A 72089-nucleotide genomic window follows, 5' to 3' on the forward strand; every position below is an offset into this window, starting at 1 on the left:
TTAATTTTCAACTGAAGGAGATACTTTAGACTTCAAACTTTTAGGATCAAAGATTTCTTAATGCACTAATCATAGCTAGGTATATAGAATTAATTTTACATGAATTGTTCCACAAAGTTAGGTACTTGGGAAAGTTAAGTGAGCTCTTTCAGGCTGTTAGAGACCATTTAGGAAATCACCACTTCTTTGAAATAATGGAAAAGTTAAATGAAATAAGTCCATTAGGTCCACACAGGTCCATGCACAAATAGGATGTTGATCCCCTGGAGAAATTAAGGGCAAAACCACTAACGAATCAGATTAGATTGTGGGTGGTCAATTAGAACTGGAATATGCACTTTTTTTTTTAAATGTAAAACCAAGTTACTGTGTTCTATTAGCACCTACTGAAACAAGTGAACCAAAAGAACCCTACTCAGAGCAGAAAGAGAAATATAGAGAAAGCATTAAACCAAAGTATATATTAGTTGGTAATTGATTATAGAACTATTGATATATAACATGTGGCTATATGTATATGTGTATATAGACAGTAAAAGAAAGCAGGCAACAGTAGTGAAATAAAAAGCTCTTTAACGTTTCAACCTGGAATGTTTTTTGTTTTATTTTTCTGTAAGTATAATTAAAACTTAAAATAGAGAATGTGGGATCTATTCTTTACTGAGAAAGGTGGAAAAGTTTTAGGATGTTTTACAGTTGTCATATGTAGTTTTTGAATTATTTGTCAATCATAAGATTACCCTTTTCCAGAGTCAGCCAACCATTGGTGAGCATTTTTTAAATAACATATTGGAAAATTTAATTTATATTTTTAAATTTTAATTTGATGAAAATCAGACTCTTCTGAGCTCGTGTTTATAGATCAACAGATTATCATCTTGTGCCCATTCTTTCTATGTACAGAATGCTCTTTTCCCACATTATTTTTTGCATAATCATTCCATATCCTTCAGATCTTAATGTAAATATCACTTTTCGAAATAAATCATCTCTGTATGTCAAATTTAGATTAACTTTTCCTGTAACAGTCACTCATTTTAATCTTGATTTTTTTTCTTCAGTGCTTATTGTAATTTGTAATCATATCTACATGCCATGTCTCAATAATTACCTACATGATAAATAAAATAATAAAAGAATATAGAAGTTTAAATAGTATTCAAGAGCAGACTGAAATGGTGCATTTGACAATGAACATTCTCTTCCCAGAATTTATCATGTAGCTATTAAGCAATATTTTCTAGAAAGGAAATTGGTGACATTATATAGATGGTAAGCACTCACTATTTTCATATGTTTTCTACTTTGTATTTATAAAAAAATCATTAAATCGCAAGGCAATATTTTTAAATTATTGTAATTAATGAACTATTTTGATACATTTGCATTTTTGTTTTTTCTTCACATTGGCATTTGTTAATTAACCACTCCATAATGATTTATTTCATGACTAGCAAGTGTTGGTAATGTTCTAATTGATCACCTATTACGTACATTTTACAATTTCAAAAATGTGGAGGGAAAAAGTCACCGGCATAAATTATCTTAATATTATTCTCAAATACCTTTATAACTTAACTGAAATTTTTAGTTGGAGTTCAATGCACCCCTTCACAATGTCGTTTCATTTTTGAGAAGACATCAATTTTTATTCAAACAATTATGTGCTATTAAATAAAGAATAAATTATCAAGAAAATTGCACCATTAGTAAAATTTAAGCTTTCAGTTTCATATAATAAATTATGGTAACCTTTTTACTATGACATTGAAATTTAACATTAGACAAGTTTCATTTATAGTGAAAATGGATTTCAGTTATGCTTTTTTATTCTTGTCTCTGATAATGCTTTAGTTTTAGCTGTTTCTAAAAAAAAAAAAAAAAAAAAAATTTAGGCTAATATTAAGATAGCTGCCCCAGAATAAATTGTGTAAAATTTTCTCATTCATAATTAATGAATGTAATATTATGATATCATCATCATGGAATTTTAACTGGTGGATGACACAGGTGAGTAAAGAGGATGTTAAACTGTGCATTTCTATTTAGTTTATCAATTAACAATGAAAATTTTATTTTGCAAATGTATTCTTATACCGGATATTCACTGGATACCTAATATATGTGTCAGGCATTGGTCTAAGTAGTAAGAATATAACAATCCATAAAACACACAGTTTTTATTATGTAACATAAATTCTAATGAGGGATAATATGCAATAATAATTTTATTATGTGCATATAATATATATAAAAATTGATTCAGTTTCTTCCTTTATACATCGATCTCTTGTAAATTGTGATCCTGTGAGTCATGTCAGTGAATTGTTCATCTCTGGATAAACTAATGACACCAATTTTTGGACCTACTAACCTAAGGATCGTATCTTGCTATGTAATGGCCACATAAAGCTACTGACACCAGCCTGAGCTTGTACTTAGTGTCTCGCATCTTCTATCCAACTGTTGCAAACCCTTTTGTGGAATCATAGATTTTTATAACCAGAAGTACATTTTTCATAGCAAGTTATTTACCATAATCACTTTGTGAATTGTTTCCTCTAATTAGACATTGAGCAGACCCTCCTAAGAAATAAAAAGTGATGCAAATATGTTGTAAGGCGGACAATGTGAGAACGTTGGCTATTTTCTTAGAACACAGCACATACTGATGCACTGCCTGAGAGTGGTCTGGACAGCATGAGCCCAACTGGCATCTCTCAGGCAGGACCCGGTTGTGATGGGACAAAGTGGGGAGGAGACTACATGAGTATGACAAGAAACAGGGAGAGGGATAAAGGGTAAAAATGTCCTGCTTCACATGTCTTCCTTGCTGAATGATTTATTTGTTTGTTTGTTTGTTTGTTTATTATTTTCTTTTTATTAAGGATAACACCTTTAATAAAGGAAGAACAAGAGGAGGCAAGGAAAAAAGGAAGAAAAAAGGAAGGAATGAAGGAAAGGTAAATAAGAGGGGAAATGAAAATCATTCCGGAAAACCCTTCATGTCAATTTAAAAACTGATACATTTTTCTTTTCTTGTTTCTTAGTAATATCTAGAGACTGAAAGTATGGGTATTTAAATTTTAAAATTTCAATTTTAATGTAATGGATTATTTTGGTAAAATAAAAATACCTATCAAACATCAAAGTTTGAAGGATGACAGCTTGAAGGATATCAGCATTGACTGAGTACCTACTTTGCAACAAGAACTATGCCAATGGCTTGGATGCATCATTTCATTAGAGTGCACATTGAGATAAAATTTTTAAAAAGAGCTTCAGACTTACATATAGATAGTAAAGCATATGGTTAATATTGCTATATCACTATACTAATTTTTGCTCACTTTATTTTCCCTCGAGTCTACTCCATAAAGCCACTTATCAATATATTGTATGCTATGAATCACAATAATGCATGGTAAGATCAACCAGGGGATAATGTTGATAATTACACATGCCATTTATTTACAGAGGGACTTAGAGGATTCCTATACCAAAAGCTCCTTCTGAATGTGTAACCAACTTTCTGATCATGCAATGCTATGCTAAAAAGTGACAAATTTCCAATCCAGTTACAATTAGAACTAAAAGGAAAGATAACTATGCATTTCTATTTAGTTTATCAATTAACAAAACAGTGGGAATGAGACTTAGGATAAGAGATACTACCCCCACACTTTTCACTAATTGGGGCATCAAAGCAAGCAAATAATGATCACAGTGTTTCAAAATCAGTGCTCTTTCTGAAAATGAAATCTCTTTTCTACTCAGTATAAATAACATTGAATAAGAAAGGAGCTAAACAAAAGACATTTTCACAAAGTCCAGAGATATAACAAGATAAGTATATTACAAGCAGACGATGTTGTAAGGGGATTGGATAGTACAGTCGTTTTAATTAGAACTTCAGGTATAGCAATAATTTTTAACACTGGATGGACATTAGAGTCACTTGGGGGAAGAATATTGAAGCATGGACCTTCCCCCAAATTAAATCAAATTTTTCATGGACATGTAGTATTAGCATGCATGTTGTAAGACCTCCCCCTATGATTATGAAGTTTGCTCAGTGCTGAGAATCACGGGGATATAGTGAAAATTAATTTTCTCCATATATTAAGCAAATAAAGATGCTCATTCCAGCTGCTTTTATTTTGTTCATTCTTTATTTAGAGCATAATTACATTTTGTTCTAGTTTGGCCCAAACTTATATTTAAATATTCTTCAAACATATATTGAAAGAGTCTTTTACTGTTTCTAGAAACAGCACAGCAGCAATTTAGTTTACAAAATCTAGAAACTATAGTTCCAGAAGGCAATTTGGAGTCCTACCTCCTTAAACTAAGGAGTACTGAAAACAGAGAAATCAAGAAAGAAGCATTGTGTCTATAATTAGCATTTATTTTGTAATGCATATTAAGGGTCATATCTGTAACTGACCGATGAAGACAGAAACTATGCCATCCATTCAGCATGTGCATCCTCAAAAGTGAAACAGAGCCAAACTGAGTATCTATATTAACAAATGTGCATCTAGTATGACTAACAGCATTATGAGGATATATATGATCCTAAGCAATTATTGATGAAATTTCGAGTTTTCAGATATTAAAAACATGGTTTCATTTCTATTATAATACCTTGCAGAGCTTACAAAACAAAAGGACTCTAAACAACACCAGCTTCTGCATTCATCATTAGCATTGTTCTCCACTGGGAATGGAAAATATAATGCAGTCACACTTCAGGGCCCAGATGCTTTGCTGGTACCAGGCATCCCAGACCACCTGTTTTCATATGCTTATATGCACCGTAGCCTGTCATTCATGCATGCCCCACGCACAAATTTGGCAGTTTGCTTGCCCACTGCTTTGGCAGTTTTCCAAAGACAAGTAAGTACATTGCACTTTACAATTTCTACGTGCAGTGCTTTCCAAATTCAGTTGTTACTCACCATCTCTATAAGCATTAAAGAGACATTGTAACCATAACCAATTGCATAAGCCAGAATAATTCTACCTAAAATCTATTAATTCAAGGATTTAAAATGGAATTACATATGATTTTGACAAATACTTCAGAGTATCAACTGCATATTTACAAAACATAGAGAAATCAGATGACTTGCTGTTATGGTGTTCCTTAATTCTGGGAATCACGAAGTATGGAAACATAGTGAGAATGCTCTTGTGTAGGCTTTTAATTCTAGTCTTCTGTTAGATCCTCAATGTTATTTAGGAATACACTAGAAAAATGAGTGAATGAATAGAAATCTTTAAATAATTAACCTGTTTTTCACTTCAAGGGCCGTGACTAAATATGTCCAGGGATTCTTAATGAAAGATGGCATTTCTTTCCAAAAATATACACATATTTGAGAGTATGTTACGTTATTATAGAGAAAAATAAAGCCTATATGCAATACGTAAAATCCATTTTAAATAGAATGCTTAGTGTGGCTAATTTATTTTTCAAGACAACATTTAATTTTGCAATATAATGGCATCTTAATTAGGTATTAACAAAGTATAACAAATAAAACAAGAATCATTGCACTGAAAGTAAGCAATTGGATAAAAGAAGCATAGTGACATAAGTTATAAATCCTAGAGTCATTTAGAAAAAAGACAAAGCACTCAACTCTGCCCCAGGTGGTTCCAAGGGAGCAAGCTATTAAGAGAATGTTTCATGTGTTAATTATGGTATTACAAAATTTCAACGTGCAAAGCTTTGACTAGGTAACTGGTTTATACAAAGACCAATAAGAATAAGATATTGTCCCCAGAAGTTAAAAGCTCACATTCAGTGGTGAAATGCACATATGCTCCCCACTCCACCCCTCATGCTAAATTCATGAGGAGAACATGAAAAATATATATATTTAAAAACAGTATTCTAATTGCAGGGGAGGGATACACGACTCATATAAGACATAGCTGGCTCTTCTATTTTGGAAAACACTTTAATGGGCCTTTTTAATGAGTCAAGTGTGCTCCACCTTTGCCCATCTCTCTACTGGGAATAGAATGGAAATGTTTTCCACCCACCTCTACATTTACCCCTCGAATAATAAATTAAGTAGATATTTTATTTTTCCCCTGACTGATATAAGATTTCAGGTTTTAAGGGTGATCTGAAATAGGGAGACAACTATAGTTGGGAGAAAAGATTAGGAGAAAGAGAATCATATGATCAGTTCGTTTTACCATATTGGGTTCAATTGGATAAACAGCAAGTGAGAAATGTCTGATGGCAGAGACAGTTGAACAACTTTTAAGAATGTCATTTCACATTTACTTTTCAGTCATCGCCTGTTTTTCGTTTTTTTGTGTGTGTTTTCTGGACTATTCCTCAGTTTCTCCCAAACTTTGGGAAAATGTATTAAACACAACAGTCATGCACCTGCTTTTGTTTGTTTGTTTGTTTGTTTTGTTTTTGCAAAATTCAGGAAAAGGCAGTTGGTGTATTATAAAGTAGTGAAGAGAAAACAGCAGCTACAGGATCTGAGGATGGTGGAGACCACGCAGGCGAACAGTGAAGAAGAAGGCTCCTCTACACACAGACTCAGGGGCAGATAGGATACTCCCTGAAAACACTGATAGGAGATTACATTTGAATGAGGGCTGCTAGGGGGAGCTCTACACGGAGAGAAGTCGGCCAAGCCAATTCCAAAACTTCCAGAGAAGGCATGGGACTTCTCACAAGATATAGAAATTATTTTAATTTAAGGGATTACTAACATCGGAGATGTTAAAATATATGTTCTCTGATGAGGGCTATAACAGAGGCACCAAGTGCATAGATGTTTTACGGACTAGATCAGTAGTTATAGCCTACCTCTTATTTATAAGCCATGTGGTGTCAGTGAAGTGAATGACTCTCTCTGGGACATGTTTCTCACCTATTAAGTAAGATTAATAATGCCAACTTCATTGGATAGTTGTGTACAACAAATGTGTTTAAAGCACCTGGCATATCATAGCACAGAATAAATCTTAGTTCCCTTTCCTAATTGTCCTATCCATCCTGCTCGCCAATAAAGACTCTAAGAGACAGGCATTGATTCCAATGTGAAGTCAAACAGTTTATGGCGGGGGGGGGGGGGGATTGGCTTTGAATTGGGCCTTGAAAAATATGTATGTAAATCACTTTTAGATATGGATTTTCTTGGGGGAAACATAATATAATTACAAGGGAATTTAACAGTATATGTATGGATGTCCTTAAATGCAAGAAGTGTTCATAGAAGAGGAGGTAGGCAAGTGTGGCTAGAACTGAGATGCTGGTGTGTAAGTAGGCAGGGCTTTGGCTCCGAGATCTTTGCCCACTGGTGTAATGCCTGAGATAATGTTACTGTCTATGGTAAGGAAGAGCAAGGCAGAAGAGTTCCTCAGAGAGGTGCAATATTAGAAGGTCTCTGCCCACTCTTACTGGCTTTAAAGATGGAGAAATGCTCCTAGAAGCTGGATACACCCTTCAGCTCACTGCCCGCAAGACAATGGGGTCCTCAATCCTGCAACCGCAAGGAGCTGAATTTTGTTCTACAGATGCCAGAAATGCAGGCAGCTTGCTGAAACCTTGATTTTAGCCTGCTTGGAACAGAACTGCTGACACACAAGACTGTAACAGACTGTTGTGTTGGGCAACGGAGTTTGTAGTAATTAGTCATGGCAGCAAAGAAAAACAATAAATGGTGTGAGGGTGGGGAGATAACAGAAGCAAATGGTACAGAGAGGTTGAATACAAATTGTTTCCCAGTACTAGTGGAGATGAGAGAATCGTTGCATTGCATTACATGCCCTTGTGTCTTCTTTCCCTCACAAATATTTATTTAGAAACTCTTAGATAATGTTTTATGGGAGCCGGAAAACAGGAATAAAGCAGGTGGCAGTTTCTGCTTAAGTACTGTGGTTGGGGGTCACATTCATTAAATGGTGTAAGAGTGAAAACTACAAAATATCCTGAGTACAAGATAAGGTAATTCAAACAAAGATCAAGAGCCTAATACTGTAAAGAAATACTAAAAATCGAGTGGCATTCCTTAAGAAAAGTTTGCTATATAATGACATGTTTACATTTACTTTTCTTCCTTAGGAGAAACAGCCTTTTCTGTTTTGACAAGTATTTGATCCCGTATTAAAAATCCCACAGAATGTCGTTACCAACACTGTGTGTTCTGCGATTCATGTTGCCCTGGTGTTGTGGGTGACACAGATATTTTTATCAGAGCAAAGAGACATTTAAATTCCAAAACCAAAATATTTATAATTATTACATAAAACCAGTGGCATCTTTAAGATATTTCTACATCCTCCATCAGTGTTCCTTGATTTTCTAGAAATGTAAATCTTCTAGCCAGCACTCTGTCAGTTTTTATATGTTTCTAATTATTCTAAGGTAATTTGAGGATAATTAGAAGATTTTATCTGGAAAGTAATAAATGGAGCCTAATAAATGAAAATCATAGCAATTTCTATGCACAACAGGGGCTGCAATTCATTTGTTCCCCGTTAGCATAAATCAGCTTGCAACACAAAACCACTGGATACAGTTTGTTTTGGACTGGCAAATCAAAGACGCACAATAGGTCAAATACATAGACTGGCTCTTATTTATATATTTTCTGATTAATTAGAACTTTTCTCCTTTCTCTTTACTCTTCTCATTTTTCCTGTAACATTGGGTAATAGAAGACAGCTAAATTGTTCTGTATCTCTGAGAAGCACAGCCAGATCTTTGTGGAGTTTTTGTTGTTCGATTCTTTGTAAATTCCAGGGGAGCTTTACAGAGGCTCACCTCACACCGCCATTTTTTTTTCCAGATCAGCACAGCCAGATCTAACATTAGCAAAGTGATCATGAGATGGGAACGGGCACAATTGTAGCAGGAACCATGAAACTACCTTAATAATATTTCATTCCTTGACTGCTTTCTTAAAGTATTAAAGACATTGATTTCCCCTCTGCGTTTTCTAACATCTTTCTATCTTATTGTGGTCTTTTTTTTTTATTATTATTTTTTTAATCTAAACCTATTATTCTAAACATATCCTAAAGAAAAACTGCTTATACATGTACTCCGCTACTGGCTTTTCTTTCCCTCTCCTCCAGTTCAGCTTCTGTACTTTCCACCCAATTACCATTTTATTAGTTCAGTATTTTTCTCCTGTGTTATGAAAGTCTGTCATTTTCTGCTTTGTTTCAATCACATGATCCCAGATTCCCTTCTGTGGCTAAAGCAATCTTTCTAAAATTCAAAACTATGATGTGATTTTTGAATAAAACCCCATACTTCATAAATTAAATCCCAACTTCTTGTGCAGAATACAAGGATACTTGTAAACTGAGACTTTTCTCTAGCTTTGGTTTCAGCAAACCCCAGTAACCCCTAAGTCCATATGCCCTTTGAAATCTAGTCATATCAACTACTTAGAAGTCTCCAAAGGGAATGAGTTTTTCCTCTCCCTCCTTGCATTTGCAGAAATCTGTTTTTCTCCTACGTTGCAATTTCCCTGTCCTTTGTTTTAACTTACATAAATCTCATTCTTTTTTGTTGTTGTTGAAAACCTGTAAACAAAGTTATACCTTAAGTGTTACCATGAATGGGAAGTCATCCTTGGATTCCCCTCTGTACTCAAAATCCCCTCTACTTTTATTGCTTTGAGCATATATTGGATTTTATTTTAATAGAATATATTCCACATTTCACTTTTCTGAGGACGAACACCCTTTGTTCATTATCTTTTCTCAATTCTGCATCAAGTTTCTCAAAGATCGGTAAAGAGATGCATTGGTCAATGGTTTAACAAAATTAATTAACATTATGACTTCATCTTTTGCCAAAGGCTGACATGAGACATGATCTTATAGGGAACTGGTATAAAACCCTTGCAAAATGTATATATGCTCCTCCATATTGAGCACAATTTCATACTCATTTTGAATGGAAGAAATGTGTCCTGATAAATCTCCATGCCCCCTGTATAAGCAAAGAACAAAAGAGGGAAAGAGGTATAAATACCACAATATTCTTTCTTTAACCTGGGTCTTAAGACATTTATAACTGGTTTGTTCTTGTTGTGGTTCTAACATTTTTAGTCAGCTCTTTTAAACGATGGACTTTTTTCCTAGGAAACTCATTCTAACAGTGTGTTCCAAGATTAACAGCCAAAAACACTGAAAATATCGTTCTCTGTAAAATGGTATGATGGCACCTCACTTAGGATCGTTGTGAAGTGAAATAAAATAATGTTTATATACAAAAGTAGAACTTCTTGTTCAAACAGCATACTGTAAGTTTGCTATATATGTATTATGTTCCCTATTAATTAAAAATAATTATTCCTGTGTTAAAGGTATTAGCTTCATTGCAGCTATGATTTTCAATGTAAATGACTTCCAATATTGTTTTTTTTTAAACAAATAAAATATAAAAAAGGAACACATAAATTGTTAAGAAATAAATTTACAAGTTGATACTTTCAAGTTACAAATCTCTAATTAAAGGCTAATTATATGAAACAGTAAAAATGTTTTCCAGGTTAAATAAAAGGATAATAAAGATAAGAGAAAATTTATATTTCTGTTGTCAACACCTCACCTCTACATGGTATCATTCTTCCCTGGCTTACTATATTACCAACCAATCGGTCTCCTGTCTCACCCTCTTCTTGTCCCTCTTCCATTTTGCCATCAATTGATCTTTCTAGTGGGGATAGGATATTGAAAACCTCTCTTTAAAATCATTCATGATTCCCTGTTATGTATGAAACAATGTTTCCATCCCTAAGAATGGAGTAAGCACTCCTTAGTCATCTGGTGTTTTCCTACAAGCTAGACTCATCCCCACCAGGCCCTCCAGTCCCCAATGATTTTTAAACTATTTGAAATCTTAAAATTTAATTTAGTCCCTTGTCCTCTCTACCTGGGATTGCATTTCCCTAAAAAGTCCACCCTTTCCCGCCAGCACTCAGATTATCATGTGTTTATCTGCCAATCTCTTGCTATTTCAAGTCACATCACAGGTATTACCATTCAATTAACTTCTATCCTAATCTCCAAAAGGAATTAGGTGATCACTTCTCTTTGCACTAATGTCGCTTATCTCATGCTTTTTCTCATTGTTTCTACAGTTTCAACTTTTTGACTTTTCTTAAATCTGCTTCTGATGCTAGGCAATGAGTTGTTTCAAGATCAGACACACATTTTGCACATTTTTCATAACCTAGACAGCCATAACAAAAAGTTCAGCATCATTTTATTACCAAAAAGATGTGAATGAGTACATACTTAAATAGAAAGTTCAATTGAACAATTAAAACAATCCCAAGATAAAAGAAAAATAAATCACAATTCTAAATTGGTAACAATTGCATTTCTTACTGAAATAAATTGAGTTAAAATTTTCCAATTTTTCACGTCTTATACAGTGAGTTCCTCTGAAGCAATTCCTTTTAAAAGTATACATAAATAGAACATTTTAAAATATTTATTTGACTATTAATTTTTATGAAATAATGCAATGTTTATAGTACATTTAACATTTAAATGTATGTCTATTTATCACATATATGCGTGTCTGTGATAGAGAGAAGATGTATTATTTTAGGGAATTCTGTAGCATTCAGTTGCAATAAAACATTTATTAAAACAAGGAAAATTAGTTTATGAAACAAAAAACCTTTTGAATGTACAAATAATGACACCTTATGAGTGATAAAAGCACAGAGAATTAAAGAGCTACAGATGAAACTAAAATATCATTTAGAAAAAAAATGAATCAAGCTTAGGCAAAAAAAATAAATTTCTGTTGTTTAAGTCACCCAGTCTATGGTATTTTGTTATGGGAAATCTAGCAAACTGATACACATATTGATTAGGCAAAAAGGCCGGTAGTATTCATACAATTGCTCCCTATAGTACGAATCCCACCTGAAATGAAAACTTTTGGTTATTCCCAAGAGATTACAAAGAAATGTAAAACAGAAGATGTGTAAAACTAAACTGAAGTCCTTTACTGTTTAAGTAAAGTATTACAGATCATGTTATTAAATAACAAAAGGAGAACAAATTCTCTATAATTTAGTCTCTAAAAACGCATATATGCCAAGATTATTTATTATTAAAGGGAAAATAAAAGTTAAAATCATAAAGGAGCAGTGATATTTTTAAGAAAGAAAAAGCAAAAATACATCATCTACAAAATTAAGTAATTTTCTTAATTCATTGCAAATATTTTAACACACAGAATATAAATCTGTCATTTAAATACTGCATCTTGAAGATTTCTATTAATGCAGTGTGTAGTAGAACACCTACTACATGAGTAGATAATATTTGATGAGAAAAAAACAATTGATTTTTCTGATTAACACAGGCCTTTACCAAACCCAAGAAAACCACCTAATACAAGAAAGAACATAAAGGAAATATTTGGTACACTGGAGACAAAATTTTAGCATTACTGAACATATATATATATATATATTTCAAATCTAATCAGATAAAGTTGTGGTTAAATTAATTTTTCATTTTACTCTTTCAAAAGTTAGTCTTTGTTGTTATTCGATAAAAAATGGCATCACAATTTTTCCTCTCTTTTTTTATAAATGACATGTTCCATGTCTGTTTTGCAAGTCTCAACTCAATCATATTATAAGGTACTTAAGGCAAGCTTCTATTTCTTTAAAGTTAGACAACATTGTCTTTGGTTCATATCTCTCTAATCATGGTTGATGATAAGAAACATGGAATCAGCAAAACAAAAACAAGTAGGACATGTTACATGTTCTTGCAATGTTTGCAAGAATATCACCCACTCTTTGTTATCTTGAGATTTAAGATATCCCAGATCTTTTCTAAAAATTTCCACTTTTGGATATTGCTGCTTCAAAGAGTTAGCTGAAAAATTTTCTTATTGTCCAGAACAGAATCTGAAATATCTACTGCCACATAATTTTAATCTCATTTAGTGGTGTAAAATGGCTGCGTTTCAACTATAGTTGTATTAATGTTCAGATGGAACTATTGCACGTTAAAGCAGTTCATAATTCATTATATTTTGTATATGAAAATATTAATAGGGGAAAACTGTTGTGCAAAATATCAAATCTACATATGCATACCTGTCTGAGTCAAAACAGTTAAAAATACAGCAAGTAAAATTTTCAAATACACACACAAAAGACGTATTGAAATCAGCTTAGAATACATTTTGGAAAATAAATGATAAAATCAAAATTAAAATATACATATTTTTAGTATTTAAAAACTTAATTATAATGAAAGAGAAATTGCCAAAATGAATATTAGTGATTTTTTGAAAGTCAGTTTTTTAATAAATAATGTAAGTACAAGTATGTGAGAAAGTTCTGATGAGCAGGATGGAAGAGTTTTTATATAACATTTTACTTTATGACTTACTTGTAGTCAAAAGTGAGAATTTACAAATATAGTAAACAGTAAATTAAAGGAAGGTATATTTCAATAATGTAGTATCAAGTTTTATTAATAAACTCCATCTGTAAATGTGTTTCATAAGTCAAATGTTAAGCATGAAAATATTTTGAAAATATTTTATTGCGAGACAGGTCATTTTAACGTTTTAAAAGTGCACATTTGAGGCTAGATTTTGAAGGATGATTGAAATAAGGCTGGAATTCAAAGAGAATGAACATTCCCAGGGTTCTCAAAGTGAATAATAAAGCGAATCAAACTGGGGAGAATCAAAGGGAATGAAAGGTTGAAAGGGGAGGATTTCAAAGTGAATGCCGAAGCAGGCAAATCTGCTGAACACTGAGTTCTGCGGTTGACAAAGATCAAGTTGAAATGCTTGCCTCGTGTAACTTTTCCAATATCCACAACTGTATTTCTTTAAATGTTATCTAATTCACTTGTGGTATCTATGGAATAAAAATAAATTTCCTTTACCTTTCATGTTGTCATATTCAGACTATAGAAATTCCTTACTTTATTGGAATTTTATATTTAGTTTTTACTTTAAACTTCATTTTCTGAGACTTAGCTTCTGGTCATGCTGGAATGGCAGGGTCTTAAATTACACTCACATTGACATCAACTATCATACTGGTGAAATTACACAAAGTGATTGTTTTTAGATATTGGACAACACTCAGCAATGATCCATGATTTCTGGGAGCAAGCAGAGAAACATACAAAATGAGTTCTATAGTTTTCCTACTTTGAGCAAGTAACTTCAATTCTTTGCCTCTCTCCCACATATACACTAAGGTCAATGACAATAACGTCTTAATTTGTGTTAATCATCTTGCTATATAGTAAACTCTAGAAAATGTTAGCTTTCATTATTGTTAGTCAGTCCTGCCTGACACTCCACTCCCATTCCAGCCTTGCTTTTGCTTTGTACTCCCGTAATAATGTACGAGGTCTGCCAATTAAGTTCACGAAGTTGTTGCAATGCTGTTGCTAACCTTTTTGGATACCAGAGGGATTATTCATTATGAATTTGTACCAACTGGACAAACAGTTAACCAGCTTTACTATTTGGAAGTGCTGAAAAGGCTGCGTGAAAAAGTTGGACGACCTGAACTTTTTGCTAACAATTCATGGCTCTTGCATCACCACAATGCACCAGCCCACAGGGCACTGTCTATGAGGGAGTTTCCAGCCAGTAAACAAATAACTGTATTGGAGCATCCTCCCTACTCACCTGACCTGACCCCCAATGACTTGTTTCTTTACTCAAAGATAAAGAATATATTGAAAGGAAGACATTTTAATGACATTCAGGACATCAAGGGTAATACGACGACAGCTTTGACAGTCATTCCAGAAAAACATTTCCAAAATTGCTTTGAAGGGTGGACTAGGCACTGGCATTGGTGCAGAGCTTCCCAAGGAGAATACTTCAAAGGTGACTGTAATGATATTCAGCAATGAGGTATGTAGCACTTTTTCTAGGATGAGTTCACAAACTTAGTTGTCAGACCTCCGTACGCATACTTTTGGGAGACTTTTCTCACATCTTCTGAGAAAAGTCATTAACGGATTTTGTCTTGACTGTCTTTTTAACGTCCTTGAGATGGAAATAGTGATTCCCTCTGGACCAGAGGATAAATTTGATTGCTGTCCAAGACAATACAGACAGATAATGTTTCCCTCTCAGAAAATGCTGGACAAGTTTGCTAGTGGCCCCCTTGTAAAAGGTTAGGGTTTCCTCTAATCCTTTCTTGGGATCCTCTCCTGCAACCTATCGTACTGTGTGTCCAGGCATCATGTTATACCGTGGGAATTGAGGCTCCAAGTACTGGAATGAATGATGTGAGCGTGGCTAAAATATTGCTGTGTGTAATAAACTGTCCCTTGTCTTTGAACTAAGAAGTTGTTTTTTCCACCAATATCCACAGACCTGTGGCAGGCTGACTTATTATCTTGCAAGTGGGGCAAAATCTTAGACCCTTCACAACTCTCGGCAGTATTGATTAGTACAAGGGCAACATGGTGACAGAGACATAACTTTCTGGAAAAGAAAGACTAAGACCTCCCTGCAGATTGAATAATGAAATTTGAGGGAAGTCCTCAGGAATATGTAGTGAACTTACTCATTAAATTGCATCGTCTATCTGACAATACATTCTATTCCACTTTTTTGCCTGTTTGTGAGGAGATAGCTACAGACTGAGCACCAGAAAGTAGGTTCAAAGACCTGCCTGGATGGTGTCCTTGTTGCTGCTCATTCTCCTCTGTGTTTGTGCCGGTGGAAGAGAGGAAAACTAGGGGTAGGAAGGAAACAAGCAAACTGAAAACCAAAACATCAATAAAGGTGTCAGCTATTGATATGTTTTATGCCAAAAATAATCCATTATGTTATTAAAAAGGAGAACTGAAGGCAAGTATTGAGGATACTTGTATGATTTTTAGACTTTGCACTACACACAGCATACAGAGAAGTTTAAGCAGTGGAATGACCAGATTTTTTTTTTTTTTAATGGAATTCTGCTGGCAATTCTGGGAAGAAACCAGAAGAAGGGAGGTCATTTAGGAGGTTATTGCTATAACAAAAAGAAGAGAATAGAACACACAAGGTTGAATTTGATAAGTGAAATAAAAAGATCTACCCTTAATAAAATTTTGTGAAAAGTAGTAAAATATACTGAAAGAGGTAATATTTTCAATTGTGTCTTTAATTTTCATGAATGATATAAAAGTTGTTTTATATCTTGAATATGTTGATATTGTATATGTTGATATGACATAAACTTGGAGGATCACTAATAGGAAATTGATATTGCAATATAACCATTGTTTAAAAAGTGATTCAGTATCACCTATTCTAAAAACTAAAATACAAAATAAATATTTAAATTTGATTGGTATCCTTCAACCCTCTAACATGAATTCTGTATTTTAGCTATGTTATAATTAATTTACATAATGATTGACCTTTTGTTTTGTATTATACTACGAACATTCAGTATCAAATTTGGTTCTCAACTCAATCTAACTAATCTCAACTCATTTAACTCACTTTTTATGTCTGCTACATACACTTATTGTGATCTTTTTTTTTTCTATTTTGATTCATATTTTCCCAATTCTAAGTTTATATTTTCATTGGTATTCTGCCTTTTTTTGGATGCATTATTGTAAGGCCTTTCCATTGTTTCTGTTAAACCAAATGTAATGAAAAATTTAACCACTAAATAGGAATATATATGTAGGAATTTTCTTCTTATATTTTCTGTAACAAAGAAACATAATATTCCTAATGGGGACAGGTTTTAGAGAAGTCTGACTCAATGGACTAGGGTAGACATGAAAAAAGAACAGAGAGCATCCTCTGGAACCCCCGAGAAGGGGAGACAACGAGTAACAGGATCCTAGAAAGGAAATCAGCTTCATTAATGGGCACAGAAAACTTTCAAAATGTTGTGAGAAGTTGTCAACTTCATACTTTAGATTTTTAACATGGCATGTGATCAGTTTTCTTATTTCAGTTGTAGAACCAAAACTCCATAAAATAACAGGATGCAAAAGGGAGAAAATTATTGTTTTACTGAGCGCAATGAGAGTTTAATGAGTGCAGGTAACATTAGGAGAGGGAAGAAGAGAGAAATGTACTAACCATGTTAGGAGCTAGGCAAGGTGCTTTACCTAAAGCACAGAGCTGACCCCCCACAGCAATACTGCGCTGTCTATATTATTTGGTTACTGTTACATTAGAGGAAATTGAGATCAGGAAGTTGATCATTCTTTTATGATCAAAATATAATAATTTATGGAGTCAATAATCAATCCAGGAATTCTTTCTCCTCAACTCCATGGAAAGACACTGCAATGGTGAGGATTTGGGTGCAACTCTGCAAATAAAGGAAACATCTAGCATGTTGTAGGAGTATGTCTTACAGCTGAGGACAGGGATATAGCTAGGCCTGGAGAACAAACAAGAACTTGGGAATGGAATGCTGAGAAAGAACTAGGCCATATGCTCTGCTATTTTTTGTTTGCTTGTTTTGTTGTTGTTGCTTCTCACACTGCTTTTCTTTTTCTTTTTCTTTTTTTAATTTATTTTAATTTTTTAAATATTTCTTATTGTTTTTATTTATTTAATTTTTTTTCACACTGCTTTTCTATGACATCTGCTTCATTGTTTTTCCTGTGAAGTTCAGCTTCTTATGCAGCTCTGTCCATAAGGGAGAAGATTGTCACCTCACAGCAGCTCAAATGATAAATGTCCCGCTTCCAGGAAACTGCTATTTCCAGGACAGAGAATTTGATAAGCACAACTTGGATCTACTCCAATCAGGTATGGCAGGGAATGTCTGGGTTCTGAGTATAAACACTGCTCACTGGGCCCATTCCAGAAATGGGTTAGAGAAAGACCATGAACAAGGCCAAACACTAAAAGGATTTCTCTTGTTTCATTTGTTGTTGTATTGGTTTGTTTTGTTTGTTCATAAAAGGAAGTGCAAAAGAAGAGAAAGACAGGGTTAAAAAAAAAAGAGATAGAGAAAAAAAAAGTAATTTTTTTTTTTTCTCTAAAGTTGCAAACATTATTACCCCAAGGATAGTGAGGTGATAGGAAATCTAGTGTCTAGTAACTTCTTTAGAGAAATTTCCCTGTGAGAATTCACATAGATGACAGAAAATTTGGGTACAATCGTAACAATGTTTGTACTAACACTCCAATCCAATTGGTTTTGTGTTGCCAAATAATTTCTTAGAATTGCCAGACCATTTTGTAGCCAAGAAGCAATGCATCGTTATGGAAATTTGGAGATTAACATAAATGCATCCTCTTTCTTGCTTCTCAAGGAAAAAATATCATAAAAATACGAATGTTGCAGAAAACAGGAAAAAATCATAGATTTAAAAATGAGAAAAAATAATCTATATTGGATAAGATAAACAACTAACTATCTTAGATGAGTAATACTATTAAAAGAGACACCACCATTTTTCCCTTTTTTTTTTTGTTTTTTTGTTTGTTTCTTGAAACTCAATGAGCATACATGGAACTAAATATATAAGCTAACTGTAACTCTAACTAGACAAAATCGTGATGATGCAATGTTTTATTTCTAAAGCCACAATGTGAGTCAGAGTATTGCAGGACAATTATATTGGTGGATATCTCAGATTTCAGAATTGAAGCGATTTCCTGCTGTTAAAGATGAAAGGCCCCTTGGATGCATGTTCTTCCTTTATTTCTGATCAGAAATATTGTTAGCAGCTGATCCCAGCTGGGTTCCAGTGTTGTGAATTGGTATTGTCATTTCTTTTCTAACCACTTCACACTCTACCACTGGGGAGGGAAAGGATAGAGAAAAGGTCAGAGCTTATATAGAAAGAAATGCACTGAATGTAAGGGTATATTTGTAAGTTAGGAACATTAAATCCTGGGCTCACATTCTCACAATAGCAAATGCCAACTCTTGTTAATAGTTGCATCATGTTGTAAAAATTCTGAGTTTGTTTATAAATACCAACGTTTTTATTTACTTCATATCAGTTACAGGTACACATTTTAAAAATCCATTGTATTTTCAAATCATGAATTAAATAATTCATGGAAATATGTAAATTAGATGAGTTATGGTTTTATGACATATATTGGTAAAATAAATACATTTTGTATAGCTTATGAGAAAATATTTTCAAGAAAACATTATAATATTCTTTTGAAGTAAATATAAATAAAAAAGTAATCTTAATGTCCTTTTAGCCAAAATGATACTTTAATACTTAGAATAAAATTATGCAACATATGTATTTACTACATATAAATATATATTAATATATTTGTAGAGACTATCTCTGCTTCATAAACACTTACATTGAATCTTTTCATAATCAAAGTTTCAGATTGTCTCTAAAATGTTTCTATCTAAAAGCTAAAGAACTGTCAGCAAGAAAAATTCAAGTAAGCAGTATCCCACAATTTGTTCTTAAAAACTAAAATCTACAAACCAAAGTAGTTAAACAATAAATATTATGGGGCTTTCTTTCTCCCTCAAAAGAATTTACTAGTGTGGAACTTTAAAAATTAAGCCAATTTCCCATACCCCTAACCTCCTGTTGCTATTGATTAGACTCCCAACGTGGGTTTGAAGTATTGATGTGTCTTATGACTAATCATCTTGATTTGGAAATTGGTACACTGAGTTGCTAGGCCTTTTAAATTATACCACAGGTATCAGAACCTCCAGAGATTTCCAACAAAATACTGTTTTTCCATTATCACTGCTGTTACATCTCGAAGTTTACTGAAAATAATCGTGAAGCCGTTTGGGTTCTCGTAAGGAGCCTTTCTCCACATTGACAAAGTAAACGATCACCGACCAAAAACTAAAATGAAATATTGTCTTAATAATATGAAGTTGTGCTCTATTTTGTCTTTGATGTGTGTATGAAAACAGTTCTTTTGCAATTTTCTTCTTAATTTAACAAAATTACCCTGTAATGAGAACCCTTTCTGAGAAACTAGGCATTTGGTTCATGCACATTTTTCTCGTGGATGCCAACATTAACTTAACAGACACACTGTAAAAATCATTATGAATTGAACTAAAAAATCTCACATATTAAATTAATCAAAAAAATAAAAAATAAATTAAAAATAAGAAATAATCAGATTTTAGGATACACTTTTGTAATTGATCTGATCACCCTATTTTTATATATGAATATCTTTCACACTAGTCAAAACACATTTTCCCAGCAGGAGTCACCTTACAATAACTCAATTTTCACCTGTTCAATTATTACTTTAAACTGATTTTATCAGTTGGCCCTCATCTGGCCTCAATTATCAGTGTTTCACCTTCATTATAAAAGACTAATTTAAAATCTGAGAGCTTACTGCAAAGAGATATATTTTATCTCAGTTGGCAAAGAATAAGACACTTGTTTTCTTTACAGAAATGTGATTTATCTATTCATTTGTTCATTTAACAAGTATTTATTAAACACTGGCTCTATTCTTAATATTACATGTACTTTGTAATTTTATTTTTAAAAATGAAGGACGAATTTTAAATAAACTTCCGTGGTTGGTTACTTCAGGCAGTATAATATTTTTAAATATATTCTGCTATCTCTATAGCATTATTCAAGTGGAAAATATGCAAAATGTGATTCAGTCCAAGTATTCCCTGATTGTGACATCAATGTCTGCCTCTCCCTGATGACTGATTCACATATTACATATAGAGGAAGGTTTCTCATTCCTTCTCCAAGACTTTACATGTGCCATGTAAAAATATTTGTTCTCATTAAAAGAATAAAAGTTTCAGACAGATGATGGAATTTGGGAGAGAAAATTCATAAAACACAGGGGAGGATTTTTGTTGTTTGTTTTTTGTTTTTTCAATAATCAAGAAAGATATAAGCTAAGGGTAGGGATGCAGGTAAATTTGTATGAGAAATTATCAAATACAGGATAAGTGAAATAGACAAAATGGTTTTGTGAAAAAAAAAAAGTAAATATTTTCCCAGTAAAACAATTCTTCTGCAGTCTTAAAATTCTGAGAATTATTGCAACAATATTATGGAAGTTTTAATTGTAGCAGATGTCAACACTGGTAAAATAAAAATAGATCTTTGTAGCAATGAAAATTAAAATCCTACAACATTAGAAAGGTTGTATACATTTTTATACTTTTTCGTTTACTCTCTTCAGAACACTTGATATATTTTATATGTGTGTGTGAGGCTAACCAGTTCCACAATTAATATCACTAGGCAAATATTGGGAGAGAGAAAACACATTGTGTGTGTTAATATTATGTAGATCAATGGTTGATTGTATTGTTTTCCATCACTTTTCTTGGGTATGACGTATTTAGGGATAGGGTGTGGGAAAAGTTAGTGAAACGAAACAAGTTTTAATTAATTCACTGGCATGTAATGTATTTTCTTCCCTTTCTTGCTATGTTGTAACATCTGGATTTCTAACACATAGAGCAAGTGGTGTGGATTATAGTTAGAACGTGGTCAGAATGAGTAATACCTATAGAAAATACTTTTCTGTTACATTTTGTGAAAAAAATAGTGTTTCATTATGGGATTTATTCATTTGTATACTCTGAAGTTTTATTCTAAGACATTAACTATTACTGAAATAAATCATTGGGATTTGCATTTGGTTCTCTAAGAAGAAGAGTGTGTACCAAAAATTCAAGGGCAAGTGACATATTTAGAAAGTGCTCCAGATGAAGCCAGGTAGAGAAATAGGAGGCAGGGGAGGGAAGAGAAAGGAACCAAGCATGTGCCAGACTCATTCTGATGCCAGCTGCTCCAGTAAGCTCTGGGAGGTAAATTATCCCTCCAAGTTTACAGTATCTCAAGTCAAAAGAAGCAGCTTTTTGCACTGTAACGTTCGTCAGTCTAGATACCACCATCAGTGCTGGACTGAGGAGTTTCTAAAGTGTTAATTCATTTCACGTGTCCCAGGTGGTTCCAGGGACCTTAAGCAATCTGAAGGTCATCACTGTAGATTGTTAACAGCAAAACAAGCAGAAGGTAGTACAGAATGGGTATACAAACATGGTAAAAGGAATCTGAGATGTGGATGGAGAACCTACAGTGTCTTGTGCTGTTTCAACACTCTCTCAGACCCTCTTGCTTTTCATATTAAGTTCATTCAACTCGCCAATGACTTTTTCAAGTTGGTTACAATTTCTGCGAGAAAACAAGAGTGGAGGTTATTTGAATGACACCTAGCCTCTGGTGTTCCTAAGATCATTATAGTGTTCATACTTATTATCTTCTTTACCAGCCATTCTAGAGACTTCACTCTTGGCTACTATGTCTGCTGGTCTAAACAGTTTGCCTGATGGGATAAATAAGAATTTCCTCTCCAGGTATTATGCCTTTGTAGGCCCAGGTTAATGCAAATGTTCATTCAGTTAAAACTGGGCATGGAAGTACCACTTGATGTCACAGCGAAATGTCAGAATGTCAATAATATTTCTTCCTTTCCCCCATTATGACCTTGTAATTCTATCTCCTCTTGATTGTCAGCTCAATTACTCTGCCAGTATTGTAACTTTCTTTACCTACTAGTCTACTACCATGAGAAGCTGAAAATGAGTAGGTGGTATCCAAATGTTTAAATCTAGCAGGACTCTAAATTTAGTGAGGACTCCATTAGTGAGAGAATCACCCCACTGTGAACCAGGATATTTGGACCCACAGAGTCTAAAGTTATAGAAACAGGAAACAGAATTCCCCAAATTAGTTATTAGGAGTGATTGTGAATAGGCCACTCCGACTTGTTGGCTTCCACACCCTATTATCTACCTATAAGGGATGTAGCACCACATAACGGATATTGATTTAAAGAGTACCCCAAATCCTGAAGAACAGCAACCCAAACTGGCATCACATCTGCCACCTTAAGATAAAATTGCAACATTCTAGCAGGCCATCAGCCATTGGCTGATACAGTAGATTATGGACCAAGTGAATTCATGGTTACATGCTCACCTTGGCATAAAGTGAGTACCTTAAGATAATATGTGATATCTATCCCATATCAGTAAATCAGACACATTGGGAGCCCTTGGGTGGTAATGTGAGACAGAGAAGCACTAAGCGCAAGAAAGGCAAAACCATACTGGGATTATATTTCAATCTTAGTCTGTATACACTTCCCAAAGTGAAGGATTATGACATAATTAACTAACTCATATAACACAATATGATATAATAGTCACCAAATGCCTGGTTTGTCTTCTTAAAGTATAGTGGCGATTAAATGGTAGTTTACAGAGGCAGTAAATAAATCACCCATGGTGAGTAGGAGCCCAAGTCTTAGAACCATTCAGTAGCCTCCTTTTTCTTCAATCACAGGCTCCTCATGCATAACCCCATTGCATAAGCACTGGGCTGGTTGAGAACACTGGCTGGCAGATCTGTACCGTGACCATACTTTTCACCTAATTGTTTAGAGTCTTTTTTGTGTTGGCAATCAAGATGCAATATAAAGATTTTCACATGTTATAATCACTACAATAGATCCAGCCATATATTGTTGTTGTTTTTCTTCAAGCCCTCTTTGTCCTGAATTTCTAATCTTGTTTTTTCCAAGACACTGACCAGCTAGCCAAGCCATTCACCCATGAGTTCACATAGCTCCGTTACTAGGCACATCTTTCTCCATTCAAAGGAAATGACCAGGTACACCAACTGAAGGTCTCCCCGTGAGGAGAATTTCCATTCACAACTGTCTTTCAGTAGGATCGTGCTGGGATAGTCTATTTTTGGCTCATAATAACATGCCTGTTTAATCCAACCATGAACCAGAGCCTGTTTTTTTGTTCTCCCCCTACTCTTTTCCATCAACAATACCAGTGAACTCCCCTTGTGACCATAAGTGTAAACTGAGGGAGAAATGTCTGTGTATTTTTGGTGGGTGAAATGGGATTTTAAGACATTCGTTCCTTCTGTTTATACCAAGGGTGCCAAAACAATTTTTACACGTGACTTGTATGCATCTTTTGTTATTGGTATGCGAGTATATTGAGTATTACCATTTTGATACATTTTTTTCCTTTCTTAAAATGTGTATACATTTTTTGGCACCCTCTGTATATACTCTCTGGACTTGTTCAGTGCTGTTCCTGGATATAATATTCCCATTACATAATGAATTATAGCTGGGCAGCTCCACCTTATGGTTTGGTGGGTGACAGTTCTCAGCTCTAGAAGGGCAGCTCTAGTCAAATGGTTACTTACTGCAGCATGGTCAAACACTTGTTCTATGTCAGAGCTCACTAGCATTCCAGGAGCTACTTTGAAAATGGAGGATAGATCTCTGCTGATTTGCAAATGGGACCATTCTGCACTAGGATTGTGGGGTATGCAATGAACAATCATCTGTTAGGACTTGCCACAGGCTGCACATGATGCTTTGCTACAGATAACTTTAAAACTATGTTTGTCAGGTCACATTGGGAAGGTGGCAGGGCAATTTATGTCACAATTAGCCCTATTGCAGAGTCATTCCTTGCTTCTCAAGTTTGGTCTCCATTTTGTGTTTAATTTTAACAGGTTGAAGCAGTATTCTCACATGAGATATGTTACCTCTAAGACCTGAACAGATTTAACAAATGTGCCTCTTTCTTAGTGACAGGAGATAAGATTATTATGCAAAGGACTTGATAATGGGTAGTGGTTTTGTGTTGTTTTTTTGTTGTTTGTTTCTTTTTTTTTTTTTTTAATCAAAGGTATTTTGATATTTTTGCTATGATTACCACTTTCATATTTATCTCCTTTATCATTATAATAAGAAAACATCAACAGATAGAACTTCACCTTACAGTCTGCCTTGGCCATTCTATAGAGAAGCCCTAAAGATTTAGCAAATACTCTTGAAACGTTGATCAAACCTTGACTTAAGTGGAATAATTATTCAATGTTCCCCTCAAAGTTTTCATTTATGCCTAGACATCTTGTGTTGCAGAGTTTCAATCAGCTGTCACATACTTGTGAACTTCTTAACAGTATGAAGAACTTACTCCTAAGACTAGTCAATCTATAATTAAAAAAAATTATGATTTTTCAAAATAATATATGTATTATGTGTTTTTATCTAGTGTACAAAATATTTATGTTTTGATATAAGCTAATGAGAGTAAAACATATTTATTCAGTAGCATATATTGAACATATGCTATTTGCAAAACATCACTAATGGTATTAAAATACTTTTTTCAAAGTTCAGTGTTTTAATAGGAAAAATGAAATTATTAGACAAATATAAAAATTTGCAATTGAATGGGCATGTTTTAACGGGAAGACAAAGGCTTTTTAGACAAACAGCAACGAATATTATTTTAGTTTTATGACAGCAAATTAATATATAATCAAATACAATGTTTACTCTTTATACAGTAAAAATTTTTAATTTATTTAAAATTCACATTTTGCTTCTGTAATGAATTGAAATCTAATGTATTACATTATTGATACTGCCAACTTCCAAATTAAATCATAATGGACTTTAAATGACTTGAAATCTATGCATTGTTCTTAATAAGATTGTAATTTAAATCTTGGAAAAGGATCTTGCTTCATTTTCCTTTTATCTCCTGCTAAAATTTTAAAATATGGATCTGTGATGAGAGGAATAAATAAACATTTTGTGTTATCAGACACTTTTATTTGCATCAGTACCTGCAGTTCCTTTGTGGACTCTGACTATTTTTATGTAAGTGACATGAAACATAAATACCTGACATAATTTTGGGGATGCTTAGATACATAATTGAAAAATTACCAAATCTCTTTACATTGCTGTTTTGAAAACTGTTTAGCCTAGAAAAATTACAATTACAGAAAATCTAGAATCAATTTGATCCACATATACACATATGGGAAATAATTTATTGTAGCTGAGACATAAAAGGGTATGCATTTTTTTATAAGCATTGTTTTGTATGGTAACCATTATTTTCTTCTTTTTTTATTTTTCTATTAAAGTTGACATTCAATATTATTTTATATTAATTTCAGATGTACAGCATGGTGGTTAGACATTTACATAATTTATGAAGTGTTCCCCCCGATTAGTCTGGTACCCACCTGGCACTATACATAGTTATCACAAAGTTATTGATTATGTTCCCTATGCTGTTTTTTATATCCCATGAATATTTTGTAACTACAAATTTGTATTTATTAATCCCTTCACCTTTTACACCCACCCTTAAACACCCTCTCCTCTCTGACAACCATCAGTTTGTTCTCTGTATCTATCAGTCTGTTTCTATTTCGTTTCTTCATTTATCTGTTATTTAGATTCCACATGTAAGTGAAATCATGTGATATTTGTCTTTATCTGACTGATTTATTTCACTCAGCATAATACCCTCTAGGTCCATCCATGTTGTCACAAGTCATAAGGTTTCATTTTTTATAAATACACAGAAGTGGAATTGCTGGGCATTTCTATTTTCAATTTATTGAGGAAACTCTATACTGTTTTCCATAGTGGCTGCCACCAATTTGCAATCCCACCAACAGTGCACAAGGGTTCCCTTTTCTCCATATCTTTGCCAATACTTGTTTTTTGTTGATTTATTGATGATAGTCATCCTGACAGGTGATCATAACCTTCTCATTGTGGTTTTTATTTGCATTTCTCTGATGGTTAGTGATATTGAGCATATTTTCACATGTCTATGGGCCATATGTATGTCCTCTTTGGAGAAATGCTTATTCAGGTCCTCTGCCCATTTTTTTAATTAAACCATTTGTTTTTTGGTATTGAGTACTATGAGTTTTTTGTTTTTGTTTTTTGTTGTTTTTTTAATGAATTTTGAATATTAACCTTTTATCAGACATTGGCAAATATCATCTCCCAGTCAGGAGGCTGCCTTTGCTTTGTTGATGTTTTCCTTTGCTGTGCAAAATTTTTTTTTAGTTTGATGTAGTCCCATTTGTTTATTTATTTATTTTTCTTTTGTTCTTCTTGCTTGAGGAGATAGATCAGTAAAAATATCACTAAAAGCAATGTCAGAGTGTATACTGCCTATGTTTTCTACTAGGAGTTTTATGGTTTCAGGTCTCACATTTAAGTCTTATTCCATTTTAAGTTTCTTCTTGTATATGGAGTAAGAAGGTGGTCCAGTTTCATTTTTTCACATATATTTGTCCAGTTTTCCCAACATCACTTATTGAATAGATTGTCTTTACCTTACTGTATGTTCTTGCCTCCTTTCTCATAAATTAAATGACCATATAGGTATGGGTTTATTTCTGGGTTCTCTATCCTGTCCCATTGATCTACGTGTCTGTTTTTATACCAGTACCATACCGTTTTGATTACCATTGCCTTGTAGTATAATTTGATATCAGGTAGTGTGATTCCTTCAACTTTGTTCTTCTTTATCAAGATAGCCATGGCTATTCAGGTCTTTTAGTGTTCCATATAAATTTTAGGACTATTTGTGCTAGTTCTGTGGAAAATGTCATTGGTATTTTGAGAGGGATTGTATTGAATCTACAGATTGCTTTGGGGAATACGGACATTTTAATTATGTTAATTTGTTCTATCCATAAGCATGATATAGGCTTCTGTTTATTTGTATTTTCTTCAATGTCTTATAATTTCCTTAGTTAGGGTCTTTTATCTCCTTTGTTAAATTTATTCTCAGTATTTTATTTTTTTATACTGTTGTAAATGGGATTGTTTTCTTAATTTCTCTTTCTGACAATTTGTTATTGGTACATAAAAATGCAACCAATTTCTAAATATTAATTTTGTATCTTACTTTACTAAATTCATTTATCAGTTCTACTGTTTTTTTGTATGTGTGGAATCTGGGATTTTCTATATATGGTATCATGTCATCTGCAAATAATGACAGTTTTACTTCTTCCTTCTTAATTTGGATGCCTTGTATTTCTTTTTCTTGTCTGACTGCTGTGGCTAGGACTTCCAATACTATGTTGAATAAAAGTTCAACCATCATTTTCAATAATTTGTTTCTATATTTGAAATGGAGTTTTATAGCATCATATTATTTCTTATTATCACACTTGTAAAAAATGTCATGTGTCTAAATGATTCAGCCTTGAAAATATTGGTTTATTATCATTAAACCAAAAAAAAAAAAAAAAAAAAGCCCTATTCTGTGAAACCTATGAAGAAAGTATGCCAATAATATTGAATAAAATATGCAAAGTGGAACTCAGTCCCATTTATTGTGTTTTTAACTCCACAATGATACTAGCATATGCCATTAATCTGGCATAATCTTCTCAGATGTAATTTCTCTATAATTGAATTTGACATATTTGTACTCAGAGAATTTAATCAAGATAAATATGTAGAAAGTGTTCAGGGAAATTCATTAATTCCACAAACATTTCTGTCTGTGTAGGCACTATATAGATTCAAAAGTTACATTCCCTGCCCTCAAGAAGGTTGTTACAATGGAGGAGGTACAATTGCAATGTGGTATAAAATATGAAGCAGTATAATTATGAATAAGTAATAGTGTATGTAAAAGTAGAGGTTACTCAAGTCTACAAAGAATCATCAGAAATGTTTTCAGAGAAAGTAAATCTAAAGGCTATAAAATGACCAATGAGTAAGATTTGCAAGAAAACATGTGGGGATTGGGAAAGTATGCTAGGCAGTGGAATGAAACGCACATGGTATCCAGCAGAGGACTAATAGATTAAAAAAAAAAAAAAGCTCAGCAGTCTCATCAGTATTGGAATATAAAGAGGAGGATTTGGAATTCCAAGACTGAAGATGTAGACAAGGCTATGCTAGAAGAGCAACATTACTGAGTACCTGAAAGAGACCTTTAAAAATAAGTCTAAGTGTATACTAAGCTGGGACAATTGATGTTCACATATACTATTTTCCATCTTGGGGGAAAAAAAAAACATCCCTTACAAACTCCAAACATAACCTATGGACATTAAGCTACTCTCCTGTGAAAAGTTGGGGTCTGTGGTCCTTCCTCTCTAATCTAGACAGTCTTTATATTTGCTTTGTCTGATCAAATATCACAGAAGTGACACTGCACAAATTTAAGGGCTCGGGCTTTAAGAGACTCTCAGGTTTCTCTTCTTGACTCTTGGAAAACACACTCTGAGAGCCCTGAGCCATCATCCTGTAAGAAGCCTAACTGTCCTGCTGAAAAGACTGAGGACAGATCCTGAGACTCCATGAACAGGGAGAGGGTTCCAGCTGAGCTCATTCTTCCCAAAGTCCCTATTAAGTTTCCAGGGATGTGAGCGAAGCTATACTGAACCCATCAGACCACTCTATCTCCCAGCTGTGAACCTGGAGGTAGAATGTAATGGTTATTTGATTTAAGTCACTGAATTCAGGTTTTATTTTTTTGGGTTTTTTTTGAGGCAATAGGTAACTGGAACTGGAACACAGTCTCTGCTATATTTCCTTTAAGGCAAAACTATTGAAAGAATTATCTAAAATCTATGTCTCCAGTTCTCTTTGTTTTTATCAATGAATTCTAATTAGGTATAAACCTCTAGCAGTCCACAGAGATCTCTTTATCAAGATTGGTAAACACCAATATCTGGTTTAATTCAATTGTCACCTCTTTATCTCAACTTATTTACATTTCTGCTATATTTAATGCAGCTGCTTTCTCCCTCCTTTTTTACACTTTATTTTCTTTTTCATTTAGCTTCTACGACGATACATGCACTGGTGTCTTTCATTTTGTTGTCTTTTTCTCTCAATGTCTTTTTATTTTCCAGCCCTACTGACATATAATTGACAAATAACATTGTGTACATTTAAGGTGATGATTTGATACACGTATATATTGTGAAATGATTACCACAATAACAATAGTTAACACACCCATCACCTCACATAATTATCTTTTCTTTTGCAATGAGAACATTTAAGATCTGCTTTCTTAGCCATTTTTATCTAATACAGTATTGTTACCTATAGTCACCAGTAAATCTCCCTATTTATCTTATAACTGCAAGTTTACATCCTTTGATCAACATCTCCCCATTTCTCCTCTCCCGCAACCCCTGCAAGCCTAATCTACTCTGTTTCTATGAGTTTGTCTCACATAAGTGAGATCTTACAGTATTTATCTCTTCTACTTTGGTGCCCAACACACATATCAAACCTATAACCAAAACAGACTCAACAGCGGTTTTCCCTGTCTTTAAGCTGTTTTCTTTGCGGAAAATAAGAGGCATTCATGATTCTTATCATCCCCTCACACCTCACATCCTATCCATTAGAATATCCACTCTAGCTTCAAGATGCAAATGATTTCAACTACTTCTCACTGTTTCTAACACCCTAATTCACAGGGATGAAGCCACTCTCATTTTTTTTTTTTTCCTCTGAATACCAAAGGGATCAAACAGGGCTCTGTGACTTCCACTCTTCCCTTTTGAAGTCTATTTCCCACACAGTGACTAGAGTCGTCATTTAAATATACAAATCAGATTATATCCCTCTATTTCTCACCAGGACAACTTCCCATACATCTAAAATAAAATGAAACCTCCTCACCATGGCAAATCTAGAATCAATGGATCCTGCCTACCTCTAGGCCCTCACCTACCTCTTTCTCTCATCTCTCCCTTCAATCCAGTCGCTCTGTCGAAAAAAACTACAAGCATCTTTCCAGCCTAAAGGATAAGATGCTTTTCTTTTGCCTCATTGCAACCTTCTTCCAAAAGATCTCCACAATAACTACTCCTTCACTTCTTATGTCTTTTTTTTTTTTATATAACATATTCATTTGTTTATTTTTCTGTTTTATGTGCATTGTCTTTTATGTTTTCTTTCTTTTAATTAAATTTATTGGGGTGACACTTGTTAAAAAATTTATTTTTCAAGTGTACAATTCTATAATACATCATCTATGTGTGGCATTGTGTGTTCACCAACCAACGTCAAATCTGCTTCCATCACCATATATTTGACCCCTTTATTCTCAACTACTTCCTGCTTCCCCACTTCCCCTTTGGTAACCACTAAACTGTTGACTGTATCCATGATTTTCTGATTATTTGTCTTGTTTGTTGCTTTCAGTTTTATATTTCACATATGACTGAAATCATATAGTTCTTGACCAATATCTCCCCATTTGGTTCTTGATTTTTTCTGTCTGACTTATTTTGCTTAACATGATAATCTCGAAATCCATTCATGTTGTCACAAACGACAATATTTCCATTTTTGGCTGAGTAATTTGCATTTTATATATATGTACCACATCTTCTTTATCCATATACTTATCAAAGGATGCTTCAGTTGTTTTCATGTCTTGGCCACCATGAATAAAGCTGCAATGAACATAGGGGAAGATATATCTTTACAGATAAATGTTTTTAGATTTGTTGTGTAGATATCCAGAAGAGGGATTGCTGGGTCCTATGGTAATTCTATTCTTAATTTTTTTTGGAGAAACCTCCATACTATTGAATAAACATATAATTGAATGAATGAAATAGTAAAAGTACACAATGATCATGAAATCTTTAGTAAAGATTTTTTAGTACATATTTAACATATACAAATTTAATTTTGGGACAGGCACAAAACAAGCTAACACACCAAACACACACACACACACACACACACACACACACACACACACACACACACAGTAAAACAAAACAAAGCAAATGAAAACAACAACAGCAACAACAACAAAAAGAAAAAAACAGGCTACAAATGAGAGTGATTGAGCAAGTAAATAGTTGAGTGTTTCCAGCAAATCTGGTGTTTAACAAGGTTATGCCCAGAAGTGAGCTAACAGAGACAGGTCAATTTGCTTCTACCTCTGCCAGCCTCAGCTTTCATGTATCATAAGAGGAGTATCTTCCTTTGCTAAAGGTGTAATTCCAAAAAATGTTTTCTTGTACTTCTTTTTTCCCTTTTAAATAAATACCCACCAACCACTTCCTCTGGAACTCAATCAAAGACAAACATGATTCATTCCAATGCTGTAGGAAATCCTGGCTTTTTAGAGCTCATGAGAGAGAATATTTGACACTCCAACATGTCAACTTTGTAAGAGATTTGTTTATAACATATGTTTAATCTATTTATTAAAACATAATTAAGCAGATATTTATAGGGTACTTACTACATGCTGGGAACATCACATGCCAGTGTTAGAGCAAGCCAAGTGAATTAAACAAAGTCCCAGTCCTTAAGGAGCTTGCATTCTAAAGAGAGAGGACAGATACTTGATAATACTATATAGTATGTCAAGTGGTGATAAATTATTTGAAGATAAATTATTTGAAGTAAATGAATCATGTTATGGGATATAGGTGCTTATGTGAACACGTTTCCAAGAACTGATAAAACATGGATCAAATCAGACTGCCTTAACGCTCTTCAGAAATATATTTATATGTGATTTAAAATTACACCCATGGAAAAATACCTCTCAATCTCTGTAAATAGCTACTAAAGGCAATGTCTATATAATGGGAAGGTCTCAAAAATTATTATTACAAAAATTATTATTATTAGTTCTGAAGGTCCAGAAAAAGCTATTTTAACCAAATTTCTTGAGGTAGTATTTGCATTTAATAATCTGCATCAATTTAAAGTACACCAATCAATGGATTTTGACAGATATATACTCCTGTGAAGCCACCACCACAATCAATATAAAACTATTTCTAGCATGTCAGAAATTTTCTTGGAACTGAGCTCTTTGCTCCATTGTAGCAACAAGAGTTACCATGAATTTTCTGATAAATTTTCTTCTCTACTCTGATCTGACCTGTTGTGTTTGTGTGTGCATAATAAGTAATATATTTAGTCTGTTCAAACAAAATGGAATAGGTAGAAATCTCACTTATTTTGTTATTCATGTTCTTGGATCCCATTCAAATATAATTAGGTAACAGCTTTTTTGTATACGTATATTTTTACAGTTATCTTTATGTAAATACAGGCAAATGCAAATATGTTCTTATTTTTCACTTTTTTATATAAAATTACCATGTTACATACACTTTTCTATACCTTGTTTTCTCATTTTATAATGTTTTTTTTTTTTCTTCATATAAATGAATAGAATCCTTTCTCATTCTTCTTTAGGACTGCTCAATAGTATTTCATATTGATGTGCTATGATGTATTCAAGCAGTCTTCTATTGATAGACATTTGGGTTGTTTCCATTTCTTTGCTATTACAAACAATGCCACAATGGCTGACCTTGAGAATTTGTCTTCTTCATGTGTGCCAAGAGTATCTGAAGGATGAATTCCCATAAGTGTAATCACTAGTCATAGGGTATATGAATTTATTATTTTGATAAATATTGCTGAATCTTATTCATCAGGGGATGAGCCACTTCTAGTGCTATCAGAAATGCATGAATATACTGCTTTCTGTCAGCCTTGCCAAGGGAATGTATTATCAGATTTGAGGATTTTTGCTAAATTGATAGGTATAGCATAATATCCCAATATAGTTGTTCTTTGTAATTTGCATGTTTTTAATGAATGAAGGTGAGGGCTAGAGTTAATAAAAATTTAGGAAATCAAAGAAACCACCCTTCCTTAATGGGTGAATTCATAATGAAAGGTTGTTTGCATGTGGTGCTCATACCTCACCAAGGAAGACCGTAGTCAATGCAATATGTTTAAGTTGTTAAACCTCAATTAGTACTTTTATTTCAAAAAATACGTTTTTAAACATTCAAAAGATTTCCTTATTTATTTTCTAGTGACAAAACATGTTCAAAACAAATGGTAAAATTAAGAAACTATAGCCAAAGCAGCATCATTTAATAAAATGGAAAGATATAAATATCAAAGGAAGGTACACTGAAAGAAAATGAAGTTGAAAGGTGGAGATAGATATAAAAATAAAAATCTATGGCAATAAATAATAAAATAGTCATAATTACAACATTTAAATATTTTTTTTTTTATTTTCTACCTGATGAAATTAAAAAATATTAGAGAGGCAAAAATGAAATGGAGGAAAATCATTTCATGAGCTTCTAGCAATACTTAAGGTACAGCCTTGATGAGGTGAAAATTCTCATCAGGCCATAAAAATAAAAAATTGAAATGCACCAATTGCAGAATTAACAATTGAAGTATTGTCTATAAATTCTCCTTGCCTTATAAATGTACAGCTTTACAATATCAGTCAATTGAATTTAAGAAGTTTTCTCTCTCTCCATCTGTAGTAACTCTCTCAATTTAAATTCAATGTCATTTACAGTTTCTGGTGGTAGATAAGTGAATATCATTTAGAACACAGACTTTCCAAATTTATTTGCCTGTGTTAGATAATAACTGTCAAGCTGATAGTCTTCTGTCGAACAATTAAAGTTTCATCCCCAGGGAGAAGAGAGAAACCCAGAAAACAGACAAAATCATAGTAAGTAGATGGTATTGAACCTGTACAAAGCTGACAGCTCTGACTTGCTCAGGAACAGAGGTGAACACAGCAACCAAACTTCAATGACAACAGTCTATTAAGTTTGACTTTAAGAAAATTGTGAAATTTTATTGTGAACCTTATAACTGAGGATTCTGATACATTGTCCTTGTGTGATACTAACTAGGTTGACCTAGAAAACATGGGAGGCTGGTTAGAAGTTTGACCCTATAGCCAACCCTGAACTGTTATGTGTGTTAAACAAACAAACCAAAAAAAAGGTTTCATAAGCTACTAAAACATTACATTAATTGAGGTTTTTGTTTGTTTGTTTGCTTTGCTTTGTTTTATACAAATTATAGCAAATATATACTCACATGATTTCTTTAGGAATAAAACCAATATACATATAAAATACTCTGCCCTCACAATATTACTCTCTAACTCCTTGGATCATGCTCTGTGTTATACAGAAAAAAGAAATTTCAGTCAGAAGAGACTCAACTAAACATATGCCATCTGATGCTACATGCTTATTGACCTCTGTGCAATTGTGTATTGTGGGAGATTTGGGTGCCACACTGGGCTGAGCCAAGCCTGTTATGACTTGTTTCATGGTTTTCGAGAGAGGAAGCAAGAGAGCAAATTCTCCAATCTGGCTAATTAAGGAGCTGTAAAACTGATAAAAATCCAGTTCTCTCCTATCTCAGCCAAAGCTGCCAGCACTGTGGTTGCAGGAGTGAAAATGGGATCCAGATTGGTAGAGACCGAAAGGTGACCATCAGAGGCAACTCAAGGTCAGAGGGGCAAAAGCAATCGTAATAAAGAGTTCCAGGTGGTAGAATAAAGAGCCGTCGCAGAAGGTCACAGAAAATTCTAAGTGGCTGTCAAGGAAAAGAAGCCTGCTGTTCACAGCACTCCCAGGAAAATGGTGAGCAGTTATGAGTCTTGAATGTCAATTGACACTCAATAAGGCTCAGGGCCAAAGCTTATCTTCTTTACCAGTAAGATTGTTACTCATGTTTTTTTGAACTCAGCTGTGCCCTGGACGAAGAATAACTATACTGGGAGGAAATCGTTGTTTAGATTTTGATACAGTTCACACTTGATTAATTAGGATAGTTTGTATTTCTTTGAAGATTTTTTAAGTCATGTATGTCATTCCGTTCAAAGCCAGTTTGATTATTCTCCTCTAAAATGTATGATGACAAATACAGTAAATAAGCTCTGATAACAAATAATTAGTAATAATTCTACACACCTATAAGGCAATCATTTATTTCTTTTCAATCCTGAAATCACATCTGAGCCTTAGTTACCCTGCCTACTTAAAATTTTCATCTGTATGTCCCACAATGGGTTCATACTGTCCAAAGCAGGGTCCATTGACACAAATCCTAGGCAAGTAAAAGAAACGTATAATTTGGACTGGTATCAGTAACATGGGGTGATAGAGATGGCAAACTATAAATGGGTATTCAAATATGTAATCGCACAGTCCTTTCTCAGGCTCAATCCAGTTTTCCTTTACTACCACTGGCCATAAGAACTACACCCAGTTTTTCCTCCTATGGCAGCTGCCCCTGTCTAATTCACCATTGAGAGACATGTTTTCCTCCCAAGACTGGCTGGAAAGTAGAAAGATTATTCTACAATGTATTTCTTCCTTACAACTATTGATGACAAATATGAGGTGTGATCAAACAACATGGTGAATGTTTAAATTTTAAAAAATTATTATAGTAAAAGACACAGTGCCATTAACCCCCCCTACACACACACACACACACACACACACACACAAAATACTCCCCCTTGCTTCAAACATACTTATCCCATCATTCTTGCCACTTTCTGGAAGTGCTTTTCCATATGAGTGTCTTCATCCCCCATCATGAGAATGCTCCAAGTCACGCATCGCTCCTGGTACTGCAATCTGTCAGATACGGTGTATCCTCACCCACCTTATTCACTGGATCTGGCACCGGGCAACTTGTGGCTCTTCCCCAAACTCAAAATGATTCAGGATATCGAGGCAGCCAGGACAGCGCAGTTAAAGACACTCACGAAAGAGGACTTCCAGAACTTCTTCAGAAAGTGGCAAGAACAGTGGGATGAGTTTTTCAAAGTGAGGGGGAGTATTTTGAAGGGGATTAATATCAATGTATCTTTTACCGTAATAATTTTTTTAATTTAAATATTCACCATAATTTTTGATCACACCTCGTATGCAGAACATTTTAATTTAAGGTTGCCATTGCCTGTAATTAGAGAAAATATGATAAGTATTTTAAAAGAAATTAGAGAAATGGGTAAGTTTATACAAATACTTAGAGTCATGAGGGTTTGGTACTTTCTGAATTACTTCATAGTAATTGGATGTCATTGCAGATACCACACCTGAATGTACAAGTCAAAAATTTATTTTCACACATCCTTCCTTGTCCTGTGGCTATATAGTGAAAGGAGCAGAGATTTTTTTTTCCCTCAAATAAACTGGCAATTTGCACCTCTAAAAGTTTCAGATTCAGTCACAGGCAAGTGATAAGCTCTTTACCAAGTTCTAGAATACTGTACACACACACACACACACACACACACACACACACACACACACAATCCTCTGCCCCCTCAAACAGGGCAAGCTTCCTCTTATTATTTCTGTTAATAATCAAATACAGTTTATTTTAACGTAAATATTCCTCTCATCCAGCTAGCTGAGTAAGTATAAGAAAAAAAACTATTTATTTTGTGATGTGACTTTCCAAATTCACCAGTTATGTCACCAACACCTGAAGACATAGTTTTGAAAACTCAGCTATTTCCTGAACTTCCTACCATGGCATACTTTCAATATTGTTGGCTATCCTTTCATTAAAATTGTCAACCAATTAATTTGGCTGCATTTCTTAAGCATTTTATCTTACGTTTTCCTTATTCAAATACATTGCAAATTTGCAACATTAATAAACAGATACCATTTATAATGAGTTTCTATAATGACCTTCATAATTACATTTTCATCTCAGTTTGGGCAGGATTGACTGATAGAATATAAGATTACTATGCAGCCACTTTCCTACACATGCTTCAAATATATACTCTGTTTAAAGCGGTGCTCTGAATGTTTTATATGTGATTGTCCTGACATAATAAATGAACAAAAATGTAATACAATAAAAAATTATTATCAAATATATTTATTCATTAAGTAAACATTGTTGAGCATGACTGGGACACATCCATAAAAAACAAAGATCTTTGCTAGCCAGCAGCTTTCTGGGAGGGAGATAGAAAATAACCAGTAAGCAAATTTTATAGTATGTTTTTAGATGATAATCAGTATAGAAAGAAAACCAAATTAGAGCAAGGGGTGTTGGGGTGTTATTAGTGGGGTTTGGTGCCAGGTTGCAGTGAGAAGTGAGCCTAGATTTAAAGGGGTGAGGGAGCTAGCCAAACTCTTTTTTTCTCTCTTTAAAAATTAAATGTAAAGCATATAATTAGCAGAAATCTATGGATAGAAAAAAAATCCATTTATTTTACAAGTTGTATTTAGAATAAAATGCAACAGGTATGTGGAATTAGGAATGTATGTTTAGCTATAAAAACAAAATATGTTTTGAGAAATCATGCTAAATCAGTAAAAGAGAAAATATAAGACTCAAATTATCTGTTACTCCCGCTGTTCCAACCCTAAAACAAATTGTAATGTGATGGGAAATATAATGAAATTATTCCCTTTAATTTCATGGTTGCCTAATTAACCTGAGCAGAAACCAAGCAACAGTTTACAGTGCATAAATTTATTCAAATAAATTCCTATTTATAAAGTAACAAAATTCCTGTGTCTTCTATTATTAATTGGGATAATTACATTTCTAATTATAAGTTGTTGGCAAATACATTTTGTGTATTGTGTCACTAATATAGTGTTATTAATATACATATATTACTATACAAATCACATCTAATTGTGCAAAACACATTGTTTGAAGTGGAACATATACCATTTTTTATTTGCAATCAAATTCACTATTTATTGTAAATCCTACTAAGTCACCAATAGGCAATTAGAGTATCTTCATTTCATAATTTAGAAAATAAATTTTATTTGGAGCCATATATACTCCCTTATATAATTCTAAGAGGTATAAGATTCTTACTTTAGAAAATTTAACATTATGTAACAATAATATATTTTACCTTCTTTTGGTTCAATTGTAATTTTCTGCTCTATCAGCATGAGACAAGCAAAAAATAATAGTATCAAACATCTGTGTATCACTTGATATGCATTACCTCATTTATTTTCAAAATAGCTCAGAGAAGAAGTAGGTCTGGGTTTTTATTTTATACATAAGGGGATGGCAACAAATATTGATTAGATGTAGAATAAAATGAGCATGAGAAACACTCAGTGGAAGTGGGAACATGGAAATCATTCATATTTATGACAATTTTTGATACCTTAAGTGTTTTTTATTAAATTAATAGTTCTAATGTTAAAAAGCTTTATTTTTTTCCTCAGTTGCTAAATATGTTTACAAATTGTAAAGAAATTAAGCCATAATGTATTTCTAATTTTCTCACGAAAATGAAAAGCACACTGAACTCCATTGTTGATTTGAACATGTTTTTAAATTTGACTTGATTGTTTTCTAATGACACTTTTTAGTTTAGCCACGAAAGACAAAATATAATGATAATAATAATACCAATAACAATATCAACACTGATTATAATAATAAAACATTGGTGTTTACTATGAAGTTACTGCTAGGCTGCTTCCCACAAGGAGCACTGTGGATTGACTCCATTTTCTCACTGCATGTGGACAAAGATACAAGAGACAGAGATATGATCAGGTTATCTCACATAATGCAGGACCTACCTATGGATAAATGGGAATTAAAAACAAAAACAGAACCCTTTTTGGCTGCACAGGATGGACTTCCAAAGAAATGCCCTTTTTGGCCATCTTTTATCTTCCTTTCCCTAGTATGTCACAACTGAGAGTCTTTGTCCTTTTTCAGTGTTCTGCCATTTTGGTGATCGAGTTTCTTTAAGTCACTACTTCTACTGCTTTTTATTTTTCACAACAGATTTACAGCACCACTCAAAGCTGGCTTTCATTCCCCTCACGCCTCCTGTTAAAACTGCCAGAGAAAACGTGAACTAAACAGCAAATCACGATCCAGAACACACCTTCACTGTTAAGCAATCCTGTTCTTGGAAACGGACTCAGTCAAGTGCCAGGACACTGATACCTGGTCCCTTCTGTTGTGAGCGGCCTGGTGAGGGCACTGTGTAGAGCATGCAGAGATGCTTCTGGAAAGCTTTATTAGAAAGGGGTCTGTAGGGGAGGTGTTCACTGAATGCTCAAGCGTTCTTCTACAAAAAACTTTTGAATCGCATGGACCGATTCTGGACATTTTTCCAAGTCATAGATACTTATTTCCAGCTACTGGCCATTCTTGGATTCACCGAACATTTGGTATTAAAGTCAGATGGATCTATAATGAAGGCCTGACCACTCCAGTGAAAATCCCTGTGACCCAGGGCAAGTAATTGAACAATTGTGGACACCATCCATGAAGCAGAAGTAGTAAAATATGTGCAGGGTTGTGCAAGATTTGGAGATGTTGCTTAAAAGAGGGCCTAATAAAAATTATAGCCATTCCTCCTATCATTACACGATCTCAGAAGTCCTTCATGAAAGTCTAGCCCTGCATTTTGATTCTCTATACAAATCCTTTATTGCCAAAATTTTAGGATGATTCACAGTCCCATATATATATTTGTATTTTCGGTGTATATCCAAATATCAAATTTATATAATACTAGAAACAAAGTCTTATCTTGGAATTCTTGCCAGGCACCACAGTCCATAAGTGTGTGTGTGTGCGTGTGTGTGGTGTGTGTGCGTGTGTGTGTGTAATATTAAAATTAGACATCAAAATTTTGGAAAGGTGAAATAGTGTTTGGACAATTGTGGTAGTGGCTTGCCTTGGTCGGAAGCCACAATTTGCTTCCTTTTATGGTAAAGCTCTTCTTCTAGAATATCAACTCCTGCTCTTCTTTTGCTCTTTCAAACAAAGAATTACCACAATGTGCAGTTTTGAAGAAACTTCCTAGGGCACAGCTCCCATATTGAGGACTTTGTATGTGAAATTAACCCACTCGGGATAAAGGAAAGAGTCCTGACACCCAGTGGAGGTGACGTGGCCTATGGTTTAAGAAAGCAGGTAGAAATACAAACAAACAGACAAAAACGATAGAAAGAAATAGCTCCTTGGCAATATGGTTGCTTCTTTCATGACAACAGGTCAAACATTATAAGCGCATACTCAGGATATTTCAATGCTTTGATTTTGAACAAAAAGGTAACTGAATAAAGAAACAGGATTTGTTCCTTAAATTTAGGGATAGTTGATGTGATAATGTGATTGTAATGGGACTAACTGGTTGTATGACCCTGTTTAATTTTTGTTGGTTAACCTCAGTTATTACTGTTCTTTCTCAAGCTGAAAATATTGCAGCCAAATATTACAGTGAGGTTTATGAATTCATTAATAATAAGTGGTTCAGCCTCAACTGTACATGCAATTTTTAATTTCTGGCAGCTTTTATGAAGCACCTTATAATTTCAAATGTTTTTTTAATTCTACATTTCAAAGTAGCATTTCCAGAATGTGGCCATAATTATTAGGTTGGTACAAAAGTAATTGTGGTTTTTGCAATTATTTTTAACCTTTTAAACCACAATTACTTTTGCACCAACCTAATACTTCTGCTTAAAATTGCCTATTTAGAGGCTCACTTTGTATTTCTACAAAGTCCACTGGACATCTAAACACCTAAGAAAAGCATATGCTTCCCTGCAGCAATGTTTTAAATTTAAAAATCATTCACAGTAGATTTAAAACTGAAAATAGCTTACCTGTTTCTGCTTAGGGTATTAGTGTTGCTAGCATGTAAATGCTCTTTCATTATTAGTTGGTTTTCTTTATATTTTACCTTCCAGTAAGATCTCTTGCTGGTATTTGTTACTAAGTCAATCTTTCTTTGAGACATCAAGAGATGACCTTTTAGACCCAAAGATTTATCAAGTCAGCAATCTATTCCCCAAGGCCAGCATCTTCAGCCCTTCCTCTGCCAGTCACGTCTGTTGAAGGACTTTGCCAAAGCCCATGAGAAAATAAACTAATCTACTTGTTTCAGAGAACAGGAATGACATCCTTACCGGCTGTACTTTGTCTATAGAGGAAAAAAGCTAATAAAAGATGAAATACTTTATCTGACTGTGAAAGATTCAATGCAGTGTTTTTATAATAAAGGACACAGAGAATAGCAGTTAGTAAGCAGCTACTCTGAGAACATAAGGCTTCATTACTGGGAACAAAGAGGAGAAACTTATTATGATGAACTCAATGAGACAAACGTATTTTAAAAGCCCATTTCCTATGGTCAGTTCATTTTTTTTCCCCCTTGATACAATAATGTCACTATGACGTTCTATAATAATTGTGCCATGATTGGTTACCGGCCTCTTGTTTTGATATCATAAAGGTCTGAGGGCACCTGCAATTAAGTCCAATTATTTGTGAGTTGTGAGGTAGTTCCTGTAAATGATGGCTGGTGAAAACATTACAGAGGTGGCGTATCAAAGACTCCTTGAAAAACTAAAAAGTGTAAAGACTAGGCAATTATCATCAATGCTAGATTTTAGATGGGAAAAGACAGCTACCGCCACAGCAATAGCATTCAAAATGAGTTCCCAAGTAAGGAGGAGTCAAAGTAATCCTGGGGGTTAACCAGATTTGCAAAGGATGCCGCCAGGTTACCTAATGAGAGGCAGCTGGGATGTGGTACTTTTGTCATGGAGCTTAACTTACTCTCCTAATTTTTTTTTTATTCTTCAGGTGAGTAAAACAAATAAAATTCTGTTTCATGCCTATGTATTAATCGATTTTTATTGTCTTTTTCTCATGCTTTTCAACAATTGTGCTTAAATGTGCTGTTAAATTGCAATATCTAAGGAATCTTGTATTTTATGGTATGATTCAGAGCTAGAAGAAGACATAAACTCACTATTTCTAATTGATATCTCTTTTCAAAATTTTCTCTGGTTCTTTATGATCTCTATATGTGTATATTTAAAAATATAAAAAAGAAAACTAAGTGTTTTTTTTAAATACAGCCTGTGATCACTAAATACAATCTACTATTAAGTGAAATAATTAATTTGATAAAGTACTAATATGTTGCATATAAATTTGCAATATTTAATATGTGGAATCTAAAAAAAAAGTAAAACAACACACAAACACAGATACACAGAACAGATTGGTAGTTGCCAGAGGCAGTGAGTGAGGGTGGTGGTGGGAGCAACGGTTGAAGGGAGTCAAAAGATACAAACTTCCAGTTATGAAAAAGTCCTCAGAATGTAATGTTTTAGCATGGTGACTATACTTAATAATATTGCATGGTACATTTGAACGTTGCTAAGAGTATATGTTAAAAGTTCTTATCTCAAGAAAAAAAACTATATGTGGCGATAGTTGTTAACAGACTTATTGTGGTGATCATTTCACAATATATGCACATATTGAATCATTATGATGTACACCTGAAAAAATATAACGTTGTATGTCAATTATACCACAATAAAAAAAGATATACAACTAAGTAAAGTGTAAAATATTGATCTGAAAATTATACAGTCTATACTGTATTAAATCACCTACAAGTTAGGCATGAAATTATAAAGTTCTGTGTTAATTTATACAAGGACTTTTTCTGTGTCAAGTATAGTAAAAATCAGTCATGGTAAACAACTTCGTCATAACTCCATTCACCATGTAAACATCAATGCCCTCCAGAATGAAACCACTCCCTTTGAGTAAGAGTACTAAACTTAACAATAAAACTTATCTGAATGCAGAGTAATTAAAACTCAATGTAGGGTATAAATCCTGTTTATTTTCTGCCTCAGATGCCAGTTATAATACATATTTTACTTCGACCATCTGACCGGAACATCTGTTACCTGTTTTGTTCCGGATTCTGAAACTTTTCTTTGTAGTGTGACTGCTCCCCCCCATGTGTTTTATGATGTACCAGTGGCATAACAACACATAGCAGATGTTCCATAGCGTTGGACTACATGCCTTTTCATTGACCATGGCTGCAAATCTTCCTTCAATTCATCAAGTAACATAAGGATTCTTCAATAATCTAGTTTTAACACCTGTAAGCCATGCATAGAAAGACTCCCTTTGGTTACAAATGCATAAGGAAGAGCAGTTTGCAACACTTGTTTTAAGAGAAAATAACCTGTGCTTCTCACCAGTTTCTCACAGTATAGCTATCTGTGATTGAAGAACAGCAGAAAGATAATCTGTGGGGAAGGCAGTAGCAACATGTTTCCTCTTATTACTGTTTTGTGAAAAGAGAACAACATCATTAAACCTAAGAAAGAAATAATCACCGTTCTTGTTTAGTTAGTATCAAATAGGCACCATATGGTTTACATATCCAAGTGAGAATCAAAGAGATGAGGTGAGGTGCTCGTATATCAAGCCCCTCCATACTAAATACGGTCTGTGGCTCCCTACTGCTACATCCCACTTTCTTCCCCCTCCTTCATATTGTTGGATTCATATTGTCACTGGAGGAGTGACATCATGGGAATAAAAGCAAAGTATGGCCACTGTCATCCATCATCAATTCCTTTCTACTGTGCATGTGTGTTATGTTCATGCCATTATATCCCCTCTCTGAATTCCAGCTGGTCTTAGCACATTGTTTGTTCAATAGGATGTGGTGAAAGTGATTTCAGAGATGGGAAATGCTTTGCAGTGTCCATCTATGCCTCTTGGAAGACTCAGAGAGAAGCTAACCATCTTGGGAAAAGTATGACTGTCTTGAGAATGCCCTGCTGTTAGGAAGCCCAAGTTTGCCAGGTGAAGACGCCTAAATAGTGAGACAGATGCACAACCAGCCACTAGCTGTTCCACATGTTCCAGCCCAGACACCATAATAAGAATGAAGAAGCCATCTTGAACACTCCTACCCCACAGACAGCTTGTGGGGAAAAGCCAATGGTCCCAGATGACAGGCAGAACTGAAGCCCTAGACTTCGAGACATAGTCAAGCCATCTCAGCTGTTTACATCCATATGAACCACTTCAGCTAAGGGCTGATGAAGGGTATCCTGGAGGCATGAAAAGCATCCCTATTATCCTCTATCAAACTCCTGACCCATAAAATTATATGTGTAATAAAGATTGTTCATGTTTTAACTGCTAAATTTTGGTTGTTTGCTATACACAGTAATAGATAACCTAGACATGTTTTAAGAAAAAATGCTTACTATGCACGGCACCATATTTATTACCTTCACATTCTCTAAATCTTTGTTATAGTTAGTAATGGAAAGCCTTTTACCAACATTTAAAAAAAAAAATGTTAGTTTATTTTTGAAAAAAAAAGTTTCTTTGAAATTTTTATTTTAAAATTATATTGGTTTCAAGTGTACATTTCTATGATACTTCATCTCTATATTGCATTGCATGTTCACCACCCAGAGTCAGTTCTCCTTCCATCACTATATATTTGATCCCTTTTACCTTCATCTACCACTCCCTCTCCCCTTACCCTCTGGTAACCACTAAACTACTATCTGTGTCTATGAGTTTTTGTTTGCTTGTCTATCTTGTTCTCTTGTTCCTTTGTTGCTTACAGTTTTATATCCCACATATGAGTGAAGTCATATGGTTCTTGATTTTTTCTGTCTTGCTTATTTCGCTTAGCATGATAATCTCAACATCCATCCATGTTGTCGCAAATATGCTCTTATATGCTCAGAAAGCAGGGATAAAGAAACAGTACCGTGTTTCCCCGAAAAGATGACCTAGCCGGACAATCAGCTCTAATGTGTCTTTTAGAGCAAAAATTCATATAAGAGCCGGTCTTATTTTACTATAATATAAGACCAGATCTTTAATATAATATAATACAATATAATATAACATAATATAATAATATAATACCGGGTCTTATATGATTTTTTGCTCCAAAAGATGCATTAGAGCTGATTGTCCGGCTAGGTCTTATTCTCGGGGAAACACGGTATGTATGCGTTTCTAAGGAGAAGCAGGATATAAAATTTTTCACTTGTTGTAAGGGTGGACGTCACTGAGGTCAGCAGCAAATAAATGATTTTTTAAATGTTTTTTTCTTTAAAAAAATATAGTTTTCTGTCTTGTCATTTCCACCTCTCTGGTTATCTTTTGAAAGCTGTTACAAAACATACATATAGAGACATAGACATGATATATCGAAGCCATACTTGATTTAGGAGAAATTAAAATGATTTAATTTCTAGCATTTGCTATTGTCAGTATCTGAAAAAAGCATTGACCGAAAATAATTACCTAGAGACTCCCTTTTTCATTTCTATTTGTTCCCTAGACTGTCAAAACTGCTCTGGAATCTTAATCCACACATTTTGATTAGGTTCTAAACCATATGACTTCAGGCAGAAAGATATTTCAACCCAATTGGAGGTCCTAAGGGAGAGCATGCCTGCTCAGCCTGATTTGTTCCATGTGCATAGCCACAGGAGCATAAGATCTCAATGAATAAATGCATCTAGTTAATGATTCTTCAACTGTTTTTAGCCGTCACTAAAGGTGCTATATTTACAATAATAGAAACTGTAGAGGTTTTTCTTTTCCTTTTTCAGAATTAAGTACATGTTAAGTGCAAGAAACATAAAGAAATTTTAAGGAACTAGGATTATTAGCTAACGATTTCTCCACCCCAGTGGGAATTCAGGTCTTTGGGAATTTGGGATGGAGGATAAATATCATTTGTGAATGATTTTAGCAGTAGACTGAATTCCTCATGAGAATTAAAATGTGGTCCAGGCTTGGCTCTACATGTTCGTATCATAAGAGTCTACTGCTTAATGATTATTTTATTTTTTAATTTATTTTTTTATTTTTTATTTTTTGGGGGGAGCGTTGGGGCCCATCAGCTCCAAGTCATTGTCCTTCAATCTAGTTGTGGAGGGCACAGCTCACTGACCCATGTGGGAATCGAACTGGCAACACTTTTGTTCAGAGCTCGTGCTCTAACCAACTGAGCCATCCAGCTACCCCATAATGACTATTTTAGAATAAGAAAAAGGCACATGAGCTTGATATCAGAAAGTTGTGCTTAATTTAATCTATTAAAGCTTTTTTTTTTTTTTTTTTTAAACCTGATCCTCTGACCAATGTCTACCTAATGATTTTTAATGAGTATTATGAAAGCAGGATATAGTTGCAGGATGAAATATGTGTTTAGATCTTTCCTCTTTATACCAGAAAGGTATGCCTCACTTGACATAACTCATAAACCAGACTATCACCTCATTGTCTAGATCAGTGGCACACAAACGATTTCTGTAAAGGGAAGGTAGCAACCCTGTGAGGCTTTGAGGGTCATAAATTCTTTGTCACAATTCTCTGCCTTGTAGTGAGAGGAACAATAGTCAAGACATAAACTAACAGGAGAGACTGTGTTCCAACAGAAGCTACAATTTCATCCCTAGTCTTGAGATTTCTAGAAACTATCAGATTTTACCATGAAATGGATTCTATATCCAGGAGACCAACTCTACAGGATCCAGTTACAAAGGCAGATGATTAGGAATTAGTATCTAGGAGATACAATAAAAATTAAGCCTCAGTAGTTGGAATAAGAAATTAAAATGTAATGTAGGGCACTGTGCTTATTAATAGTGGATAAAGGAGAACTCACGTACAAACACTATTTCTCCTGTTGCAGAGTATGAAGGCTCTATGGCAGAAACACTCCTCAGAAAGGTATATCATGACTACCCCCATTGTTAATGACGAAGGATCTGAGCCCAAAACGCTGAGCTAAACTTCAGAAAGTCACAGAGCTAGTCAGGTAGTCTGTGTTTGAAGTTAGTTATACTTTTCTCTCAAAGCCACACTCCCTTTATAAGAGTGTATTCAGCATTTCTTTGGCATTTCTCAAACCTTTAAATAAAACTCAGTTCCAAAGCAGTAATAAAGGTGACAATCCTATGTAGGGACAGGCTCCTCTGTGTAATTAACCATATACTTCTTTATATTTACATTTGAGCCGACTAATGCAGAATGTGACACTAAGGATGGTTTCTAAAATCTATCTGATTATAAAGATAGGCCTTTTGATATTACTAATAATCTAATCCACCCTACTATTCCCTACTGTGCTGTCCTACAGCCCAAAAAATAATACTCAAGGTAGTCCTATAGGCATATTTCCTTGAGGCTAAGAATTGCAACGAGGCTAAATATGTAACTAGTCTGAGTTATCTGTAAACTCTATTTCCACACTCTATTGTTTCAGTTTCAATTCTTGAATTTCTTCTGATGTAACAGCATTCATTATGTCAACTGGGAAACATCACATAATGGTAGTGATTATCAAAATAGTATCACTGTGCTTAGACTGGTACTGATAGTAGAATAGAATAGAATAGAATAGAATAGAATAGAATAGAATAGAATAGAATAGAATAGAATAGAATAGAATAGAATAGAATAGGACTAGACTAGAATAATATAATAAATATATAATTAATACATACATGCATGTGTTGCCTTATGACAAGATACATTCTGAAACATCCCTCATTAGGTGATCTCACCATTGTGCAATCATCAGAGTGCAGTTACACGAACTCAGGAGGCATAACCCGCTAAACACCTAGGCTATGTGGTATAGCTTATTGCTCCTGGGCTACAAACCTGTATAGCATGTTACTGTACTGATGCTGTAGACAAATGCAACACAATGGTAAGTATTTGTGTACTGAAACATATTTAGACATTGAAAAGGTACAGAAAGATACTGTAGCAACGATAAAAAATGATACACCTGTATCAGGCACTTACCATAAATGGAGGTTACAGGTTATCAGGCACTTACCATAAATGGAAGTTGCAGTGGGTGAGTCCGTGAGTGAGTGGTGAGTGAATGTGAAGGCCTGGGACATGACTGTACACTACTAAAGACTTTATAAACACTGTACACGTAGGCTACACTACATTTGTAAAAAACATTTTTATTTCTTCAATAATAAATTAATCTTAGCTTACTAAACTTTTTTACTTAACTGTTTAACTTTTTTTCTATTTTGCAATAACACTTAGCTTAAAACACAAACATGTCGCAGAGCTGTAAAAGAAATTTTGACTTATCCTTATTCTATAAACTTTTTCTATGATTTATTTATTTATTTATCTTACTTTTTTATTATTAGAAACTAAGATACAGACATACACATGAATCTAAACCTACATAGGGTGAGGATCATCAATATCACTGCCTCCACCTTCTCATCTTCCCCTAGAATGTCTTCGGGGGCAGTAACACCATGGAGATCTCATCTCCTATGACAGCAGTGCCTCCTTCTGGAACGCCTTCTGCAGGACCAGCCTGAGGCTCTCCTTGAGGAGGTGTCACTCTTTTCAGAAATATGTCTTTGTCTTGTTTAGATGGTTTCTTTTGTTGTTTTTTTCCATCCTAAATTTCCCTTAAGCAGTTAATGCACCATTAACATTCTATTAATTAAAACATTGTGGTATGGGGGTTCATGTTTTCAAACTTCTTACGAAGCTTCTTGAGGTCCATAAAAGACTTCGGCTAAACCCTGTACTATAATTTTCTTAGAGGTCCTTCTTCTTTATCTTCTCTTCAAGTTTCCTTTTCTCCTGCTTCTTCTTCAGCTACTGTCCCTGTCCTGATTCCAGTAACTCCTCATTAGTCAGTTCCTCAAGGAACACCTGTAGGAGCTCCTGATGTCACCCTCATCCACACCCAGGTTGAAGCTGTTTGCCATCTCAACCACAGCCTTGTGGATTTTTGCAACCTCCTCATCCTTGACAAATTCTTTGAAGTCATGGACAAACCCCTTGAGGGCCTTCAAGATGCTATTAACACATTCTTGGTGACATCACCCCAAGCCCAAGCAAGGTCCTTGAGGCAGTCATAGATGTTGTAATGCTTCCAGTATTTTCATCATATCTTCTCAGTGTCTTCCTCAACTGGAGCAATAGCCTGAGATAAGATCCTTTTCAGGTAGTAGACCTTAAAAGCTGCTATAATTCCTTAATCTGTTGGTGGATCTAAGAGGTGGTATTTGTAGGGAGAACCACACTTTGATATTAGGATAAAGATCACCAGGAAAAGGAGAATGTCCTGGAGCATTATTCACAATAAGCAAAATCTGGAAAAGTATGTTACTCTCTAAATCGTATTTCCCCATTTCATTGGCATTGCAATTCAGGAGGGCATCTTGTAAAAGGAATTGGGTCCTCCATGACTTCTTATTGCTTCTGTAGTACACTGGCAGTTAGTGTGTGCTTATTGATATGAGCGACGGCCCTTAGGTGCTCACAGTGACAGATCACAAAGGGTTTCCATTTGTAGCCTGCAACGTCGCTCTCAAGCAAGACTATTATCCTGTCTTTAAAAGCCTTGAAACATGATATTGCCCTGGCCTCCTTATAGATGAAAGTCCTGTCAGGAATCCATTTCCAGAATAGGGAGGTTTCATCCATATTGAATATTTGCTCTGCCAAGTAATTTTTCTCCACAATTATCTTATCTAGAGTATCCAAAAGTTCTTCAGCTGCTTTCACATGAGCACTCACAGACTCGCCACTCACTGTCACATTATGTAATGAATGATTCTTGAATCATTTAAATCACCGAGAGAGAGCAGTAAATTCAACATTGTAGTTTGGTCTAGCTTTTAATTTCAACATTGCAAACAAATGTTTTGCTTGGCCATGGTCATCACGATGCTAGGAGAGATATACTTCTGTGCCTCGTCTTCAATAGAATTTCTCCACTCAGATATAGGTCCTTTTCAAATGTTTGTTAGTCTAATTGTCTTCCATGAAGCAGGTGTTTTAACAGCTTCCATCACTTTGTTCTTGTTCAGTGTGGTAGCGGTGGTGGAATGGGATATGCCTGACTGACCAGCAATAGCCATCACTATTTTCACCTTCATAATCATTAATCACTTCTAATTTTGTTTCTAGCTCAATCACCTAATGTGGTCTTTTACTGGAAACATTAGCAGTGGATTTTGTATGGCTTAGAGGCCATGATAAACTAATAATAGAAAATTAATTCAAGCATGATAGAAAAATGATGCAATCAAGAAAAATGGTATGGTAAACAGGAAAAGTGTAAGGCTGCTGCCAGTGTAACAGGGTAACAGGATGTACTGTTTTATAGATACTTTATGTGTGTATATATATATAAATATATATATATATATATATATATATATATCACTCTAAAATAATGATATAAAGTGTAATATAGTAAATATATGAACCAGTAACGTTGTTTTTTATCATTATCAAGCATTATGTACTATACATAATTGTATGTGCTGTATTTTTATACAAATGGCAGCACAGGATGTTTATTTCCACCAGCATCATCATAAACGTGTGAGTAATTCATTGCACTATGACCTTGTGACAGCTTTGATGTCACTTTTCATCTCCATTATAATTTTATGGGACTACTACTGTACGAGTACATGCCGTCCATCATTGAACAAAACATCATTATGCAGCACATGGCTGTACAATATAATTAATAGATAATATAATACAATGTAATGTATATGTATATATAATATGCATGTATTATGTATATAGTATTTGTAATGATTATTATAATTCTGTTTATGTCATATAATTATGTTATATTTGTAAAACAACATATATTAGTATAAAGAATTTTATATATACTAATATAATACTTAAAATCAGACTAAAATAAAAAAGTCAGACTAATTTTTGGCAATAATAAAAACTGTATAAATAGAGCCACACAGGTGTACTAACAAGACATATTATTTCTATTAGAAAGGCAAAAATCTAAAGAAGAGACACATAATATAAAGCAAGACAGGCATGCAAAGCATGCACAAGTTTATCTGCCTAAGGAAAAGGGTGCAAAATAATGGGTTTAAGTAAAAGTTACAGTTCCAAAATCAGATTTTTCTTTTACTTGAAAAGATAAATCTCTACACAGTTAAACTGATACCTTTCATAAAATTAAATTTACATAAACATCATGGAAGATGCATGTGCTTTCCTGTTCAAATAATTGAAAGTGCCAAAAGATGAATGTACCAAAATAAGCAAGCCTCAATGGGTTTACTTATGCAAACTGACATTGCAATACTGCCAAGATGACTAAATTCTAGTGTTATCAGAATTCATGAAATGCAGCTTGTCTAAAGCTCCTGAGAACTCCTTCTGCAGTTCCAAATTAGATTCTACTCTTTGATGTAGTTGCTTCGTTGGGTGAAATCTAAATTTAAACTGCATCCAATTTGTAACCCTTTCCTTCTTAACAAAAATAAGTGTTTTGCTAACCTATTCTTACATCTTAATGAAAATATTACATTAGTTTTTCATTAATGTAAAACCAATATGATGGAATACTCTTAAAATGTTGCAGAATTTAATTGGGCTTAGTTTTCTCTAATCTAATTCTGCTCAGCAATATCATATGCATCAAATAGTGGATTTTTGATAGAAACAAGGAATCTAAATTAAAGTTCTCAGGTTATCCTCATTTGCATTCCTCTGCACACAAAATGTTTAAGCTCTTTGTTTTCCTTTTTAGACATCCACAATATCAATAAAGATGTTGTACATACATAGAACACTTCAGAAAGAGAATACAGCTGGCATTTTAGCCAGAAAGACAATTTTCCTTGGGGGCTCCTTCATTGCTTTAACACTAATCTGTAACAAAAAGGTCTTGTCAGATTCTTATTGCGTTTAAGAAGCTTTTGGTGAGATTTGTATCGATCTGGAATAAGGCAACTGACAACAATGCAATAAATTTTTACTACTTAGTACTGATCAATACTTGTTCTTCCCCTCAAACTTTTTTCAGAAGACTGCCTTAATTTTTCTCGGATATGGCAAAAATACTACTAAATTAATAATATTTTATTCAAAAGGTTACACGTGAGCAGGGGTTTATGAGCATTGTAGTAAAATCTATATTATCTGGGATTAATTATATCTAATATGATGTATATAAAATATACACACAGAGAAGCACACACAAATACATACAGATAATGCAGAGATTGAGAGAAAGCCAAGGACACATATATACTATTTTTCAAACTGATCACCATATGTGTCTATAAATTTTCTGCATGCCATATTAAGATCATAGGGATTGTCAGTTCATGACATGGAGTTATTGTCTCTAAGTATATGGTATAGAATTGAAAAGAATGAATAAATATACAAACATAAATATACTCACACATAGATTTTATCATTATATCCCTTATCTCATAGTCTTGTGTTTTAATTATTGATTGTTTTTAATTTTCAGAAACATTTTTTGTACTTCTTTCTTTCTTATGTTATCTTGATGTTAGTATAACTTTTCAAACTCAGTTTTCTATCAGTAATATGCCAGACTATGAATATATTTAGGCTAAATTAGAAGCAGAGGGAATAAGAAAATAATTTATTTAACAATGTAGTGAGACAACTGCCTGTGAAAGAATAAGTATGACACAAAATTCCACATTTGAATACAGTATATTTTTAAAGAAATTTCTATTGCAGCTACAAAAATCTTCCTGTAAGTAATACCTAAATAAAATTTGTCTTGTTTTACATAAATTGCCCAAGTAGAAACCCTAGTCTTTACAAAGTAATTTTAGACAACTAAAATCTCAGTGGAAGAAAGGAATATCAAATGCATTTTATTTGTGGAGAACATATAAATATCTAAGCTGTACAGCTCAATAAAATGTATTCTTACTTTTTATGTCCTAAAAGGTTATTTTATCTAGTAAATCTCTTAAACTTGAAACATTAAACTCAACATTATCATCACACACTTTTAAGATTATAGTGCATTACCTATACCTTTCATCTGTAAATTGTTTCAGGAAGTTTCTGGGAGAACGTCTTCAATTTATGAAATCTCCCATATTTGAATGTAACTCTATTTCTGAGATATTTAGGTAATTGTCCACTCTGTTATGGTAGGAGCAATGGTCCTGGTGAGATTGATGCCATACTTATGATATACCTCAGTTCTAAGGGATGCCACAGAGCAAGAAGCAACAAAGCATGTAGCTTAACAACACTGCAGTGATCTCACGGCCAGACACAAATTCTGACATCCAAGCCCCTCCATATTTGGGTCAAACACAGTAAAAAAAAAATATAAATATATATATATATATATATATATATATATATATATATATATATATATATATATATATATAGGACTCAGTTGGCACAGTTCACTACATTTGAGGAAATGCACTGGCTCTTGGAGTCTTTCATCTTTTATACATACCCTCTCTCTCCCAGGAACAGTACTTGTTTCCATTCGTTCTCAGATGCAGCTGATTCTAATCAATGTCAGTTATATGTTACTGAACATGTAAACTAAGTAATTGGATACAAGTGATTGGTGCAGTCATAGTCTTTGGCTGGATTCTATTTTGTTTGGATCTGTTATATGTATTTTCTCAGCAATTGCTTGAGTTAATGTTGCAAGAAAGATTCAAACGGGTTCAAAGAACCTGATCTATCTGAATCTACAGGAAAGGCCAGAAACTCAGTTTATAACTCCATTCTTCCACTTAAAAATTCAATTTCAGTATCCTATCTGTTAAAATAAGTAACATTGTGACCCCTCTGAAATACTATAATGCTTATGATAATCACGCTGTAATAATACACCATTACATCTTTGTATTATTTTATTTACTGCTTTGTTTTAGAACTGTAAAAAAAGGAATAAGGCCATGAGTACATTTTCTTTATTTGAAAGGTATTTTGATTATATTTCTGTATAAAAAATAAGCTATAATTATGCTTTGGATTTATATAATACCTTTCTATAAAATGACTTAAGAAATTCCATTTAATTACATGTTTAAGAATAATTTAGACATTAGTATTCAGATGGAGTGGTATTCAACTAAGGCAAGATGGAAAGCTTTATAATTGCTTCTTAATGTTCTGACAAAACTATGTACATAGCACACCAAAAAAAAAAAATGCTAGTTAAAATATGTTTTAAATCATATTAAAGATCACAGTCTAACTGACAAGAAATGTATGAAAATTCAGGAGAACAGAACAACAAAAATAACATTAAGACTGTGAATCCACAGAATTAAGGGATGCTGATGTTGGAATTTGCCCTGGGTTAACTGCCAGTCTTGCTGGCTTATCGCCTGGATTTTAATGGGTCACATGTAAGGAACAGGAGGCAATTCCTGATGCCCTCGAAGGGTGAGAAATAAGCTTTAGAATCCTGAAGAAATCGGAGCTTTTAAAGTGTGACATATTAAGCATGAATAAGGGGAAGGATAGGAAAATTCACTCAATGGAGAAAGACAGTGAGAAAACTTTCCAGGCTTTTCCTTAGCTCTAGTGGAGTGTGAGAAGAAAGTAAAGAGGAAAAAAAAAAAAAAAAAAAGTATATGGTAAGTCTCACCTTCAAGCAAATAACCAGTTTTGTTTGAACCTAGAATTAACAACAATTTTATGGTCTGAAAATACCCAAGCGAAAGGTATAGAGTGGTTCTTCATTGATAGTAGTGCCTTCAGGTGCAGGCCAAAAGTAAATAAAAAGTACTCTCTGAAGGAAAACATTTTAATTCAAACCACCAAGATGTTCTTTGGTGGTTTGAATATTTTGAATATATTCTTGGTGGTTTGAATATTTTGAATATATTTAAATATTTTTGAGGAACCCCCAGATTGTTTTCTATAGTGGCTGCATCAATTTGCAATTTCACCAACAGTGCACAAGGGTTCCCTTTTCTCCACATCCTCGCCAACACTTGTGGTTTATTGATTTATTGGTGATAACCATTCTGACATGTGTGAGGTGATATCTCATTGTAGTTTTGATTTGCATTGCTCTGATAATTAGTGACATCGAGCATCTTTTCTTATGTCTTTTGACCATCTGTATGTCTTCTGGGGAAATGTCTATTCAGGTCATCTGCCCATTTTTAAATTGGATTCTTTTGGGGGGTGGATAGTGTTAAGTTGTATGAGGTCTTTGTACATTTGGATATTAACCCCTTATCAATTGTTAGGCCATATTTAGGCCAGGTGCAGAAACCTTCTTATCTTAAAAGCCATCTTGTCTTGCTTTGTATCTTGAACCTGCTGGCCTGTGTTTGTCTTCTCGGGGCTTATAATCAGTGGGCCTGGGCTTCAGGAGCATGGTCTGGGAGCCAGGATGTGGAGCAGGAAAGCTTGGTCACACCCTGAAACCCTTTGTTGTGAGAGACAGTGCAAAAAATAAAGCCCCTGAAGCATTGAAGGGGAACAGCCTCGTTTACCCCCTCCTATAAAACTCCATAACCTTTTTTGCTTGGAGAACTCTTTTCTAGCCTGACCTCCCACTGCTCAAACGTGCCAAATAAATTCTAATAGACCAATTTTGGTCTCCCGAGACTCATTCTTTCAGCATCAATTGTATCATTGGTGCCTATCTTCCTCCAACCAGTGGGCTGTATTTTTGTTTTGTTGATGGTTTGCTTTGCTGGTTAGGACTTTAACATATGAATTTAGAGGAGACACACATTCAGATCCTAGCGTATGATATACATTTTCCCTTCAAGACTTTTGCTTTTTCTGAAAACAGCGTCAGACTTTCAACAGAATCACATGACTAATATTGGGATTCATTGGAAATTGAAATTCAGTTCCCACAAAGGAGAAGGGGCTCTACAATAATAAAGGCTTTCTGCTTTACCACTGTTTTATATTAGCACTAGGATTGAAAAATATAACAAGAAACTGAATAGAAAGCCCAGAAAGGGACCCACGAATGTATTGAATCCTGACACATACTAAAGTTAGCATTGCTAACCAGTGGAGAGAGACTAGAATATTTAATAAAGGGTGATGGGACAACTTGTTTATCCATATGGAGATACAAAAAATACATTTCCATTCTTTCTCCCTCCTAAGATTTGGTATCATTAAGCTAATAGCCATAACAATACTTTCTTAATATTGTCCCCTTGGCCCTTATTGCAATACATGTCACTTTATTTTTATCTCTTCCTAGATCTTTTAGGGATTCTCAGAACATCATACCCAAAGGGAAATAAAATCAGCTATATATGATCCAGGACATAACTATATAAGGCAAGATTTAAAACATTTTGGAAGAAAATACAGAATTTATCTTCAGGTCTTGGATAGTAAACATTTCTTAAAATGAGATGCAAAAATGCCAATGTAAAGAAACAAATTTGATAAATTTGACAATTAATATAAAATAATTTTAATTTAAAAAATCACAAAGAAAATGGACAGATAAACCACATATTGGAAGATATTTTAACTGTAATATATGGAGTATACAAATAATTCAAACAAATTTATTATAAAAAAATCAAGAGAAAACTGGGTATAAGACAAGAATAGGCATCAATTCATAAGTAATCAGATAATGCAAAATAAAACCACAAGAAGGTACCATTTTACTTCCACTAGACTGGCAAACGTTAAAACGTCTGAAGTTATAGAACGGTTGCTAGGAATAAACTGTTGCTAGGAATATAAATTGGTACACTGCTTTGGAAAAAATATTTAGGATGTAGCTACTAAATTCGCAAGCACATATATCCTATTACATGGCAATTCTGTTCCTAGTTATATATCCAATAGAAATGTGACTTGAATTCTAAACAATCAAGAATATAACTCCTGTAGAAAGACTTCCACATGCTACAGGCTTTCTAGTAGAAACCCAGTTTCAGTGCTACCTGCCTACCAGCAGGTGTGATAGTAGACTGGACGTAGGACATGACTGTTGCTTCAGAGTATGGAAAGTCCTCTGCCACCGTACTTGCCAGGGAAGCAAGTTTCGCTGTGCTTGGCTGACACAACCTGCCTCTGATTTCAACATCCAACTTTTGAGCGGTTTAGTTCATTTGTTTTTATTACTAAATAAAGAGAAATATGCATGTAAAACAATTCTAATTTCAGTAGGAATGCCACAGACACGTTTGCAGAGGTGCATCTTAGCAAGCTTGTTTAATAACAGCAATGACTGCAAACAGTCCTAGTATTCATGAACAGCAAAGTTGACAAAGTAATGGATCTGTATTTATGTTACAAAACACTAAGAAGTGAAAATGAACAAAGTTAAGATGATGTATCTACTCGAATGAACATTATAAACATAATCTGCAAAACAGGAATGATAATCAAGTCACAAATACATGTAGTATGAATCCCACTTAATGAGTTTATTCAAACTGGTCAAAAGCTGAAAACATGTAACCATACCATAAAATGAACCATTGTTTAGTTTACTTATTTTAAATAAAATTAAGGAAAATACATTAAGTTAGGTTTAGAATTTTTTTGGGGGTGAGAAACTAGAGAGGGTGAGACTAGTGAAGGGCATACTGTGTGCATTAAAACTAAAACAGTGGTTATGCTTTATTTCTTAAACTGGGTGACCTCTCAAATGTCATACTTCTGGCTCTTTTAAAAACTATATAGCCTTCCAAATGTATACATTGCACTAGAGCAGAATTTTAAACCATGTTAATATGAAAGTAGGTGATCTATCTTGAATGAAGTTATTCTTTGTGTCAAAGTATGTTCCTTTTATTAGAAGCATAATGCACTCGTCTTATAACTAGATTCCAGGATTCTCAGATAAGGTGATAGGAATATGCTGCATTTGAAAATGTAAATCTGACCATCTTTTACATTATTTATTTCAAGATCAGTCAAAATATACACAAATATTCCTTTGTTTGTAATTTATTTTTAATTATGCCTTCTAACCCTCACACTCCTCTTCGTAGGCAGGCATTGTAATAGTTTGCAAACACACACAAATGAGTGCAACTATCTTGACTAAAAAGACATTTTATTTCCTAAAAGGCATACTCATATTTTCTGTTAAGCAGAATTGTATTTTTTGTCATCATCCTGGGGACAAGCACAGTTTATCTTTTAGCATGGCGGGTCTTAATGGTGAGATTTAAAATTTAATTAATCTTTTATTCAAGCTTCAGGCTCATGCTTATGTACTTATTCCCCAAAGAAAGAAGAAAGCAGGCAAAGAAAGCTACCCATTTCACTATCTGAATATTAGAAATGGGTAGGACTGTTTTACAGAAAAATTGAAAACAGTTTCTAATGATGAAATCTGAATTGGAATTATTTAATGTATTTAGAAGTAAAACATTTTATGGAGAATCCATTCAGGGATAAATTAGTCACAAAAGGAATATATTGGAATTCATACCACCATGCAAGTCCTCTAAATAAACTGTGAATTTTTTTATTTTTTATTTTTTTTTTTAGTGCAGGGACCTATTGAATATATTCTAAATCTTATATAGCGTTTAGAACAATTTCCTGAACAGCAGTTACTACAACTGCCTATTGAGTAATGAACGATTCAACAATAATTAAAACTCTGTTAATAGTTGCTCATGTTTCAAACTATCAATCACATCTAACAGTACAGTCAAATTAATGGTAGTGGTAAATATAAAATAATTTACCATAATTAATTCCAGGATGACATTTATACTAAACAAAAGCTGTTTTTAAAGAAAGTAAGCATAGTTTTCATTACTTCTTAAATTTCCATGGTAACTAGCCTTCAAATAATGTATTCTATAATTTGATATTTAGCATTTAGACTGAATCGTAGATTTTGAAGCAAGTTGTAAATGAATAAAAATAAAGTATTGTAGGTAAAGGCCTAGGTGTCATATAAAAGGTCATAGATGTTTCAATGTCACTGAAGTGGATACAGCAAATAAATATAGATTAAGGATAGCCAATGATGTAGGAGAGGGAAACTCAGACTGTAAATTTGATATGAGATCAACTTTTTATAATTGTGTCAGGGCTAAAATCAAATATTCTAGTGAGTACATATTTTATTGTTCAAGTTTGCAAGCAAACTTAGAAGATAATATTTCAAAGTTATTTTGGGTGGCCCGTTAACTCGGTGGGTTAGAGCGCAGTGCTCTTAACAATAAGGTTGCCAGTTCAATCCCCACTTCGACCACTATGAGCTGCGCCCTCCACAACTAGATTGAAACAGCTACTTGACTTGGAGCTGATGGGTCCTGGAAAAACACACTAAAATAAATAAAAGTTTGTAAAAAAGTTATTTTATTAGCAAATAAAAGTAAGGTAAATAAAATATTATTAATTATTAATTATTATTGTTCATATGTCAATAACCAATATTGACATGCTATTTTTAAGACTTTAGGTATGCAGAACTGAACATGGCTGCTGAAAATGACTTTTCTTATTCACATTACTTTTGGTCCCTTAGATTCAATTTTTTAAAGTGGTAAGGAATTACATTTTGGATATTATTGTTCTCATGCTATAAATTAGCAACTGAAGACCAAGTTGTGTCTTCATGTAAAACAAGTCTTTAAAGTTTGAATAGGATCAAGGAATGTCTAAATTAAAACAACTATTATAACACCATTCTAGTCCAGGATTGTTAAAACGAACCACATTTTATCACAGTGGAGATTAGTATAAAGGAAGGGGACCTGGTAAACTTTGATATATCTCTTTGGAGGTTTCAACAAGAAATCCTTTTTTCCCTCCTTTGTAGCATCATGTGATAAACACCACCCCCATAAGAATTAGAACATTCTTAACAAGTTGACACATGGAGTCAAAGTGATATACTTCTTTTACAATATTTATCACATATACATTAAAGATGAAGCTTTCCCTTACCCATTATTAATTCTAGTTTTGATTAAGCATACATTGATCATAATCACCCATGATTCAGCACTTCTTAGTTGGTTATAAATATAAAACCTGAACCATCACACTAAATTCTTTTGTAGAGTAATAAATCGGGCAAGCCATTCCTAGTATCTGTCCTGAGTACATTGCAATTACTTTTTCAACATGATTGAAAAGGAATACTAATGCAGATATAAATTAGCATTGTTATATGAAATTAATTGTAAAATACCTAACCACAAATGCCTGATTCTCTCATTGCACTACTAATTCAACTATGTGTTCTCACATGGGCACACTGTATGAAACCTGTAGAGTGGTTATGCTCTCTAGTTGGATAATAGGTAATTAAATGCATGATATTTAAAATTGAAAAATGAAGAAAAATTCCATAATGCATGAATGCTAGATAATGATATGTTTACTTGGAAATTTAACAACCTTTTTCTGCTGAAATGATTTTAACAGAGTTTGGGATAGAGACAGACATTTAAATTTCTTACATTTCAGTAGATTACCAAGAATTATATTTTGGACTGAGTGTAAAGTGATTGAAGTTAATTAACAAAATAAGCATAATGCGTTTTGCAATCAATCAGAGACCCTGACTCAGACAAGTGACACAATTTTCAATTACAAAAACTGAAAGGTTATCTCTCTACTTCATCATGGAATGTAGAAAATGGGAAGTGGAGTGGGGATGATCAACAAAACTGGAAACAATCAAATTTCCAATTAAAAATAGAAAAAAAAATTCACATATTATTGTAGATATATAAGGCATATTCAAAGGTATTTTTTGTATGTGGAAAAAAATACAGGATAGGCAATACAGTACAATAGAATATTAAATGCAAATTATATGAATATACTTTTCTATTGTGTTCAGGTTAAAGTATAACAAAAAATCAAAATGGGTTCTGAAGAAAAATACACTATTATTTTGAACAATAAGAAGACATACTCGTATAACTATTTTTATTTAGAATAAATTCAAGAAAATATGTATTAATGACACTGAATCAATTTGATAAAAAGATTGTTTCAAATTTGAATAGTAAAATAGATCATTAGTCTAAAAAGATGTATTTCATTAATATGACATTCTTTTTTTCAATATTAACATATCTGAATTAAGAATATGTCTTGCAATAGACGACATATTAGGATAAGAAGTATGGAATTTGAAATGTAAGTTACTAGGGATTATAAAATAAATTGCCATATACCTACCAGCCAAGTTAAGCAACGAAGCATCATTCTGCTGTGTCTCCCTTGTGTGTTCAGCTATAGTGGCCTCCCTCTCTCTCACTACAATAAAGGTTAACAAATAAGCCAAGTATTGCTTTTATCATTTTCCTTCCTTTCATATAGTTTTAATACCTGCATATATCCCAAAAATATATAGCGTTTTGTATGTTTTTTTAACTTTATAAATGTTTTTATAGTTTCTGCAATTTATTTTACTTCAGATTCTGGTTCTGAATTTCATTTCTGTGGATGCTTGTCATAATAGTTGCTATGGACTGAATTGTGCCCCCCTTCCAAAGCTCATATGTACAGGCTTAAACCCCAAAATGGCTGTATTTGGATATAGGGCCTTCAAGAGGATAAATAAGGTGAAATGAGGTCCTAAGAGTAGAGCCCTAATCCAATAGAATTGGCGTCATTATAGGAAGAAGAGACACCAGAGCTCTCTTTCATTTCCCTGACAATAAATTTAATAGGAGAAACCAACAGAACATCCAGTTTTGGAGAACTCCAAAAATCTTTATATCTTTCATGCTGGTTACACTTCTTTTGTTTATAGCAGTTTTATTTAGAAAAGCTGAAATGATTGAGTGCTACATTGAATAGCTAGGTTATACAAGAATAACTTGAAAATTCTCCTTTTAATAGCTTCCAAAACTTGGATTCCATTTATACACACATTGTTCTTTCTTCAGACTTCTAGCTTCAGGCTGGAGTTGAGCAGAAATATGACTTACAGTGTCTCTCAAATCGTTCTTGGGCTCCAGATATGGTGCTGAATCTTTGAGCTAACAGGCAGGTTATTGACAGTAGTTCTTAAAATCTGGAGGCTTTTCAGCGGTATACAGGAAAAAGCTGTTCCACTTTCAATTCTTTACAAAAATTCAACCCTGGGCAGATCACTGGGCATCATCAGACAGATGTCATCATCCAGGTAACTTGTATTTACTGTGGGAGGCTATTGGATTACTCAGGAATGCTGATGAGATGCTGGAACACCACTGTAATGATGGATTTGCAGAAGAATGGGTCCTGTCCCATTCTCCAACCAGTAAGCTCTTTTGAGCTGAACAACATTCCAAGAGGGCTCCTTTTGATTCTTTAGTGTTTAAATGTGCAACTGATCTCTGCACACAAGAAGACATTAGGTTTAGCACTGGATTGTTTTGTGAATGCTTTGTTTCCTGGAACTACTGTCTAGTTACTCTGGAAGGAACTAAATCTTCTAGTCAAAGTGTCCTCTACAGCCTTGGGGAACTACATACATGTTTAGAGATTGGATAATGTGTAATTTACGATTTTTCTACTTCAGTAATGTTTTTTAATAAATCACCATTTTATAGATCTTCTTTGTAAATTGAGGTATAGATTTAGGGGATTAAATCTTTTAAGTAATGAATAGATATTTGAAATTCTGCCATATATTATTGTGCCTGAATCTTTCATTCCCTATATGCTCTGCCAAAATTATTCTTTAAAAATATTGAGTTTATCAAATAGAGCATAAGAATAATATGGGGTAAATGTAATAGATAATTAACATAGAATTATAAGTAGTTAGGAGCATATTAGCTAAAAATAAATAAATTAATTAAGGAGAGGAACTTGAAATAGAAAATTTCTAAAATAATTAACATAGTTAATATGAATTCAAGCAACAATCCCAAAATAATTATTTAATTTAAAACTAGAAATAGAACTAAAATATGGTAGAGATAAGTAAATATTCAAAGGGCAAAATTAAATGTTATTTAAATGATGAACTAAACTATAATAAACATGTTTTGAATACTTTAGAGCTAAGAAATTAAGGCTAAATCAAATAAAAAGACTGAAAAATAAAAAGTGAAGCATCAACTCAAAAATGAAAAAATGAAGATTTTAAAAGTAAAGTTGTCAATCAAAAGAAAAACAACTTAATGAGAAAAGAATGACAAGAAGATATGTTCTCAAAATGGAGGTGGGAGACAAGAAATATTCATCTATACTTTGGCAAAAAGAACTTTATTATTATTATTATTATTATTATTATTATTTTAATGGAATTATTTTGAAAAGAATTTCTAGATTGCAAACACATTTCAAATAGTTTGAATTGATTATTTCATGAATATTAAATTCCCAAAACAGAAAAGGAAGCATTTATTCTGATTGTATCACAGGGTCAATAATCCTTTGCTTCCAGTTGTTTTCTTAACAACTTGCTTCTAGGTTTCCTTAGTGCAGCTATAAACTTTATTCTGGAAGTAGTTTATACCTGCTTTCAAGGTAGGCCCTTTCTTGAGTCTCTGTTGAATGTCGCAGGTGTTCAACAGAATTTCAGAACAATTAAAATCCTAATTGTTCTTTCCTTTATTATTATTTCACCAGAATTTTGTTCTTTACTTGGTCTCATGAAGTCTCTAACGATGAATGCACTTAGTAGATAGCTGTAGTTGATTAGCTCTGACAGATCACACTGAAAAGAAAAGCAAACCAGGGGAAGCCTACAAGTGCCTAAGCTGCTTATTTGCATGTCTGGAGACACATGGCTACCACAGCTTACAGACAAATAAGAATGCAACAGACATAAGCACCTCACTAACCAATATTAGATAAGACAGATATCAGAATTCATAGTTGTGTTGGAAGATGAAATTTGCAAGACAAAATGGAAAAAGAGACCCAGAGAAAAATTCCATAAATTTGAATAAGGTTCTTCTTAAGTCTTTGACCATATACTAAGTGTAGGGAAGGAAAAATAATTTTCCCTCTACCTTCATAGTTCTTGACTGAGATCCCACTGTCATGAGAGACAGATTAACAGGAGAGTGAAAAAAAAAATCAATTTTAGTTATGTATGTATGTACATACAGGAGCCCCACAGAGATATAAAACTTACAAGGTGACAGGATGGTTGAGGCTTATACACCATCCTGAGTTAAGCAATCATATAGGATATAGGGCTTCAAAGGGAGGAAGTCAATTCATAGAAAGGTGAGAAGAGGAAATATTTGGTAAACAAATGTTGCCCCTGAGATAAGTCTCTTAGGTACAAGTTATTTCTGGTGTTAGCTCTCTTCCTGGTACAGGCCGCCACCTAATGAAAATCTCCCTTACGAAAGGGTAATTTCTACTCTGTGTTCAGAGATTTTCCTATGTCTGCAGTGCCTCAAAATAATCCACATGCCAAAGAGGCATCTTTTAGGGTAACATATTCTTCTATCCTACATAAGCTATGAAACAAGAGTAAAATGATCTTATTGAACATCTGAGACATTCAATAGAGACTCCAGAGAGTATGGCTAAACTACTCTCAGAACAAAGATTAGTTTATACCCACACTAAGACAGCTTAGAAACAAGACTTGAAAGGATCAAGCTGAACTATAATTAAGTTAACTGTCAAAACAAAACTCAACCCCCTTTAAAGAATGATTGAACAACAACAACAACAACAAAAAACACAACAACAAAACACTAGATACTCAAAAAGTAACATCTACAATGTGCAACATACAGTAAAATTTAATAGACATGCAAGTAATCACAGGAAATTAAACACTATAATAGAAACATATCTGAAAATGACACAGATGATAAAATTAATGTAGAAAAACTTTAAAACAGCTATTATAAATATGTTCAAAATATTAAAAGAATCTGAAATCAAAATCCCAAGATGATGTTTCTAGAAATAGATACATCAACAATTCTAAACCTAAATGGAAATTCAAAATACCTAAGAAATCCAAAAAAATTTTGATTAAGAAGTTTAAAGATTTACACTGTGTAATTTCAAGATGCACTGTGAAACAGTACGTTAAGAATCAAATGACTAACTTGAAAGAAAAAAGGATAAGTTACACATAATCAAAATTTAAAATGTCTGCTCTTTAAAAGATACTATGAAGGAAAACAGAAAGAGAAGACATAGTCAAAGATAACATCTGATAAAGGAATTATATCCTTATATATAATGAATCTTTATAAATAATAATAGTAAAACAAATGACTAAATAAAAATTGGAAAAATATTTATACAGACGTTCCACATAAAAAAATATGCCGATGGCCAGCAAACACATAAAAAGATACTTACTCTCATTAAGAGAAATGCAAGATTGTCATTAAAAAATGAGAAAATTAAGGTAATTAAGAAAACACAAATTAATACTACCGTCAGATATATAGCGCCCATTAGAATGAATACGATTAAAAAGATTGACCATGACAAGTGTTGATTAGGATTTGGAGCAACTAAAACTCTCATACGCTGTGGTGAGATATAAATCAGTACCTTTCATCAAATTAACCATATACTCACCATACAACCTAGTAAAGCTACACTTAAATATTTATCCAAGAAAAATGAAAACATGCCTACGTAAAAACTTACACTTTTATCACTTTTATCCATAGTATTCTCAAACTGAGAACAGCCAAACTGTCCAACAATAGGTGAATGGTTAAACAAATGGTGGTATATTTAAAGTAACCAGCAATGGAATGAACAAACTACTAACAGGTGTCATAACGTGGATTGATTTTTTAAAATTAAAGCTGACCAAAAGAAGTTAGACATACAAAAAATGCCTATTGAATAATTCCATGTTAATGAATTCCTGGAAAAGACAGATATATAGTGATAGAAATTAGGTAAGCAGAAATGTGAAGCCAGGAATTGGTAAAGGGTAGAGATTTGCTGCGTAAAGGAAAAAGTAAACTTTTTGGAAAGATAGAAACATTCCATGCTTTGATTCAAGTGGCTGTTAGACATTTGTCAAAACTCTTTAAACTGGGCATTCAAAATGGAAGCATTTTGTTCTATCTAAATTATACCTCAAAAATTGATCATTTAAATGTATATAACCTATAAACAGAAGATTTGCATATAGTAGATTCTCAGTGGATTAAAGTTATTAATTATATATTAATTCCATAAAACCTCCTTGAGCAACTTCTCTGATCTCTGCTAGCTACTGACCATATATACATATGAAACACAGTGAAGAAAGATATAACTGAGCTTTTTTCTCCCTAATTGAAACATGGCATATGATCACTGTTAGAAACATCTCTATATGGTCCAATGATAGAGTTAGGGTTCCTAAATGCATGAACATGCATATGCATTTTATTATCTTCTGGTTAAACACTCAGATATTCCCAAACTCAAAAGACTTGATTTTTAAAGAGCATAGTCGTTGTGTTGTTGTTTGATATCACCTATACCTGTTCCCCCACACACATAAAAAATTCTCCTTTTTGGGTAGCTCTTTTTTAGGGAAAAATAATTCACTAGACATAGAATGTTAGGAAATGTGGATTTTCTTGGACATGGCTTATATACTGAGAATTAAAACCGAACAGATCAAATTCAATTTCTTCTAACATCATTGGTTTTGTTCTGTGGGAACTGTCACTGAAATCTTTATTATTTTCTTCTCTGAGGACTTAAAATATTTATGCAGGAAATCTTTAAACCTGAGCCGTTTCCATGAGCCTCAAAGGTCTATATAAAGAAAAGCAGCATAGCTTTCAGTGTGGTTGGCTTATTTTGACATATTTATATTTCTTCATTAGAGACCTCTCCTAAACCAGACATAGTCATGGGGTTTGTTTCCACATTATGCAGTTTGTTCTATTTCAGAGCAGGAGCTCTTAAATCCGGGCAGCTGTTTTATGAATGTCTATCCCTGGTCACAGGAGGATATTTGTGACCATATGGACAGATGAGCTAAAGACCTTCACTACTGAGAAAACAAGTAATTGAATATGGCCTATAAGTGGTAATGTCTTATTTGTGCAAGGCATCACAAGAATATTTATGAATAGTAAGTGGTCTGGGATGTGTGTTTGTAAGTGAAGTCAGGCAGAAGGACGGGAAGGGCTACTCTGTACTAACAATATATAAATCAACCCTTAAGAGGTCTTTCCAGTTCTACCTCTTGAAGCCAGTGATACTTCAAGCTGCACATGGGAATGCTGGCTTGAGGTATCCTAAGAATTGCAAAAACAAGATAATATTTCCACCAGGCAGCTGGAGGTTTTCCAGGCTTATTGCTGAAGGGAGAAAGGTCACATCAGATAGAAGAAGAGAGAGGGTCAATTTCAAAGGATGCTTTGTAGACTGAAATTAAGTTATATGTCTTGGAGGGTACAAAATAAAGAATAATGAGGTGCGTGAAAGACATTGAGAAAGTAATTCAGAACTATGATAATAAATAGGAAATGTATAGTAGACGTCTTTCAAATAAAGCATCGCAGAATTTTGTTCAGCAAGGTTTGATCAACTGATAGAAATTATCTGAGGGTGGACAATGTTAACATAACACTATGCAACTAATAGCAGAGACATAGGAAGCACTTCTGGTGACAGGCTCTACAACTGTCATGTCACTATACAATATGTGAAAAGAGGGATGGAAGTTTTTTATTTACATTATGAGCTAGTGCCTTCAATGGAAAAGTAACGTATCATGAGGGCCAAGAAGCAGTGTGCCCCAGCTGTGTTCAGCAATTATCAGTGGGTTATCAGCAGGGACCACCTGAGTGTGTGCTGCCCCAGCTGGTCCTGCCAAAGGATTCAGTACATCCAAGGCAAATGTTATACTCAAAGGGCCATTAAATGAAAGGGCAGGTCAGCTGAACTAGCTGTTTGACTGGGATATTATGATAAACCGAGAGCGCAAATCTACTTGTAGACTGATAAAATAAGGCTAACCTTGGCTAGAGAAGCACTTTGCTCTCGCGTCAGCATAGTGCATCATCGTGAAGAACAATAATTAGTACTTTCCAGGGAAATAACATAAACAGGTACAACTGCCATAAATGGATGTCAGTTGGGAGTTATATTATGAAGCCTTGTCAAAGCAGAACTAGTCATATTTTCATATTTATCTTACAGAATTTCTATTGTACAACATTTCTTTCTCTTTTATTAATGTAATTGTAGATACTGAAATATCATATTTTGAACATGACTTTTATTATGTCATATTTTACATTTATATACATAATTTACTACCCAAGGTTTTATATTCTGAAATCATGACAAAATTATACTTTTATGGATGTTTAAGGGAATTTTTAAAATAGTATTTATAATATATGGTTTTTAATTTAATCTATAATTTTACAAACCAACCCTTGCAAAAGAGATGATTTCAATCTAATGAAAAAGAGAGAAACCCAGTCAGCAATTAAGGAAGATACAAAGAATGACTCAGGAATTGAACACTTGCAAGAGGAAGAGAGTATGTCAGTATCCTTGGGTCTCCTGGGCTAAGGTTAGAATGATTAGGCTGGTGACTGAAATAATGCTATCGCATCAGACTTTCCTTATTTACTCACTTAATATGCATCTATCGTACTTACCATGTGCTAAGCCATTCTAGTCAGTGGAGATACAATACTCTTTAATGGAAGTATTTATTAAATAAATGAAACATCAAATTGCAAGAGGGATTATGATGAAAAATAAAGGAGCTAGAGTGTGGCAGCTTGGTTGGCCAGAGAAGGTTTTCTCAGGAGATTATATCCAAGCAGAGATCTGAACGAAGTGTTGAAGTGAGGCACACAACTATCCAGGGAAGCATATTCCAAGCAGATGAGACCACAAGTACAAAGGCCCTGGTGTGAAAATACATTTGGCATTTGGCAGAAAAACAAGGCCCATGTGGTCTTAGCACAATGGATAAAGAGCAGATGGGCAGAAAGTGAATTCAGGGGGGAGTCAGAGCCCAGATCATAAGGAACCATATAGTCAGGCTATGGGTTGAATTTTGTCTCCCCTCCCCCTGAAAAAGAATATATGTTGAAACCCTAACCCCTAGAACCACAGAATGTGACCTTATTTGGGACATTGCCAGTATAATTGATTAAGATGAGGTCATCTGGAATAGGGTGGGCCCCTAATCCATTATGCTAGCACCTTTATATAAAAACATTTGTCTGAAGACACAGAGACACACAGGTGAATATCAGGTGATAACAAAGGTAGAAATTGGAGTTAGATAGCTGTAAGCCAAGGAAAAACAGAGATTTCCAGCAAATAACCCAAAGCTAGGAAGAAGCAAGAAAGGATTCACCTACAGGTTTCAGAGGGAACATAGGCCCTGCCCACACCTTGATTTCACAATTCTAGCCTCTAGAACCCCGAGGAAATACATGTCTATTGTTCTAAGCAACCCAGTTTGTGGTACTTTGTTACAGGAGCCCAAGGAAACTAATATAGTACCTTTGTCTCTTTTTTTTGATAGACTTCATATTTTAGAGAAGTTTTAGGTTCACAGCAAAATTAGGCAGAAAGGGTAGATGACGGTAAAGGGGATCCAATATGTGGTGATGGAAAGAGAACTGACTCTGGGTGGTGAACACACAATGTAATATATAGATGATGTATTACAGAATTGTACACCTGAAATTTATATGCAACTTTATTAACAATTGTCACCCCGATAAACTTTAATTTAAAAAAATTAGGCAGAAAGCACAGAGAGTTCCCATATACCCCCTACCCCGACACACCATCAGCCTCCCACACTATCAACACTCCCTCCAGAGTGGGACATTTGTTACAATTGATAAACCTACTTTGACACATCATAATCACCCAAAGTTCATAGCTTACCTTAGGGGTCACTCTGGTGTACCTTTTACAGGTTTTGACATGTCAATAATATTCATCCATCATTATAGTACAAAACAGAATAATTTCACTACCTAAAAACCCTCTTAGGTCCACCTATTCATTCTTCCCTACTCTTCTGTAATCCCTGGAAACCATTGATCTTCTACTGTCTCCATAGTTTTGCTGCTCCCAGAAGGTCGGACAGTTGGAATCATAAAAATACGGTTGTTATGAATTGAATTGTGTTCCCCAAAATTCATATGTTGAAATACTAACCCCCATTGTGACTGTATTTGGAGATGGGTTCTTTAAGGATGTAATTAAGGTTATTTGGGATCATATGGGTGGGGCTCTAACCCAATATGGCTGATGTCATCATAAGAAAAGAATGAGACTTTAGGGAGGTACACAATCAGAGAAAAGGCCATGTGAGGACACTCCAAGCCAACAAGAGAGGCTTCAGGAGAAACCAAACCTACTGACACCTGGATCTTGGATTTTCAGCCTTCACAACTGTGAGAAATACATTTCTGTTAAGCCTCCCACTCTGTGGTATTTTGTTATGACAGCCCCAGTAGACAAATAAAATGGAGCCATTTCAGATTGGCTTCTTTCACTTAGCCATATGCATTTAAATTTACTCACTGTCTCTTCATGGCTTGATAGCTCTTTTTGTTTGTTTGTTTGTTTTTTAGCACTGAATAGTATGCAATTGTCTAAATGTACCACAGTTTGTCCATTCACCTACTGAAGGATATCTTGTCTGCTTCCAAGTTTTGGCAATTATGAATAAGGCTTCTGTAAACATCCATGTGTAGGCTTTTCTGTTGCTATAAGTTTCAACTCATTTGAATAAATACCAAGGAACATGATTGCTGGATTGTATGGTAAGTATACGTGTAGGTTTGTAAAAATCTGCCACTGTTTTCCACGATGACTGTATCATTTATATTCTCACCAGCAATGCATGAGAGTTCCTATTGTTTCCCCATCCTCACCAGCATTTGGTGCTGTCAGTGTTTTGGATTTTAGCCATTGTAATAGAAGTGTAGTGATATCACATTTTGATTTGCAGTCCTCTAATGATGTATAATGTTGAGCATCTTTCTACATGTGTATTGGCAATTTGTATATCTTCTTTGGTGAGGTGTTACCTTTGTCTTTTTAATGTTATATATGATGGGAATATATTGGAGAGGTTTGCAAAGAATAAACATGATTTATCTCTGTCGTAAACTATAATATTAGCTAATGCATGGCAAAGTGACTGGGGGGATATTTGGGGAGAGGTCAAAAAGTGGTAATAGAAAATGAACCACAGAAACTAAAAGGTAATGGATGAAAAGAAGATCCAGATGGCAGACTGGGTAAACGCTATGTCTACTACCTCCCAGGATCACCCCAAAATTACAAATAAATTATAGAATAACAAACCTCAAGAATCATCTGAAGAGTAGCTGAACAGAACCCCTATAACTAAAGATATAAAGAAGAGGCCACATTGAGACTGGTAGGAGGGGCAGAGATGAGAAATGGGCTGACCCCAAACCCACAGGTAGTAGTTGAAAACCAGGAGGGACACCTCGGTGGCAGACGTTCTCCTGGAAGAGGAAGGGGTCCCAACCCAACAGTGGGCTCCCCAGCCTAGGTGTCCCATGCTGGGAAGAGGAGTTCCCCCAACATCTGGCAGTGACAATCAGCAAGGACTCTGTCTGTTCAACCTGGTGAGATGGAAGGCGACTGGAAGCCCAGACGCCCTTTTAAAGGGACCACACAAAGACTCACTTGCTTGCAAATACTCATCGGGTCTCCAATTGAGGGACAGCAACTGAAGAGGCGCCAGAGGCATACCAGGACAGACTGAGTTGTGTGGCTTTGGGGCAAGGGCTGAAAAGACAGGAGCCATTGTCTTTGGGTGGAGCTTGCCTCATGTGTAGCTGACAGGAGGGTGCCATCTTTTCTGTGTTGAACC

Source organism: Rhinolophus sinicus, chromosome 17, assembly GCF_057876585.1.
Source record: "Rhinolophus sinicus isolate RSI-liver-muscle chromosome 17, RSI-T2T, whole genome shotgun sequence".
In the NCBI taxonomy this organism is placed as follows: domain Eukaryota; kingdom Metazoa; phylum Chordata; class Mammalia; order Chiroptera; family Rhinolophidae; genus Rhinolophus; species Rhinolophus sinicus.